General features: G+C 57.7%; 1 protein-coding gene and 1 long non-coding RNA gene across 4 annotated transcripts; one reads left to right on the forward strand and one right to left on the reverse strand.

Moving 5' to 3' along the window:
• Positions 1 to 16,594: 16,594 nt before the first annotated feature.
• On the forward strand, positions 16,595 to 19,155 carry LOC144382132 (uncharacterized). Its single transcript, XR_013448555.1, has 2 exons — positions 16,595 to 16,912; positions 16,999 to 19,155. It is a non-coding gene; the product is annotated as an uncharacterized LOC144382132 (long non-coding RNA).
• Positions 19,156 to 20,839: 1,684 nt separating this feature from the next.
• KRT80 (keratin 80) lies at positions 20,840 to 43,421 on the reverse strand. Of its 3 annotated transcripts, none has more exons than XM_036096392.2 (9): positions 42,998 to 43,421; positions 36,812 to 37,020; positions 32,423 to 32,483; positions 32,063 to 32,158; positions 24,954 to 25,118; positions 24,383 to 24,508; positions 23,547 to 23,767; positions 23,014 to 23,069; positions 20,840 to 22,879 (listed from the first exon to the last, which is right to left on the reverse strand). In XM_036096392.2, exons 1-9 carry the CDS (start codon positions 43,295 to 43,297, stop codon positions 22,755 to 22,757), a joined length of 1,359 nt encoding a protein of 452 aa, XP_035952285.2. In that variant the 5' UTR covers positions 43,298 to 43,421; the 3' UTR covers positions 20,840 to 22,754. The 3 variants fall into 3 exon arrangements, with proteins under 3 accessions (XP_035952285.2, XP_035952286.2, XP_077932119.1); XM_036096393.2 differs by having other exon boundaries at positions 20,840 to 22,914; XM_078075993.1 differs by having other exon boundaries at positions 20,840 to 22,932.
• Positions 43,422 to 60,948: the final 17,527 nt, after the last annotated feature.

The raw sequence follows: 60,948 nt of genomic DNA on the forward strand, positions 1-60,948 counted from the left end.
GTTCCTCTCCTGAATGCTTGTGCTCATGTGGTTCCCAGGCCGACTCTTTCCTTTCCTCTGCTCCTGGCTCGTCTCCTCTGATTTGGCCCTGGGTGCTCTAGAAGGTCAAGAAATGGTGGTTGGACAGGGGTCCTGGAGCACACAGGACTCCCCTTCTGGCCTGGGGCCTGGATTGGGTCCCAGTCTGCTGCGTGTCCCACACTGGTCAGCTGGGGGCGCTCCCGCCCCACGGAATCCCTGCATCCCAGCGTCAAGTGGGTGCGGGGAGCCTCTGGAGCCTCTCTCCGTCTGAGCTGGCCCAGCTGGTCTGGCAGGTCTGCCAGGAGTGGGGGCAGGGGTGAGGGGGTGTGGGACTGTGAGTGCTGGGTTTGTGCATACAGCTTGGAATGTGTGTGTGTGTGTGTGTGTGTGTTGGGGGAGCTCGGAACAGGGCATCAGTTGCCTTATGGGTTGTGGTGGAGGTGCCTTGGGGTCCTGGCTGTCCCAGGGGGCCTGGGGACCCCATAGTAGGGTTATAAGGACTTAGGCGAAAGTCTGGCCTTGACCTCTGCCACCCCTTCTGGCCCTTCCCCAGGGGACGCCACCTCCACATCCGTTTGGGGCAGGACCTCAGTTCTTTGGAGGGTGCGTTTTTAAATGTATTTTTTTTTAAAGATTTTATTTATTCATTTGAGACACAGAGATACAGAGAGAGAGAACATGAGCAGGGAGAGAGGCAGAGGGAGAGGGAGAAGCAGGCTCCCCGCTGAGCCAGGAGCCCGACGTGGGGCTCGATCCCAGGACCCTGTGATCATGACTTGAGCCGAAGGCAGACGTTTAACCGACTGAGCCACCCAGGTGCCCAATGGAGGGTGCGTTTTGAGGTCTAATTCCCACTCTGCCACGTGGTCAAGAACTTACCCTGTTGCGGCCTCAGTGTCCTTGGACGTGAACTGGGGACAATAACACAGATGTCATGAGACTGTCATGAGAACTGGCATTATGTACCTCGCCCACTGGGGAGGGGTAGGGGTGTCAGACAAGACCACCGTGAAATCACAGCCCCACCTCTTGCCTCGATGATGCACCAGGGAGCAAGAGTTGTGTCCAGACAGGAAGCTGGAGGTCAGGGGGCAGCAAAGAGCCACCACAAAGCTGCAGGACAGGGGACATGGAAATGCCATCAGAGGCAGAGCCCAGGGGTCTAGGCTTTGGAGAAGGGAGCTCCTCTTGGAGGTGGGGGCTGCAGCTGAGGTGGGCTCCAAGGACAGAGAGGGGGTCCTTCCTGTCTGGAAGTGGAGGGGTGGGCTCCAGGCTGGGCCCCTCTGGAGAGCCTCAGGGGCCCTGTGTGGCCGGGGGCAGGGGTGGCTGGAGAGCAGCGGGAGTCAGGTTGCTGGGGAGGGGGTTGGCATGTCGTGGGGGTCCTTGGCTGCTAGTGATGAGTCCTGCCTTGAATTCCATAGGTGGCAGGCCATGAGAAGTATTTGGGGTGGGGGGCCGTGGCACCCCGATAGCACTGAGCTTCGGGAAGACTCTGGGCAGCCTGGACCCCTGGGGCAGGGAGGGCTAAATTCCTCTGCTCAGCACGGAGGCTGGAGGGGAGGGGCAGGGCCAGAGCCAGGGACACCAGCTGGGGTGGGGGTGGGGGCAGAGGGGTCACCAGGCCAGAGGCGCCTGGATGGATGGAGAGGAGGAAAACTCCTTCTCCCCGAGGACTGCAAGGAATCAGGTTAGATGCCTGGAAGGACTTCCTGGCCCCCAGTCTGGGCCTGGCCCTGTGTTACCCTTCCCTGAGTCCTCAGCCTCTCCCCAGCTCCCAGATGCCCCATTTGCTTATCCAGGCTTCTGGGGTGGGCCCTGGACTGGCTGAGGCCGGAGGTGGGGCGAGGGAGTCTAGGCCCCAACTCTGCTGGGTGATATGGGATTGGTTGTGGCGTCTCTGGGTCACCCTTTCCCTTACACGGCGGTGCGGTCTTGGAGCTGCAGCTCCCGACTCTCCCACTCCACGGGCCGGGCTTTCCGGTGGGCAGGTGGCAGGCTAAGGGATGACCCCACTCGGATCATCCTGCTGCCATGGGTGCAGGGCTGAGGGAGTGAGAGGAGGCGGGCCTGATGAGTTTGGGGTGCTTGGGCCTGGCTGAGAGGGGTCATGGGGAGTCTCGTAGCAGCAAGTGGAGCACGAAGGCCTCAGGCCGGGGTGGAGGGAGAGGTCTCGGCTGGCTGGAGCGGCCACCGTGGAGGCTGGGAGGACAGGCGGAGGAGGCTGCTGAGCTCCCTTGTTTACCCTGAGTGGCGGGTGCTGGCTTGCTGGGAATGTAGCCTGGGCCTGGGGGGAGGGAGGGGTGCTGACACCAGCCAGCCCTGCTCCCCCTTCCCCAGACGGCACCGGGAGGGCCTCAAACGAAGGCTGCTGGGCCTCTAGACCAGGGGGGCTGGCAGAGCGCCTGCTGCTCGACCCTGGGGGGGGTGGTGTCCTGACTCCAGCCCCTGCCCTTCCACCTCAATTCCCCGTCTGGCCGGGGGGGATCTGAGCCCCTGCTCTCGCAGGCAGGCCTGATCTCGCAGAGGTCCCTGGTCGTCAGATGGGGGACAGGCAGCACGGACAGCTGGGGTAGAAGTGGGTCTGCGGGGGGCTTAGGGGAGGGTTAGGGGGAGGGCAGAAGCAGGTGTGGGGTGCTACTGGGATGTGGACTGGGGTTGGATGAGGGAGGGCCTGGGAAAGCAGGGTTTGGAGGAATGTTGTAGATTTAGGGCCCGGGCAGGGCTGATACCCAAAGTGGGCAGAAGTCTGGTCTGAAGGTGGGTGCGGGTCACGTCGGCGGTTTGGGATGGGGGAGGCTTTGGCCATAGGGAAGCACCCAGATTTGGATTTAGGGTAGAGTTGAGGTATGGTTCAGATCTGGGGGTAGGGTTTGGGGTAGTGAGACGTCAGGTCCAGAGATGGGTTCAGAGGTGAGGCGGGGCAGGCACAGGGTCACGTGAGGCACAATTTGGGGTTAGGGGTCGGCCTGCCATGTTGGGGTTAGGCATGGCTGGAACCTGTTGAGGGTCTTGCAGAGCTGGTTGTCTGCTCTGTGGTGTCCCTGACAGGACTGTCTTCTCCCTTCTCGGTGGGCCGCTCTCAGCCATGGCCTTGGTTGGAGACCAGGTCCTCTGGCCCCCTTGGGGGCAGGACCCTCTCTAGCCTCTGCCAGGCCAGGGCCTGAGGAAGCAGCATTCTGCAACTGAGCCCTGGACTCTCTAGAGCCTGGGTATCTGCTGACACAGGGGCCCCGTTTCACACTGAACCGGGCCTGGATTTGGGGTGACACCCTGCCAATGAATGCAGTCCCCCTGTCCTACTGGCTACCTGCCTTCCTGCCTCCTCTCTCACCCAGGTTGCTCGTCAGGGAACCTTGGCATCTTTGAGCCATGGCTGGCTGGGGTGCTTAATAGTCCTAGCTCCTGTCCTGACCACCCTCCCTTCCAGGTCCAGGCGGGGGACTGGGCCTGCTCCTCACTCGGCCTTAACCACAGTGGTGCCCGGAGTCTGGGCGGTCTCACCTTGTCATGATTCCCACACATTTCTGGGCCAGACTTGGGAGCCCAGGGTTAGGGCTGTGTCCACAGCATGCCCCCAACCCAGACTGACCAGGTCCCAGAGGCCTCTCCCCTCTCCTCCGTGACCTTCCCTGAGTCTAGCCAGCCTCGTGAGCCTCGGGCCTGTGGCTCCATGGGGGCTGTGCTCTGCCACCTGGACTGAGGGGGAGTCTGGGGGCCTAGTGGTGAGCTGGTGGTCCTGGTCTGGGCCACAGAGCTCTGGGCTTCCCTGGGCTCGGCTCCTGACTCAGCCAGCTGTACCCGGGGCGTGGCCCTGGTGGCCGTGTCAGGGGCTGCTTCTGCTCCACCACTGTGGGTCCCCTTGGGGCGGGTCTGGCTCGGGAGGCATGGGGGCACCTGGCTGGGTGTGTCTGCGTGTGACTCAGGCTGGATGTCGGGGACTTGAGCTGGTGGCTTTGTTCTCCCCCTCGCCGGCCGGGGGGTGCATACGGCAGCCGTGAGTCACCGGGGTGTGGCCCGGCCGGCTTGGCGGCTCCCCAGACACACACAGCCACACGCAGGGCCAGCACTGGGGCCTGTCCTCGGGGCCTTTCCCTCAGTGGCACTGCGGGCACTTCCCAAGGAGCTCCTTGGTGCCCAAGGGCCCTGTGCCCCTGGGGCTCCCTCCAGTTAGAGCCTTGGAGGTGCTGGAAGGGGATTTGGCCCCCACAGACACAGCCAGAGACCCTGAGGGGCCCCTCCCCGACCTGGCCTGGTCAAGAGCATCTGCAGGCCACTCTGTGCTGCTAAGCAAACCATCAACCCAGCGGACCCTTAAAACAACTCTGAGGGGAGGAAATGATTATTCCCACTACAGATGAAGGAACTGGGGCCGAGGGGGGGCTAAGGAGGCTAGTGAGTGGCCAGCCTGCCTTGAGCCTCCTTACAGGCTGTTCACCGTGGCCTGCCCTGTGCCAGGCGTGGGCGCATCTGTGATGGTGGCCTGGCCCCCCCTCAACACTACCTCTCCCTCAGCGTCAGGCAGGGGTCCCACAGGGTTGGGGCGAGCAAGTAGCCCCTGCCGGCCTCTGGGCCTGGGTCCTGGGCCCTTCCATACCTGTGAGCGTGGAGACAGACATGCCCCCACACTACCCCTGGACAGTGCCCATCTGCTTTCTCTGGGCAAGGGGCAGGAGGCCCTGGGGCCCCCGAGGGCCGGCTTCCTCCTTGCGGAGCCAGGCTTCCCTGTGGTTTCTACACGACCGCCGGCCCTTGCCCACAAGCATGTGTATGTCGGTGCGTGAATGGGAGGAGGCAGGAGAGCCAGAGTGGCTGTAAGTCAGGGGTGAGGGGGAAGCAGTGCAGGTTAAGGGACAGCCCCTTCCCACAGGGGCGAAGAAGGGAACCCACGGGTCCTGTCTCCAGGCCAGGCTTGGAGAGACCACCTGTAGGTGAGGGGACATTCTCCAACAGGGCCTGCTTTGGTGGCTGCAGCCTCCAGAAGGTTCCTCTGGTGAATAGGGTGCAGTTCTAAGAGCTGGCCACACCCCTCCCCCCCACAGCCCCACCCGGTTCTTTGTCAGGAGCTGTTTGAGGGAGAGGAGAAAGTACCTTATAAGGTAACAAAGGCCGTCTTCCAGGCAGAGAGAGACAGGTGCCTCCCTGCCTCCAGGCCTCCTTGCCCCACCCAGGCAGAAGGGCAGCTTAGGCTTGGGGAGGGTTCCCAGTTCTGGCCCGTCCCCCTGCCCCCACCCCCTTAGCTCATGGAGCCCCTGCTCCCAGCCCAGACTCTGGGGGGGCGAGAGGGGGGCACCTGGCATGGGGGAGGCCTGGGAGCCCTGGGAAGCAGAAGAGGCAGCCCTCTGAGAGGCTGCTGTGTGACTGCTCCTTTCTGAGCCTGTTTCCTCTTCTGTGCAATGAGGGGAGGGGGCGCCAGGGGCTGTGAATCAACTCGTGAGGATCCTAAGCCCTATGGAGCGTCCCTTCACTTATAGACACTCAGTAAGACTGGGCCACACCAGCCACTCTGGGCCACAGTCCCGGCCACCTTCCCCAAGCCAGGGAGCTTCCTTCCCTGCACTGTTTGGCTCCCTAGGCAAGGGCTGACCCTCACTGTTTCAAGGGAGCTGAGGCTCCAGGGCAGTTCTGGTCAGTTCTTCAGCTGGGTGGCCTCCCTCAGCTTGCCGACTTGCCAGCAATGGGACCCGGTGGAGACAGCCCGAGGACGCAGGCGCTCTCTCCATACACCTGTCTCCAGCTCTCCAGCCCCCCACGAGGGCCTCCGTCGAGAAGCTGACCTTCCCCCGAAGCCCCCACCCCACCCCCGGCCGTGCTGTCCCCAGCCCTTGGATGCACTGTGTTTTGTGTCGTCCTGTGATGGCCGTCCTGTGTGCGCCACATGCACCATCTTGGAATTTCACCCTGGAGATAAAAGCACTGACTCGAAATTTCTAAAACACGTTACAAGCGTGATTGGATTTGGCCCTCGCAACAGCCCTCTACCAGGACCCATGGCGCGGCGTTGACCAGGGAGGTTTAACAGCACGGCGGGGGCAGAGCTGGGCCTGGAGGCAGCCCGTGCTCTGGCCCTGCAGCCCGTGTGGGCACAGTGAAGGAAGGGAGCGTGTCTTCCTGTCGGTCCTAGAAATTTCGGAGCTGGGAGTATCCTTGGCTATTATCTAAGTCAACCTCTCACTGTGGGCCTTGGGCAACTGAGGCCCGGAGCCGGGACTAGAGCCCAGGGCTCCGGACCCCCAGTCTCGCCTGTTTCTGGGGGGGGGGGCAGGCTGTGTGCTCTTTCCCTGCTCCCTCCTTGTCTGGCTGGGCCTGGGCCTGAGGGGCACTGGGTTCTGCTTGGTGAGTGCACCCACGTGGCCCCGCTGGCAGAGGACAGGGTGGGGGCCAGGGACCAAGCCTGGCCTGAGGGAGGAGCCCTGCCCCTGGTCGCTCCCTCTCCTCCGTCTGTTCTGGTAGAGGAGCCTCCCAGCACAGTGATTGCTCTGAGGGTTTCCAGGGAGCTGACGAAGCAGCTTCTGTGTGAAGGAAAACCAGGCCAAACACTGAGAATGGCTGAGGTGTCCTCTCCCATTCCCAGCCTCCCCTGCGTGATGCAGCCCTTGGAGTCCTGCCCCCGGCTCCCAGCAACTGTGCAGAAAGGACCCCTCCTGAAGCCCCCAGGGTGACACCTGTTCTTGAAGGGAACCCCACAGTCTCTTGCCAGTTTGGGATTCAGAAGTTCTAGCAGGAAGTTCTGCCTGTTGTCTGGCTCTAGTCTCTCCGGCTGTGTGTTGAACCCCGTCTCTTCTTACCATTTCCACTGCAGGTGGCAGACTGCCCAGTGTTCAGGCCACAGTAGTTCGGAGGTCAGGATTGCAAGTACCCTCTTTCTCTCTTCCACCTGCAGGGTTAGGGGAAGCCTGAGGCGCCATTCTGAATTCCCATGGGGAATGCCCTTCTCCATGCCCCTTCTGCAGCCTGCTGGCCCTGTCCTGGCCTTTCATCCCTTGCACACACTCCCCTCTCCTGAAAGTGCTGCCTATGCCTTGGATTTTTTCTTGACTCTGCACTGAGCTGGTTTCCAGCATCTTCTCTGTGTCCCGAACTAGCCTGTGTTCCCAGTGCCTTGGGAAGTTCCTGATGCCGGTTGGTGCTCAATAAGTGTTTGTAACAGGCTTATGAAGGGCAGCTCTCCAAACACATGCTGAAAACCATGGTCAATGGACTCTCTCAGACTTTCCAAATGGGAAGTTCCAGGGTAGACCCTGTAGGTTCTGCCCACAGGGACCTTTGGTTCATAGTGCTCTAATGGGGGCATCTGAATACGAGTGAACTTGGGCTAGCTTTCCCTCCTGGCCTGGAGGCTGGTGCTAGGCCCCTTAGGGGGTTAGACGGAGGAGGAGACTGCCAGGCCTGCTCACAGATCATCACTCCCTCCCCGGCACTGACTTCTCTGGGCCTGGACCTGGATCTATCAGGAGGTTCTAGAAGCCAGGAAGGCCAGGGCATGGGCGGCAGAGGGTGCTGTTCCTCCCAGTTCCCGGGCTCAGATCGGGTTACAGGCTGCGAACAACTGTTAGTTCATGCATGCAGTGAGCATTTACTGTATACAAAGCACCATGACCCCGGGAGACAGAGCAGGTTGCGACGCCAACAAGCCCAGGGCCACCCTAAATCCCAGATGGGCAGCTCTGACAGGGCTGTAGAAATGGCCTCTTCCAACCGGCTCAGGAACCTGGGGCTTAGAGAGAGTCATGCGTGGCCCTGGGTCACACAGCCCCCACGGTAGCTGGGACGAGAGTCCCTGTTCCTTCCCCAGCGCCTGGTCCCACAGTGCTGCCTGAGTACTGGGCACAGTGGCGGGGAAGGGGGCGCTGGCTGAGGAAAGACAGGCGGTGCCCAGCGTTCTGAAGCACAGGGGCCCCTGGTGGGGGGCCCGGGACAGGAAATCCACGGAAGCCCACCCAGGAACGTGGACTTACTGACAGGCACGAGTAGCGTGTGTGTGTGTGTGTGTGTGTGTGTGAGAGAGAGAGAGAGAGAGAGAGAGAAAGGCAGGGGCCATGCAGGCTTGGTTCTTTTTTTTTTTTTTTTTTTTTTTAAAGATTTTATTTATTTATTTGAGAGAGAGAATGAGATAGAGACAGAGAGAGCATGAGAGGGGGGAGCATCAGAGGGAGAAGCAGACTTCCTGCTGAGCAGGGAGCCCGATGTGGGACTCGATCCCGGGACTCCAGGATCATGACCTGAGCTGAAGGCAGTCACTTAACCAACTGAGCCACCCAGGCGCCCCCAGGCTTGGTTCTGAGCAGACTTGCTAAATGCCTATTTGTAAAGCAGGAGGAACAGCGTTTGCTGTGCCAGCATTTTGCTGTGGGTGCGCTGAGGGGTCTTAGTGCGGCCCAGCCAGGACCGGTGGGCAAGCCCGGCTGGGTTGTGGGCAGGGGTTGCGGCGGGCAGGAGTACAGGCTGTCAAGGGCAGCATGACAGGTGGGCTTCGGAAGGTCTCTGAGCAGCTCAGAGTCCGGGAGAGAAGGAGGCTCCAGCTCTGCTCCCTTCAGAGACAAGGGGAGTCCAGAAATTGGAGGCCACTTCTGCCGCCTGGCTGTGTGCAGAGGGTGTGGTGAGTGTGGTCTTGGGGGGCTGGTTCGGAGCCTTGGCAAGTCAAAGACGGGAGAGGGCAAGACCTCTGCAAGGCTCTGGCTTTGTCCTTCTGTAGTACCCTCCGCCCCAGGCACGAGCAGGAAGTGTTTGATGACTGACTGGTGGGGGTGGTGGGACCAGGGAGGCGCCCCGGAGCCCGGCCGGCAGGGCTGGAGGCCCCCCTCGCCACCTGTTGGAGGCCACCGTCTCCGGGACCTGCAGTAGCCCGCGGCGGCCGGCAGGAGGCGGTGCCCGACAGGCTTTGGAAAGCTCCTCCTCTCCCCCCCCCCGCCCGCCCCCGGCCGGGCGCCCCGGAATGCGGCGGGGCTCAGATGTGGCGGCGCCGCCCGCGTCCCGTCCCGTCCGGTCCGGGCGGCCCTGAGCGGCCTCCCTGCCCGGGCACGCCGACCCGCGGTTGGGCGGACACCAGGTGTCGGCGCTGCGGGAACAGAGGCTTCCGAGCCCCGCCCCGGGACGTGGCGCCACACCCGGCCCAGCACCCTCCCCTCCCTCCCCTCCCCTCCCATCCCTCCCATCCCTCCCCTCCCCCGCGTCCGGGCGCCGTGCGGGTGGGCCCTGGCGCTGGCATGGCTGCCGGGGCCACGGGCCCCCAGTTACTGAGTTTCAGGGTCCGAGGGACCCTCCTCGGGCAGCGGCCCAACACACACACCTGCCCTGTTGGTGGGTGGCTCCTTTCAAGTGGCCTCCCACCTGTCCTGCTGAAGGCAGCCGGAGCTCTGTGGGAGTCCTGGCTCCGGGCCTCATTTTCCTTATCTGTTAAAAGAGGGCGATGACCCTATCTTGCAGGACTCTTGTGGACCCATAGATGTTCATGGACAGTGGTCCAGGACAGTAACAAAGGATGGTGGTCCCTACCCACTTCCCCCAACAGACTGGCAGCTTGACCAGGCAGCTCCCCAGAATAGGGCCTCATGGTCCCCCCCATCCTATCCCATAGCTGGCTGTGGCCCTCACGTTGGAATGGATGGTGGGGGTGGGGGACGCAGGGTAGCTGAAGACAGAAGTGCAAGCTTTGGTCTGTTCTGGTTATAGGCTGGGCCTAGTCTTTTCTGTCTGGTGTCTCTGAGTAGAGGCAGGGCACATGGAGCCCCAAGGGTGCTGGACAGTGGCTCAGCCCCTCAACTCCTGCTGACCCTGACCTTGGCCTGCAGGGCTAAGACAGAGGAGTGCGGGGGCTCATTCCTGGCTTGGAGGGAGGGCCTCAGACCGTGAGGGGGGCAGCCTCTGGCAGCATGGCATGGGGTGGGGGGCAGGGAGAGTACAGACCCCATTTCCATTTGACAGATAGGTATATGAAGACTCTTTTCTTATTTCCTCCCCTCCACGCTTTTTGGGGTTGTTTTAAAACTGCAAAGCCATAGTGGTGGAGAGGGCGTGGATCTCAGAATAAGTTCAGGGTCCTCCTTCCCAAACTCAGGTATGTCTGTGGTCACACCAGTGACTTGCTCATTCTGGCCATATTCCAGGCCCTGGACGTTCCAGAAGGGACCCTGTCTGGGCAGTGTTAACCCTGTCAGCTCTAAGGCTAGGCCCTGGGAAGAAGTCTCCTTGCAGTCTGCTTCTCCTCCCAACAGAATACCCACGGATTTTGGTGTGTGTGTCCCCTCTTTACCTTTCTACCCCACCAGCTGGACAGTCCCAGCACATAGAGTAAAGCTCAGAGAGATTTGCTGGAGCCCTGGCTGTCTCCAAAGAGGGGCTTGGGGAGGGGTGGTGGTCAGGAGGCCCAGCTCCTGGCCTAAAGCTCACCTCCACTGTGTGGTTCTAGCAAGGCCCCTCCTCTCTCCGGGCCTCAGTTTCTCCATCTGTAAAATGAGGCAGTAGGCTATATTTACGGTGCTGGGATATCACCCCTGGGATGCCTGTGCTACCCTCTACACCCCCACATCTGGGGTGCCCTGGAACTATTTTGGAAGGAGGGACCTGGAAGGGGAAGCGCCTAAGTGGGTCACACAGCCTATCTTTGGGCCAGTGTAGTTTCCAGAGGACAAAAGAAAGTGGCTCTCATTGTCTGCTAAACGAGGCAGCAGTTCCTGCTAGGTGCTCCCAGCCCACCTGGGGGTGATAATGGGCTGGGGCAAGTGTCCTAGATTAGTCCTTTGGGGCCTGATAGGTTGAGGGCTTGGTGACTAAATGGCATACTTTTAAGGGGTGGCCTGCCATGTGGCTGTTCTCTGCCAAGGAGCTCCTCTCCTTCTGGGCCCAGGAACTGGGGTGGCCATGGGGTGTGGGGTGACCTGGTCTGTTAGAGTTTTGTGAGGGGCCTTGGGTCCTAGGGAGAGGAGGTCTCGGGGATATTGACTGGCTTCCCTTTTTCAGGAGGTCACGGGGGCAGCATGTGTGTGGGGCAGGGCACCGTGGGCCTGTGGGCCTCCCACCTCTCACCTGCCCGAGGCGTGGTCTCAGCAGCCTCATGCTTGTGGAGCGATGGATTTGGGGAGGGGGCTGTCAGGCAGGCTGGAGAACCCCCAGGAGGACCCCCAGTTTTTCTAGTCTCAGGGAAGGTCCCCTGAAGCATCCCCAACTTGCAGTGGGCAGGGCAAAGCCCCTGGTGGCTTGGAGGGTGAGTGGGTCCCCGAGTCCTCCATTTTGTACCCGTGTCTGTGGCCAAGAGGAAGAGGGAAGGCAGCAGGAATGCAGGAATCCTGGCCAGGCCCTGTCCCAACAGGCTGGGGTGAGAAGGCTCTTCAGCCCGCCTCGTCCGTTGCTAAGCAGCCTGTGTAAACAGCAGAGACACACAGGCAGCCCCTGTGTGCGTGCGCATGTGTGTGCCCGTGCCCGGGGCCTCGGGGCTCAGGGGACCTGTCGCCTCAAACTTGCGGCTTTATAGTCGCAACCACACGCAGGCCCGAGGTGGGGGATCGGCCTGCCGACACTTGCCGGGCACTCACTGTGTACCGGTCTGCTCCATTCATTAGCTCCTTTAATCCTTACACCCCGACAGGCACCCCTCTTACCTGCTTTTATAGTCAGGGAAACGGAGGCTCTGGAAAGTCACACGCTCCCAAGGGCACAGAGCACCCGAGTGGTAAAGCCAAGCCAGGGGTCACACTGACGTCTGTCTGACGGCAGAGTGTAGTCTTACCCCTAGATGTGCGTGCCCAGGAGCATCCGTGGGGGATGTGCCTGGGGTGCGGGCTTTGACGGTGGACATGCACTGGTCTGCGCCTAAGGGTGCCTGCTTCGGGGTAGACACCCGCGCCCATACCTGGAGTGTGCGCACAGTGCCCCCGGAGGAGCACGTGACATGCATCAGGTGCGCGTGTGCGCTCGCGTGCACAAGCACACGTGTGTGCCGAGTGCACCTGCATCCCTGTGTGCACACTTGTGCACGTCTGCGCACGGCCCCGTCCCTGTGCCTGTGCCCACGTGGTCCTCTCGAAGGCTGCCCTCACTCGCCAGCTCACCCCCCCTCTGTCCCCTTCTTGGGCTCCTGCCTTGGCATAGGCATCAGCGCCCCAGTGGGATGTGACGGCCTTGTGGGTGGCATGGGGACTTCGGAGGATTTGAAGGAAGGGGATTTGGGGGAGATAGGATGGGTAGGGACGGGATTGAATAAGAGGAAGGTGCCTAGAATGAGAGGGATTAAGGCTGGGCTGATCTGGGCTGTCTGGCTTCCTCTGCCCACTTTTCTCAAGGCCCAACCCCCCTGCCTAGGGAAATGCTCCAGGAGACCGCAGGCCAGTCCCAGGGCCTAGGGGACTTGGCTATGTCCTGTCCCCCTATCTGTGTGCCAGGTAATCCCCCTCAACCTCCAAGGGAACGGAGAGGTGAGGGGGCCCAAGAAGGGACTCCCCTGTGGTTCTCGGGTGTGGGGGAGAAGGGCTGAAGCCAAATTCTAGCCCACTGCGCCCTCCTGCTCCTGCGGGCAGAGAGGCGCGGCGGGGCAGTGATCAGCAGGGGGCGCTCGGGGCCTGCGGATGGCGGGGAGCAGCGCTACAGGCCGGGCCAACGAGGCCGCAGGTGGGGTGGGGATAGGAGTGGGAGCAGGGACTTGGCACCACTTGGGGCAGACTCCCAGGGGGACAGATGTACATCCCCTGCCCAGAGGAACAGACTCAATCCTTCCACCGATAGATTCACTTAGACGGACAGGCACAGGGACAGTCTCCTCCCCCTCTGGAGCCTTCCCGGCAGGTGTTAGAAGGGGGGGGGGGAGCTAGGCGGCGGTGGGAGTGACCTGACAGGGGTGCTGGGCCTTTGTGACAATGTGACAGCTTTGAGACTGCAGGGGCCCTGGAGTCAGACAGGCCTGGGGCAGATACCAGCTCCGTCCCCAGTGACCTTAGGCAAGTCACTCAACCTCTCCTGAAATGGGTGCTAGACGACCTGGCCGTGGAGGTTATGACAAGTTGCCTGAGCAGGCTCTCACGGGGATGTCCTCACCTTCCTTCGACAAATATTTAATGGGCATCTGCTAAGTGCCAGGCCCTTTGTGAAGCGCTGGGGGTACAGTGATGAGCAAGTCACATATGCTGGCACCTGCCTCGAGCTAACATTCTGATGGCAGGGAGGTGTCCTAAGCTTGCTGAAATGAAAACTAGCCCCCCCACCCCGCCTCGGTGTTTTAAAATGGAAATTATGGATTAAAAGAAAGACTGGCAGAGATGGGCCTTTCTCTCTTTTATTTCTTGCCAATTGCAGGGCTGGGAGAGTTCCAGATCTTATTGTTCTGCTCCAGCCCTCCACCTCTTAGCACAGCGTCAGATCCAACCACTGGCCACTCCAGACCCTCTCCGCACCTAGTCCGAGCTGGAGCCCAACAGTGGCCCAGAGGGCCTGGCACAGTCTGGCCTCGCGTCTGGCCAGTCGTCCTCTCGCTCTCCCCTCTCCCTCCACTGCCCCCCTCCCCCCACACTGGCCTCCTTGCAGGTCCTCAAACACGCTAGGCGGTGTCCTGCCTCAGGGACTTTGCCCTTGCTGTTCCCTCTGCTGGAATGCTCTCCCCGGGCATCCACGTGGCTTGCTTCTTCACCTCCTCCTGGGTTTTGATGGAATGTCCTCTTCTTGGTGAGGCTTTCCCTGCCCTCCCGATTAAGCAACAACCCCCGCCCCCCGCACTCTCCATGCACCTGCCTCCTTTATGTTTCCCTGGAGAATTTATTATTGCCATCTGGCCAACTGTCTCTTTTACAATACATTTCTTTCTTATCTCTCTTCTCCTGTGAGAATATAAACTCCATGTGAGCAGGGTTTGGGCAGATTTGTTCCTGCTGTGTCTTCAGAGCCTAAAACATGGCTGGCACATTGTAGGCATCAGTAAATATTTGTCAGGTGAATGTCGAGTGTTGGCTCTGACGTGGCATGCATTCCTTGGTGATGGGAGCACATTCCTTGGTGATGGGAGCACGCATTCCTTGGAGGGAGGTGCCTGACTTCACAGCTGGTACAACCCTGGTAGGGGCTGGGGGACTGGGGGATGGGGAGAAGGCTGGAGTATTCTGGTTCTTTCTCGCTCTTTATGGGACAGAATTTGAGTGGCTATGGTAACTAACCTCCACCAAACTCACATGTCTTAGTTGGGATATAGTTGAGAGGCAGGTTTCTCCCTTTGAAAAAAATTAAAAATGTAAAAAATCTAGCAATCAAAGGGGGATGGTAGGTGATCCTTCCCCTTTTCCTCCCTCCCTCCCTCTCTCTCTCTCTTTCCCTCCCTCCCCCCTCTCTTTTTTCTTTCCTTCCTTCCTTCCTTCCTTCCGTCCTGCTTCTCTCTCTCTCTTTCTTGTGAACCCATTCCCTCCTCCCACCTCCCGTCTCTGACAATCACTGGTCTGTTCTCTGCTTCTATGAGTTTGTTTGTTTGGATTCCATATATAAGTGAGATCATGCAGTACTTGATTTCTGTCTGACATTTCACTTAGCATAATGCTCTCAAGGTCCATCCATGTTCACAAATGGCAGGATTTCCTTCTTTTTATGGCTGAATAGTATTCCATCGTATATGTACGGTATACCACAATTTCTTCATGCATCCATCCATAGATGGACACTTAGGTTATTTCCATATTTTGGCTATTGTGAACAATGCTTCAGTGAAAATGAGGGTCCAGAGATCTCTTTGAGGTACTAATTTTGTTTCCTTTGGATATATTCCCAGAAGTGGAATTGCCCTATCACATGGAAGTTCTATTCATTTTTTTTTTTAAGATTTTATTTATTTATTTATTTGACAGAGAGAGACACAGCGAGAGAGGGAACACAAGCAGGGGGAGTGGGAGAGGGAGAAGCAGGCTTCCTGTGGAACAGGGAGCCCGATGCGGGCTCGATCCCAGGATACTGGGATCATGATCCTGGGATCATGAGCTGAGCTGAAGGCAGACGCTTAACGACTGAGCCACCCAGACGCCCGGAAGCTCTATTCTTGATTTTTGGAGGAACCTCCATACTTTCCATAGTGGCTGCACCAGTTTATATCCCCACCAACAGTTCACGAGGATTCCCTTCCTTCTGTCCTTTTCTAATACTTATTTCCTGTAGTTTTGATACTAGCCATTCTGACAGGTGTGAGGTGGCATCTCAATGTGGTTTTGATTTGAATTTCCCTGATGATGAGTGATGTTGGGCACCTTTTCAGGTACCTGTTGACCACCTCTGCCCATTTAAAAAATTGGGTTGTTTGCTTTTTTTGTTATGGAGTTGTATGACTTCTTTATATCTTTTCGATTAGCTCCTTATCAGGTACATGCTTTGCAAATATTTTCTCCCATTCCGTGGGTTGCCTTTTCATTTTGTTGATGGTTTCCTGTGTTGTGCAGAAGCTTTTTAGTTTCATGTGGTCCCGCTTGTATATTTGGGGGGGGGGGATGTTTGTCATTTCTGAACAGAGGGGTTCCAGCAGGGGATTTGCAGGTGTTATACATTCTCCACCTGGGGCATATGTGTTGGCCGCTGCCTTCTGGAAGCCCAGGGGACCATTGCCATCTTGTCAGAACCATCACCCAGGCTTTAAGTCCCAACTGTTCCAGTAGAAGAAGAGCACTTACTCCGCCCAATCCCCCTGCCCCTGTGTCCTTGGGGCCCCCGCCTGAGCTCCTGGGTGTGGGTAAGCCCACCTGTCTCAGCCCTGGAGGTGGTACTGCCTCCTGTGTTTCCTCAGCACCCCCCCACCCCCTGCTACCGCGTTGTTCTTTAAGCTTCCTATACCCACACTATCAGCTACTTGCATGGAATCCCCTCTGCGTGAAATGACTGGATACCAACTGCTAGACCAGAGAAGGCAAACGCAAGCAAAGCTGATCGTGCCTAGTGCTATGAAGAACACAAGATGGGGTAATAGTAAAGCAAGAAATAAAAAGCAGTGTGGTCGTGGTAGGGGGCTATTTTTGGTGGGCGGGTCTCTCGGAGGAGGTGACATCTGAGCTGACACGTGAGAGGTCTGACACGTGAGGGAGTGACATTTCTGGGGGGCACGGGCTCTCTGGGGCTGGCGGGCTGTGGCGGCCCCCCTAGTGCAGGGTGCTGCCCCTGCCCCTGCCGGTTGGGCACAAAGATGGGCAGAGAGATGCCCGGGAGCCTCAGGGCGCTTAGGCCCGAGATTAGACCTAAGTGTGTGGGGATCTGAGTTCCCGGTTGAACGTTGGGAAGCGCAGCCCCGCCTCCCCTCTTCGCCGCCTGCTCGGGCTCGGGCTCCGGAGAAGTGCTGGTCTCGCCGCGGCCGGCGGAGGGCAGTGGTTGCCGCGGTGCGCGGCGGCCGGCAGGGCGCTGCCCTTTCCCCAATGGAATGTGGGCTGTCAGCTCCCGTAGGGAACCGGAGGGATGGGACCCGTCCCTCCCCTCTCTAATCCTCAGCTCTTCCCCTCCCCCCCCCCCCCAGAGCTCTGAGCCCTGGTCTCTCCTGGACGGGGGTGGGGGGGTGGGGGTGGGGGATGGGGGTGGTCGGGGCGGTGGTGCTAGTTGTAAGGTGCGGGTGAGGCTGGGCAGATGGTGTGGACCCTCACCTAACTGCTCCCCGCCACCACCTGGGCCAGGTAGGGGGCTGAGGCCAGCTCCCCTCGGGATGAGGGGGAAGAGTTTCATAATTAGCATGTTTGCTATTAGTGCTGTTTTTAAGCACATAGCATGTGCCAGGCACTGTGCTAAATTCTTGTATGGTGCATCATCTCTTGAAAGCAGCACAACAGACCTAGGAGGCAGGTGCTCCATCCCCAGAGTTGCCCAACACCACACAACTAGAAGCAGGGTTTGCTCTTCAGGCCATGTGTCAGTTACTCTGACTGCTGCCTCTGTAGGAGGGTGAGCTGCCCATGGAATCAAGGTGAGTAGGGAGGGGATGGGCAGGTGTCAAGGTGTGGACATCCGAGGGACCTGCAGGGTCACCCAGTGAACTCCTTTATTTTACAGATGGAGGAAAAATTCCAGAGAGGGGACAGTGACTTGCCGAAGGTCCTGCAGAGAGCATATGGCCAACCACAACAGAGGAGAGTTGGGCACAACAGGGGACCAGGACCCAGATCCTGGCCAGAAGCCAGAAGCCCCTTGAGGGCAAGGACTCCTTTTATACCCTTTATTCCCTCCTCCCTCCCTGCTGGACCTAGCGCAGGGTGCAGCACACAGTAGGTGCTCAAAAAGTCCTCCGTGGTGGGCGCATCTTTCATCCTGACATAACTGCAATCACCTGCCATTCACGCCTTCATTCCTTCATCCAGCATTTAGTAAGCACTGATTATGTGCTTGGCTCCCTGCTAGATACGGGGCATGGTTGAATGACACAGTTTACTGTTGGCTTATCCTCTAGGGGGGATTTTGGGAGTTACCCCACATTATGACCCATGCTTCCATAGTTTTCCTCACTGTCAATGTGGGCTTCCTCTGTTCGCGTCTGGTAACTTGTAGTTTGCTCTCTGCCCTGGCTGGAGGGAGCAAATCTGCTCCACTTCCCTTCCCCGGGCCATTTCCACTCCTTATTCCTTGCTTGCCATAACACCCCCTCCTTTCAAGCTGCTTCCTTCCCCTCCCCAAGCCCTCTTTGACTACCGTCCCCCCTGCCTGCTCTGTAGACCTCAGTGCGGAGGTCTTGAGCTCTGCCCAGGTATCTCTGGTTCTGTCTCTCTGTTTCTGTGTAGGTGTCCCCCCCAATCAACCTCTTGGGCTCCCCAAATATAGGGACCACCTCCCTTCTAGTTGTTTTTTCTCAGACCTAAATAGTCCAGGAGAAGGGGCAGGAAGGGGAGGTCGTGCAGTCCACCCCTAGCACCCAGGGCCTATCCTGGGCTCTGGCCCTAGGACCCCCTCAGAGGAAGGTTTCTCTGGAGCCCCCGCCCTTTGTGTCTGAGAATGGGGCCTTTGGCCTCCATTTCTTCAACTCTGGGGTTTGGTCATTTGTACCGCCCTATGGCAGGCAGTCTGCAGGTAACAAATAGTTCTATGGAACCCAAATCCTTCCTTTTACCTGCTGGGTGACCAAAGTTACAGTGATTGGCCTCTCTGGGCCTCAGCTAATGATACCTGTCCTGTCTGTCTCACAGGTAGTTAGGAGGACCAGAGATCAAGGAGAAGAAAGAGCCAAACCCAGGTAGGGGCTTAGTTTTGTTGTACTCAGAGCAGGGGTGGCGTCCTTGGCCAGGTGTTCACGAATCACTTTGGAGGGCAGGAGTGGGAAGCAGGAGGAAGGAGGAAGCTTGCACAAGGAGGGGAAGCCAACTCTGAGTCTCCCAGAGAACTGTTCAGGAACAGCTAGTGGGAAAGGGGCAGGAGAATTTCCTTGTTTGGGGAGGGAAATAATTTTCTTTCTTTCTTTTCCTTCTTTCCTTCCTTCCTTCCTTCCTTCCTTCCTTCCTTCCTTCCTTCCTTCCGTCCTTCCTTCCTCCCTTCCTCCCTTCCTCCCTTCCTTCCCGCACTAACTGTGCTCTTCCAGTGTGCCAGGCATTGCATTAGCCCTGGGGATACAAAGGGCAGGGAGATGTGCCCTCACTTGCATGGCTCATCTAAGCTAGGAGGCCTCAGTTGGGAAGGTACATCATTCATTCATTCTTTTATCAATTTCACATTTATTGAAAACCTACTATGTGCCAGGCCCTGGGCAAGGCCCTGGGAAGGTCATAAGATGCCATCCCTGCCCCCAAGGAGTTTAGAGTCTTCTGGAGATAAAAGGCTCAAGAGTAGGCAAGTGAAACATGGCTAAAGCAGAAGGTTAGGGATAAGTGTTGGATGAATCTAACGTCTCCCTAAGCATCCGTAGATCTAGGCACAGACTAAATATGTGCTCAATAAATGTTTGGAAATCAGTGACCCAGATGTGGGGAAATTTCTAGATAATTTATGAGTTAAAGATTTCAGTCATTCTAGTAGGTATGGGATAGTACCTAATTCTGGTTTTAATTTGCATATATCTGTTGTATCAATCTGATGATCGAATATCTTATGTGCTCATTGCTATTCTTTGAGCCTACTTAGTTTCATTTGTGTATATGTCTATCCTTATTGTATATCACATTGTATTGATCATTGTACTTGTAATACTCTTGTACTTATAATAAATCTTCAAGTTAAAAAAAACAACTTATGAGTTAAAGAATAAAATTGTTTTAACAAAATGCTAATAAAAATGCTACATATGACAACAATAGGAAGCAGTCAAAATGGTTCTTAAAAGGAAATTTATGGTCTTCTGAGAATCTTATATTGAAAAAGAAGAAAGATGGAAAATTAAAGCATTCAACTCAGGAAGTTGGAAAATGATAAAAATAATAAATTCAGGGGGCACCTGGGTGGCTCAGTTGGTTAAGTGCCTGCCTTTGGCTCAGCTCATGATCCCAGCATCCTGGGATCGAGTCCCGCATCGGGCTCCCTGCTCAGCGGGGAGTCTGCTTCTTCTCCCTCTGCCTCTCCCCACGCTCTTGCTCTCTCTCTCTCAAATAAATAAAATCTTAAAAAAAAAATAAATTCAAAGAAAGTGGAAGGAAGGAAATAACAAATATGTTATATATTTTTTGGCTATGAGATTCAGATTCAGATTCAGATTCAGATTAGTATTCAAGAAATTCATAAGTCAGAAATCCACAGAAAAAAATAAGTAGAGAGTCGGTCTCAGTTCTAGGCCTCTCCTGGAGGGGAATGTGGATTTTCCATAAGTTTCTCCTGAGTTTTGAGAGCAGGGTCCATTCCGCAGGGGCCTCAGAAGAATGGACAAACTCTGAGCAGAAGTCTCGGAACTTCCAGACCCAGGGCCTGGCTGTACTGTGTCCTGAGAGAGCCAGCCCGAGGCCCAACTTGCCTGTATTTGGTATACAAACTAGTGGGTTGTCTTTAATCCACAACATGTGCCTATCATAATGATAGATATATCACCAATAATCCTTTACACTTGTTACAGTTCAGAGTGCTGGAAATGGAAGGTGTGGTATTCCTGATAGGAATGAACACAGCTATCTCATCAGATCCTCAAACACCCTATCAGATAGGTAGGGAAGGTTTATGCTCCATTTGGCAGACGAATAAATTGAGACTCCGTTTGTTTGAGGTCTCAGTGAGTGGGTGAGTCAGGACACCAAAGCTTCGAAGTCCCTTCTTTGCTCCCAAGCTTCCTGTCATTGAGACACCTGCTCTTTCTTCAGTCTAGCTAGCTCCTTGGTGCTCACTTAAAGCCCACTTCCTCCAAGAGGCCTGTGCTGATTCTCTGGTTTCCAGAACAAGCCATTCTCTTCCCTGAACTTCTCCCTTGGTTAGGAAGTTTGGGGTGGCTATCTTAGGTAGATAGCTTATCTCTCAACTTGACTGTGAGCTTCTTGAGGCAGAGGGGTGGGGTACAGTTGTAAGCGTCTTAGTGCAGGGCTGGGTTTGAGAAGATCCTCAGTCGTTGTTTGTTGATCTAGAATTTGGTTTGGCAGGATTAGACCTGTACCCATCAGAATATATTCTGGGCTGTGCCAACCGCCACGGTTCAGCAAAAGTGTTGAGAAGGAACCTGCCACCAGTTGGGGAATCCCCCATGTCTGTGTTTGCTAAAGCGGCCACGTGGTGCCTGGACACGTCAGGGAGTGCTGGGAACATAGGTCCACACTGGGAAAATCTCCTTATAGGATGGTGGGGCAGGAGACCTTTTGTGTCCAAGTTGCATTGGTCTGAAGGTATAATTAAGTCCCTGGGCCCCTTCCCCCATAACTGGAGAATCCCCAAAGTTCTGTGGTCAACCTGTTTGACCAGTGACTGACCAATCCTGAGAGGAGAGACAAAAACACACAGCTTTATCCATGGACAAATCTCAGCACTTTATTCATCCCTTGGCAGGGAGAAGGGGGGCATTGCCCCAAGATAGTCAGCCAGCCAGGTGGAGTGGCTGGGATATGTGTTGTCTACCCAGAGAGTAAATACAGCACTGATTAGGCAGAAACAGGAAGGGAAGCAATAAGTTAAAAGCCACATAAGTTACGAAAAATAATACATATACTTTATATATCTTGTATCCCCACTGAGGATTTGCTCCCTTGGAAACCAATAAATAGGCAGAGAAAGAGCAGCAATCAGCGCCCTTTTTGGGACTTCCGGGATGAGTATACGTCCGAGTTCCCTCCGGCCTGAGCGTCATTAGCCCTTCAGTGCCCCCCACAGGCATGGAGGACCTTGCGGTCTTGTTGTGGCCAAGGCCTAGGGGGACGATGTCCCGGAAAGTGAGATAAAGGAAAGGAAGACTGGGGCTAGCGGAGGAGTGAGGCAAGGGACAGGGACGGAGCAGGGAGGGAAGGAGAGAGGGTGGGTGGTGGAGTGGGCGGCTGGAGCTGCCAGGATCCCCCTGCAAGCCTCAAAGGTGAGAGCCAAGACAAGGAAAGAGGAATGCTCCTCCCAGCACCATATCTTCTCTTTGGAGGCAGAATTCCTTTTTGGTTGTCAATGGGGTTCCCCAGCCCAACCGGAAGGGCTCAGAAACTCCCAGACCTGCCTGGACTGTGCCTTCTTCATGGCCCCTGCTCGGGAGGCAGGGAAGTGGGTGTGGTGGGGAGAGGGGGCAGAAGGGGAAGAAAAGAAGCAGCTCTAACCCCACAGGTGCGGGGTGTTCCTGGGCTCCTCAGTAAATGCAAGGAAGGATGGAGGGGAGGGCGGGGCTGTTTGGCCTGATGGAGAGAGCAGGGACCCAGAGAGGTGGGATTTATGGGAAGTGGTCCAGGGTTTGGTGCTGGGGGTGGGGCTGGGGTCTCCAGGGCCTGGTCTACCAAAGCCAGGTTTCAGGCTTGGGAAACACCTAGGCGTGGGGAGGGGGGTGTGGAGGGTGGGGGGCAGAGAGCTTGGATCCTGGGCAGGGTGGTGAACCCCAGGATGGCAGGGAGGAGAAGGGAGGGCCAAATTCCCCCGCCTGGTCTCAGGCTGTGATCTAGCCTCCCTCTCACAGGGGGTTTATCATGGCAAGAATAGCTTCTGGAGAAGGAGCCAGAGCTGGCTGCGCAGCCTGTACAATTCTGACTGGCCCTCTATGAGGGCCCCACAGGAGGACGGAAGCAGCACAGGCGTCTGGGCTGACCTCAGAGGTCCATGCTCAGGTCCCACACACCCGGGGAGCTTCCTCCCTTCACTCCCTAATACTGTCAGGTCTCTGGAGGTGCCCAGGTGGTGCGGGAAACCCAGGGGTGCTCAGCACTCAGTTTCCCCAGGAGCTCCAGATGGGGAGAGGGTGCCCAGGCAGTCCTCCTCAGCCCCTGATTCATGGCTGGCTGGGGCTGGGTGAGCGAGGGCACCAGCCTCGGTCCTGAGGCAGAGGCAAGGTAAGGCTTGGTAAGTGAGTTTAGGGCAAGGGTTGGGCGAAAAGGGTCAAAAAAGGTTCCTTGGTGGAAGCCCTCTGTTTGGGGAGGAGCCTCAGAAGAGAAAGGAGGTGGAGAGAAAAGTGACCCCCAGTTCCAGTTTACCCAGTCGGACCTCTGGCAAGAAGGTTAGAAGGGTAGGACTGAGATATTGAGATGGAGTGGCATGATTCTTAGTAGCTGGTGACAGCCCTGTACCACCCCCAGCCACCCACAGAAAAGCTGTCCCGGTTTTGAACCCTCCCCCTTTCAGTTCAGGATCAGGTTTGCCTCCCCGCCCAACCCAGAGGTCCCAAGCTGCTTGCGTGAGTCTAGCTGAAGTCCCTCCAGCTCCAGGGGGGCGACCTAGGCTCCTGGGCTCCAGCTGCATTACTCTGAGACCTCTGACTCCTGCGACAGGAACTTCTCAGACATTTCGGTGATTTTGATCACAGGGCCTTTTCTGTTCTTCTTTTTCCGGGAGGGGGCTCTTGAAAGGCTAGACTTGGAGGCAGCTACAGGGAACATAAGGGGTGGGGCAGGGAAGGGGCTGGAGGTTGGGGGACCACTTAAAATGATGCCTTTAGGGTCATGATTCCCCGCACCATGTCCCCTTCCCCGCCATGGGTTCCTAGGGAAGTAGACTCACCGGTTCTGGATGTGGACTTCACCACGCTGACCATGGTGGCTGAAGGCAAGTCCATTCTGGGGGAGGACGGAAATGGGGGCATTTGAAGGGGGCCTGTGGCTCAAGCCCCCGCTAGGCCTGGGGGCCCTGCGGAATGGCAGGTGGAGGGCAATTCTTGGTTGTTATTCCCAGCCCCAGGCTGCCCTGCTGTGTGACTTTGGCTAGCCAGGTTGTCCTCTCTGGGCCTCTGTTTCTTCTCCCCTGCACAAACGGCTAACATTTACGGAGCGCTCAATTGTGACAGATATTTGTGTGCAGAATAGTATCAGTCCTCCCCACCATAGTCTGTGTCATGATCAGCCCATTTTCCAGATAGGAAAACTGAGGAGTTAATGAATGGGCCAAGGTCCCAGTTTGTAAGTGGCTGAGGCCGGACACGATTCCAGGTCTTCCTGGCTCACAGTATCCTGCTGGAGGCGGAGGCTGGCTTTGTGTGGGGCTGGCCCTCTGGTCCTGCCTTCCTGCGGCCCCACCCCGCTGGCCCCAGCCCTCACCGGCTCTCCTCGCCCTCCACCAGCTTGCGGTAGGTGGCGATCTCGATGTCCAGGGCCAGCTTGGTGTTCATGAGCTCCTGGTACTCGCGCAGCTGCCGGGCCATGTCCTGCTTGGCCTGGTGCAGGGCGGCCTCCAGCTGGGCCAGCTTGGCTTTGGCGTCCTGGAAGGCCAGCTCCCCCTGCTCCTCTGCCGCCTTGATGTTCTCCTCCAGCTTCAGGCACTGCAGAGGGAAGGGGTTCATGAGCACTGGGGGGAAGGAGAGAGTGGGCCAGGAGCCGGCCTCTGCCCTCTGTGGGGGAGCGCAGGGCAGGGAGGGCTGAGCAACAGTGTTCTTGGGTGCGGCAGGGGGTCGCCTTGCAGCAGGAGGGAGTTCAGTTAGACCTTAGGAGACCCCTGCCAGAGGCCATGAAGGAGGGAAGATGCACAGCACCCAGAGGAGCCTGTCCCAGCTGTCCTGACAGGGCGGCGCCTCCTCTAAAGTGCTGGCTGGAAGCTGGGCTTAGGCTTCCAGCCCCTTCTTAGTACTGTTGGCCCGAGGCCTGGGAGGGAAGAGGTGGGCTCTGGGGGTTTGTGGTGGTGGGGCTCTGTATCGTTCCCACAGCCCTGGCCAGTTTACAGACCACCTTCACCTGCGACACTCACGCGGTCCTCACAGCCATCTTAGGAGGACAGGAGAGGAAACTGAGGCACAGAGCTGGTAAGTGACCTGCCCAGGGTCTTGCATGTACTCAGCGTGTGTGTGTGTGTGTGTGTGAGAGAGAGAGAGAGAGAGAGAAAGAGTGTGCCCTTGCACTCCTCCCTGCCTCACCCCCAAGTGGGTCCTCCAGATACTCACATGACTCTTGACGGAGAGGATCTGGGATCGAAGCTTCTGGATGCGCACGTTGAGGTCAGCGATCTCACTGCGGCTGCTCCGGAGGCTGTTCCCAAAGTCAGCTGAGCAGGCAGCCCGCTCCTCCAGCTGGAGGGCATGCAGGACGTGACAGTGAGGGGCAGTTCACTGGGTCCCTCCCAGCACCGTTGCCCCTCGCCCCTTGCTGCTCCTTTTTTCTCTCACCTCCCAGCCCCTCCTCTTCCTCTGCAGCCCTACACTCGCAGGCCAGCCTCGCCCTCCGACACCCACCACGCCCAGCTCTGGCTGGGCCCACCCCGGCCTGGTGTTACTTGGTGGTGGCACCGCTGTGAGCTCCTGGAGGGCGCAGACCCTGGCCTTTCCCCCACCGCATGGCCCCTCGGCCCCCGCAGTGCTGGGCTCTCACATTCTCCGTCGCCCCATGCTCCCCACTGCCCTCTCACAGACTCTCAGCGCTCAGAGCTGAAGGTGACTTCCGCCTTCCCTGGGGCGGCGCCTCCTGGGCTGGCGGCCTCCTGCCCCCTTGGTCAGCCCCGCTCCGTGAGCCCCGAACCTGTCTCCGGGAGTAGGCCTCGGCTTCCTCCAGGCTGCGAGCCGCGATGGCGTCATACTGGACCTTCACCTCCTCCACGATGCCGCTCAGGTCGATGTGGCAGCGGCTGTCCATGCCCACGGTCACCGACACGTCCTTCACTTGGGCTGCCAGGTCCTTCAGCTCCTGGCCAGGCACAGACGTGGGGGCTCAGGGCTGGTGGGTGGGGGGCACCAGACCCTCAGCCAGCCACGGTCCCTGCATCCCCGGGGGGAGTGGCCCTCTCTGTGTCCCAGAGAGATGACCCAATGATAAGGCCTCCCTGCCATGCGCCCTCAGCTCCGACTCCTGGGAAGCAGTTGGCCACTCCTGCTCATCCGCAGCTTGGCCTCCCTCTCTGGGTGGAGGGGACAGGGCAGCGAGAGACTCCTGCTTCCAGAGGCTCACTACAAGCCTATTGATTTCTCTTCAGTGTCCCCACCTCTCCCAGGGCGGGACACTTTCCTCCTGGCTGGTGTGGCAAAGGCCCAGGAGGTCTGGCCCCTCTGCTCCATTATGGCTCAGTGGTGTGCAGCTTGGCCTCGCCCTCTGGATGGGAGCTCCCTGAGGGCCTGGGGAGCCACGGCCTCTCTGGGTCCCCCGCATCTGGAAGCGAGCAGCTCAGTTTGCATATTGGAATGGGAGCCCATGAGTGATGAGGGGCAGGAGTGCGGCTGTACTCCCTGCTCCCCTGCCAGGGGCAGAGGCCAAGGTGAGTTCAGGGTCACCCTGGAGGCTCGTTGCCCCTCCCCATCTGGCTGACCAGCTCGCCTGCAACAACGCAATTTGGCCTCAATATTTTCATCTTCTCCCCATCCTTTAGGATCCCTCTTTCCTCCTCCTCTCTGTCCATCTCTCTGCTTAGAAAATGCCAGCCCGCATCCTCAGAGAGCCCTGGAAGTGGTAAACTTCTCATTTCCCCGGGGGACTCATTACAGGCCAGGCTCCGAGCTAAGTGCTTTCCCGCTATCCACTGTCCTCGCCAGGCCGGCATGACCTCTAGCCCCAGGTTACAGAGAGGAAAGATGCGGCGGCACGGAGGGGTTAGGGAGACAGCTGTGGGCGCAGAGCAGGCTCCCAGAGCCCTTGCTGCTCCCGTCAAGCTCCCCTAGAGGGGCAGAGACAGGAGCCGGAAACTGGGTCTGTCTTCCTAGCCCCAGCTTTTGGGCCTGAACGCTCAGGGGTGTGTAGAGAGGCAGGTGGGGACAAGGGTGTTCCTAAGGGGCTGCAGGTGTCACCTTTCAGGCCCTGGGCCGCTGCCCCTGGAGGCGCCGAACCACCCAGGCCTGGGCCGGGCTGGTGCGGGAAGGAGGAGCGAGGGGCTGTGGCCAGCATTGTACTGGCAGAGTGAGTCAGGTGGCAGGGAGGGGGCCAGGCACCCCGGGAGGCAGGGGTGGGGCTCACCTGGGGGAGGGAGGGTGTGGGGCACACAATTACTCCTACTGGTATTCACAGTTCACCCTGACCCTTACTTAAGTACTTCAGTCAGCAAGTTTTGGCCAGTGTTCCCATTTTTCTGATTGCTTCATATATGTGTGTGTATTTATATATACCATATATGTGTGTGTTCTTCTTCTGTTTGTTTGAATCAGGATCCAAAGCAGATCCCGATCTCGCAATCGGTCCATATGTCTCTAAGTCTCTCTTATCCTATAGCTGTGCCTCCACCTCTCTCTCTCTCTCTCTCTCTCCTTCTCTCTCTTCTTTGCTATTTTTCGTACTGAAAACACTGGGTTGCTCGTAGCAGCGCCCACAGGCTGGACCTTACTGGCTGCACCGTCTGCTGGTGTGGAACCCGCTCTTCTGCCCCGGGCATGTCCTGAGACCTGGCAGCTGGGGCTGAGGCCTGCTCACATCCACGTTCAGTTTTTGTCTCATGACCGCATTCTGACCTTGGGTGCTACCTTTGGGCCCCCTCCCGACCCTTGGTCCGGCTTTATGTGCAGAGTGGCTGCGGTTGGTTGAGCCTCTGGAGTCTGCAGCAGCGAGGCTGGTGCTCTGACCCACAGCTTGTGCCCTGCGGGGTGGCCTGGGTCAGCTAGAGCCCCAGGGGCGGCTGCAGAGGCCTGCTGAGGAAGGCCGCCCCTCCCCTGTCTGCGAGCTGCCTGACCCTGCCCACCCGCATCCCTGGTGACAAGGATCGGCTCCTGCAAAAGGAAGCCTGCTGGGGGCAACCTGTTTCCATCCCGGAGCTGACAGGACCCTGAGCCTAGTGGCCAACTGCCCCTTAAGGACTCCAGATGAAGGATTTTGGTTGATCTTCAAAAGAACTTAGCAAACATCTCTGGGCAAAAGCAGGGGAAGGCCTGGCCCCTTGGCAGAATAAGGTCGATGGTACCTACAGACTCATGTCCCACCTCTGCTGCCCGGGTCATGCTTACAGACTGGCATTTCCCACATGGAACCAAGATCCCAGGCAGGCCTTGGCTGTGGACAGTTTGAGGAATGCAGCTTTGAGGCTTCCTTGGTCAACATGTTATGGGGGGGGGGTCAGTGGGCATAGAGAGTTCCAGAGAAAGCCCTTTAGCCCAGGCCTGAGGTGGCATTTGTTATGGGCCAGGAAAAGGCCAGGGCATTGTCAGAATGCACTGGAGCAGGGCTTCTCCTAGCAGGGAGAAGGGATTGGCAAAACAGAGCTGATGGAGCAGCCTCGGATCCTTTCTGGAAGGAGGCAGGGTCAGCGTGAGCTTGGTAAACAGGAGTAGGAAACGGAGGGTTTAGAACATCCGTAGGCCTGTTCAGGCACGCCGGCCCCCGCTGGGCCGCAGAGGGTATAACAATGCCGGCTTGTGTTCAGCTACTACGGGACAGGCCCTCCAGGTTGGCAAGAATTGAGCCAAGGTGAAGTTTAAATCTTCTCTTCAGAGCCTGAGCCTGAGGAGACAGCCGCGGGTGGGACCACCCTCTTTGTGGTCTCTGGGTCAGGGGAGGCAGTGACCCTGAGGCGTAATTTAGAGCTGCTCGGTAAAATGTAGTGCTTAATGGCACCAGGAGCTGAATACTACCCCTTCTTAGTAGCTGTGTAACCCTGGCCAGGTTTTAAACCTCTCAGAGCCTCTGTTTTCTCATCTGTAAAATGAGTATGATTATCAAATTGAAACCAGCTAACATTTATTAATACTTACCATGTACCAGATACTGTTCTCACTGCTTTAGGATATATTAACAAAATAGATCCTCACGACAGGCCAGTGAGCTAGGCTCTATCATTTTCCCCATTTTACAGATGGGGAAACTGAGATATATATAGAGAGAAGAACGTGCTAGGGTTCACACAATGACTGAGCCAGGATCCACATCCAAGCTGCTCTAAAGTTGGTGCTCCCCTAATCAGGACCCCTACCTTTATAGGGTTGCCGTGAGGAGTAAATGAGATTACACCTGGAAAGCCGTTCATACAGCGCCTGGGGTAGAGTAGGTCCTCAGGAGATAGTAGCTAAGGACACTATTGTAACAGGTGACGAAGCTGGGGTGAAGGGTCCAGGGGCCGAGCAGCCTCCCTGGCAGTACGAAGGCGGGCGCCAAAGCATCTTAGACACACCAGGCTCGCTCTGCAGGGAAGGGCCTTCTGGGAGGTGCGCCCGGCTGCAGGGGGTTGTCGGGAGACCGCACAGCTAATCTCCCTGGAATGAGAGCTGATGGGTGGGGCAGGTGGCATTCTGGCTGGATGCAGCCAGGCCCCAAAAGCACCTGGGAGCTGGCGTGTACCTTGGAAGCTGAGGGGAAGTGTGAGCTCTTGGGTCCTCTCACCGGTTTGTGTCTCTGGAGGTGGGGGGCAGAGGGGTTACCCAGGAAGCTGCGGTGTATCCGTGAGGCCCTGAGCAGCCCATGGCCATTGGCTTCTGAGAATTTATCCTGGCCATGTGATGCGTGAGTGTGTGTGTGTGTGTGTGTGTGTGTGCAAGAGGAAAGGGCTGTTTTCTGAAATGCCAAGGTGGGCCTCCACAGCCGTGCTTTTCTGACCTGGTATCTGCTCCAGAGTCGAAACTAGAATGTCCAGCCCTCCTGGGGCTACTCACGTCCTGCCCTGTTTTTCCTTCACCTGAGGTAGCCATGGCTGCCACCTTCTTTTGCTGAGCCCTGCTTGGTCCCATGTGGTGGCCACGAACCGTATGAGGCTGTGGGCACTTGAAAGGTGGCAAGTCTGAATTGAGATGAGCTGTAGGTGTAAAATGCACACCGATTTTGAAGACTTGGCATGAGAAAAAGATTGTAAGACAGCCTATTAATTTTTTGTACTGGGCGCCTGGGTGGCTAAGTCGGTTAAGCATCTGCCTTCGGCTCAGGTCATGATCCCAGGGTCCTGGGATCGAGCCCCGCATCGGACTCCCTGCTCAGCAAGGAGTCTGCTTCTCCCTCTCCCCTCCGCTTGTCCTCTCTCTCAAATAAATAAATAAAATCTTAAAAATTTTTTTTTTTGGTATTGATTACCTGCTGACTAATCACATTTGGATATATTGGGCTGAGTAAATTGTATTATTAAAGTGAATTTTTTCTGTTTCTTTTTTTAAAATGTGGCAACTAGAAAAAACAATTACATGTGTGGCTCACTTTGTATTTCTCTTAGTGCCAGTGTAGAGACCCACTGGTGTGGGGACTCTTTTTAGCATAGGGTCAGGGCTGCCTTCTCAGCCTGCAGCGCTGCCTGAAGAGAGACGCAAACCTTATGACCCGACACCAACTTGGCACCTCGCTGCCCCCAGAGTAATCACCCCTGTGCCATGCACCGAACAACCCCACGTCCGCAGCGGTCCCGTTTCTCCGCAGCACTGCCATACCTTTACCCTGTCTGTACCACCCGCCCCCCCTAGTACCCCCAGGAGCCGCCCATCACACTTAGAATAAGATCCAAACCCCGACTCGGGGCCCAGGGCCTTCTGTGAGCTGACCCTGGCCAGAGCTCTTCCTTCCCCCCTTCGTCACCAGACTCACTCCTGCCCTTGATGCTTGCCCCTCCTTCTGCCCGAAGCCCTCTCAGCTCTCCACTGGGCTGGCCCTCCCCAGGCTGGGCCTTCCCTCTCTTGTACCTCCTCTGAGATGCCCCCTGACCTTGACTTCCCCTCCCCTCCAGCACTACCACATCATCGGGTTCTGCGCAGCCCGGCCCTTTTCACCCTCCCAAATGATCTTGCTGAGATGTTTGTTGACTTGCTTATTACCTGTCTCCCCTTTTAGCTCAGTGGCAGCCCCCGAGAACATGGACTTTGCCCATCACACTCACTGCTATATTGGTGCCAGGCACCCAGCAGGGGAGCGATAAACATTTGTTACCCGGATGAACGGATTTAGTCATCAGCAGAACCCAATGAGCCTGGTATTATGACTCTCCCCATTTTACAGATGAGGAGACTGAGGCAAAGAGAGGAGAAATAACTAGCCCAAAGTCGTAGAAACAGAAAAGAAGATAGAGCCAGGATTGGGGTCCAAGGGCTGCTAAATCCAGATGGAGCAGGGGCCACGAAGTTTTGTGGGGGTGACTCTGGCAATGCCCAGGCCTATGTCTGGCCATGCCTGGACTACCTCCAGTTAAGTCTCCACGCCGGCTGGGCCGCTATCCTGGCTGGGAGCCAGAGCCCAGTGTGGATTCTGAAACATTGGCCCTGCTGCTGTCTGCCTGGCTCCATAGGGAGTGTGGGCAGAGGAACTCCTAGCCCACTTCTCAGGCCGGTCAGTGGGCCGGGTGCCCTGCGCAGCCCCAGAGGGCTCGGCCGGGGGCGGGAAGCTTCTTAGGGCGGCGGAGGTCCTGGTCCGCCTGGAAAGGCTACCTTCCTGCTGCTCCCCAGGGTTGCGCTGTTCTCTCCGCCAGGCCACCTCCCATGGCCACAAACAGGTCTCAGGCCCCATGGAAGCCCCCGCCGGGGGCCGAGCCTACTGGAGAGCAGTGTGGCCCATATGCGGCTACGAGGCCCAATCTCCCTCTCCACAGGACGAGACCGCCAAGCTGTGGTCAGCAACCCCTAGGGCCACTTTAGCAGAACTCTTCATTTCATTTTTATTTTTTTTAAAGATTTATTTGAGAGAGAGAGAGAGAGAGAGAGAGCAGAGGGAGGGGCAGAGTAAGAAGGAGGGAGAGAATCTCAAGAGGCTCCCTGCTGAGCGCGGAGCGGAGAAGGGGCTCGATCCTACGACCTTGAGATCATGACCTGAGCCAAAACCAAGAGTCAGATGCTTAACCTTAACCGACCAAGCCACCCAGGTGCCCCCATTTTAGCAGAACTTTTTGATGGCAGTGATGACTTTGATCCCTGCTCTGATCTTGGCCACACGGCCATAGTTTGGCACCAGTAGTTTGCGGCACACAGACTGCCAAGTCCTGCTGTCCCCACAGTGGCTCGGCCTGCTTCTAGGTCACCTGCAGCATGGCCCCTCTAGCTCCTGACTCCCGAAACAGGGGATGTGGTGCCCGGGGGCAGAGTGGAGGGGAGGGGAGCGTCCGCAGTCAGCAGCAGGGCCCATCTGTGGACTGACCTGGCCGTGGGCTAGGCCTTGTGGGGTCATGGTCCCCCCAGGCTCAGGCAAGGACTTAGGGACACAATCAGAAAGGGATCCAGAGGCTCCTCTGCATTTACTGGGTCCTTTTTGTTCTGGCAGAAGCTAGCATTGTCTGGGAACTCAAGAATCTGACCACAGGTCTCCCCTGCCAAACAGGGGAGGGCCAAGGGCATGTCCATCCGAGCTAGGCCTGTGGGTGCCTGCCATTTAGGCTGCAGGTATGGGGAGAGATGAGTTCAATAAGAACAGCTGTTCAAGGCCCCCTGGTTCCCTGTCTCTCAGGCCACTTCCCAACCCTTGCCTGGATGCACCGGCCCCCGACATGCCCTCCGCACCCCAGCACACTCAAAGAAACAGGTCCTCCTTGAGCGCGAGGCCTCTTGGGAACTTGCCAGTGCTCCATGAATGGAGGGATGAGGGGACGTGTTGGGTTATTGACCGCAGCGTGAGAAGGGGTTGGGAGATTGTTATGTCTGTGTTATGTCTGTAATGACTGCCGAAGGTTCCACGCCTCACTGGACACCCTTCCCTCCCCTGCATCCCTTACCTGGGGACGAGTCAGCTCTTGGTTCTGTGGGACACTGGTCTCATTTTCTCACCTGCTCATAGATGTTTTTCATCAGCTCCACGAAGCTCTGCAAGCCTTTTAACTTGGTTTCCAGTTCGGTCCGACGAAGACACTCTGCATCCAGGTCCTGGGGGTGGGAGCAGTGGTGAGTGCCAGGGGAGGGGGCATCTCAGGGCGGGAGTGGGGTGCTCATCTTCCTGAGGGAGATGGGGGTGACTCCCAAGGGAGCCCTGGCTCAGTGCCTGGGAGAAGCAGCAGGGTGAGGACAGGTACCCATGTCTGTCTGTGGTCCCGGGACTCAAGCCTCTGAGGGCTTTGCTTGGGGAGCCTGAGGGAACGAGGGCAGAGGGTCCATGAGGACGGAGCCCCTGGGGCAGGCTGGGCAGGCTACCTTCTTCAGCTGGACGAAGGTGAACTCCATGTCTGTGCGCTTGGAGATCTCCTCCTCATACCTGGGAGAGGGGGAGGGAGCGAGGCAGCGGCAGAGAGAGAAAGAGAGAGGAGAGGCTGCTCAGCTGCAGGTGGCAGGAGCTTGGGGTATGATTAACCCTCTGGAGTGGGGCTCAGGGCCTCTGCTGTCCCATTTGGTGCCTTATGCCAATTAGAAAAAAAGTGGCCTTTGCCTCGGGTGGATGCAGCCCCTCATCTATGACACATCCCTTCTAAGCCCATGACACCATTCTCTCACTCCTGGATGATCAGCCAGTTCTCTCCCAGGGCTCATCTGTCTCCTTCCTGGCTCTTCCTCATATCCACTTCCTCCTGGAAGCCTCTCCTGATTGCGCAGCCCTGTCTCCCTAACTTTGTTCTCTCATCTTTTCCTTATCTCCTCCCCCAAGAATCTCCATTTCCTACAAGCTGTGCCTTTGGTCGAGTCTGCTCCGAGCTGTCTGCTCACGGCCCATCCTCTCCCACCTCCCTGCCTCCCCTCTGCATTGCTAGCTGGTAGGACACCATTCCATCATGTTCCCTCCCAAGGCGAGAGTGTGGACCTTGCAGTCAGATAGACCTACAGTGTGTTCTTGGGCAGGTAACTGCACCCCTCTTTCCTCGGCTCGCCCGTCTGTTAGGGGTGTGTGTGTGCACGTGCGGGGGTCGGACCAAGCCCACCCCTGGTACAGTGACAGAGGTGCATAGTGGATACTCCACAAAGGTGGGTTCCCTCTCTTAGCTTTGCCTCCTCCTTTCTCTACTCCACCTTGTGTTTGGAACAAGGACACTGTTGGATGAGAGACGGCATCTCTGGGTCTCTGACCTTCACCCCTTGCTCTAATCAAACCTCTGTGTTGGCCCTCCCCGGGGTGGGTGTCTACCAGCGCAGACTTCTTGCCCTCAGCCCTGCCTGCCTCCGTGGATGTGGGGATTCTGTGGCTTCCAGGGAATGCCTGAATCACTGGCGGCTCTAATTACAGTCGCCTGCCCACCCCACTCCCTGACCTCATGGCAGGGGCAGCGTCACCCTTCGCCCACGTCAGCTGGCTGGGCCTGCCACCACTCAGGCCTTGCTTTCCACCAGGCTTTACCTGAGAAGCTGAGGGGAGCAGGCCCCAGCTAAGAGCCTGCCGGGCACTGGGTCTCTGAGACTCAGTGTGCTTAGCGCACGGACTCCCGGCTGCTGCTTTGGCTTCCCAGAGTCTGCAAGGGGCTCTCAGGATGTGGGTCATGGGTGTGGTGTGGAGGGTGGGCCAGGGGGACTGGTCTGCAGTCTGGGGCCTACCAGAGCCAAAAATATGCCCAGGAAGCTTTTCTTGCTCCCTTTTCTGTGCAAGTAGGCTCCAGAGCCCCACTACTTGGGTTTAGGTCCTGGCTCCTTGCTAACTAGCTGTGGGACCTTGGCTAAGCTGCTTGTGCGTGCCTCAGTCATGACAATAGTGATGTCACAAGGGTTATATAAGTTAATACACGGAGTGTTTACAACAGTGCATGGCACCTGCTAAAGCTATTATTATTACCTGAGCTCTGCTCTATCTAACATCAGGCTCTGGCCCTCATTCCCTCTGCCTTGGCCTCTAGCCTTTCTGGAGACAAACCATGGGAAGCCTCATGGCAGAGAGAGCGGATGGTTCTCTGCACTTCCATCCCAGACTTCCCACTGGGAATTTGGTGGCCTCTGAGGACTTCCCTGCCCTGGGGGTGGGGGTCTAGAGAGCCCCAAGCTGAGAAGCCCCTCATTGGCTGGCCCTCCCTGTGTAAGCCCAGTGGTCAAGGCTCTCCCCTTCTCCCCTCCCATCTGGATAGCAGAGTTCTGCCTGCTTGGGGGCAGGACCTTGGAGAGAGCTGTCCGGTGGGGGTTCTCTGAGGTGTCAAACCTCCTCCTTACCCCTCACTGTCCTTCCAATCCTTTTGTATAGCCTTCCCTCCTCCCATTTCACCAATTCCACTGGATTTCAGCCCTAGTTCACCCCCTCAACCAGAAGCTCTTGTGCAGTGAACCTCCTGCACAACAGTATATGGCACCCCCTAGTCACTTGCTACGTGGCCTTGGGCAAATGATTTCCCCTTGTGGGGCCTCTGCTTCATTCTTAATAAATACAAGGGTTAGCTAGCTGATCCTTGGGGTCCTGGCTACATCAAAGCTTTTGGAAGTCTCTGTCATTATAGAGACTTAGGTAAATGCTATCTCCCCCACTCCACTCCCAATCCCCTGCCAGTCTGCCAGCCACCAGTTCCCAAACCCATTCTCAGCCCTTTTCAGCTTGTCACACCCACCCCGCCCGCCCCCCCCCCCCACTTGTTTATTTCTAGGAGTGAAGCTGATCTCATCGGCCTTGTACAGGCAGGGCACACCCCTCCCTGTCAGGGCTTGGCCTGGCGTCTCCCGGCTCCTGGGGCCCCCCCGGCTCTACACAGCCAGGCTGCAGCTTCCCTGGCTGTGGCCTGTGGATCTAGAAGCCCTCCAACCTCACCTCCCCCAAGCCTGGTGGGTTTCCTACCCAGAGAGGGGAAGAGAGGCTCTGAGCCAAAACAGCAAGCTCAGGCACAGATGGAAACCAGGCAACAGGCCAACGGAGGAGGCTGAAGCAGATTAAAACAACAAGTAGTGTTTGTACAGAACTTCCAGTTACAAAGTGCTTCCATGGATGTGATCTGGCTGGGCTCATAGGAGCAGCCTCCTCCCGCGGCTGGCTGGGGTTACGGATGGGCTTAGCGCACATGGCTGTGTGACTGAGGACAACTCCCTGCCCTCTCTGGGCCTGTGTTTCCTTCCCCATGAAAGGATGATCCCAGGCCCCCATCCAGCCATTCTCTGGTTTTTTGAGAGCCAAAGAGCTGCCAGACATCAGTGAAACAACTCTTGGATTCTGGTGTGCCAACACGATTCCCCTCATCATGGTCAGATGTTGAAGCTAGGCAGCTCGGAACGGGCAGTGAGGTTCCCCATGGGTTTCTGTTAGGAACTGGTAAGGCGGGCTGGGGGAGAGGGCCCCTCGGCCATGGAGGGGCCCAGCCATGAGGAGGAGCCCAGGCAAGGGCTGCAGATCATGCTTGTTGGCCAGAAAGTTCCAGATAGATCCACAGATGAGGATATTGAAGCCCCCAGAGTGGGGACAACTTGCCACGTGACCATCTCTGACTATGGCCTGAGCAGGGGAGGTCATAAGGAGAGGTGGTGGGCAAGCTGAGCCACAGCGCAGAACTGGACTCCTGACAGGCTGCCCCAGTCCCTTGGCTGCTCCCAAGACTGCAGGCCTCACCTTGGGTTGGCAGAGCTTGGGGCTGGGCCAAGCGCTGGAGGAAGGGAGGGGAGGGGTTCAGGTACATCCCACCCTCCCTCACCCAGGCCGAGGGCCTCCTCAAAAGGACACCAGACCAGAGGAAGGAGTGCAGGGACACAGCCTCTCTGCTCTGTCTCAGCTTCCATGTCCTTGAAGCCCTTCCTGCTGTCTGGTCAGAGATGTCACCTGTCCTCTGAGGGACCCAAGCACCTGGTCTGCCTCTCCTCACTGCCCAGTTCAGTTCAGCAAGCCTGTGTTAGCAAGCTAACAGGGACTACTGTTAGCCTTCTACGGGGTAGAAGAGTTGCCGTTTATGGTGGCCGGGTGCCATGCTGAGCTCCCCACTTCCTCCTCACGGCAGCCTCAGGATGGCTCAGCACCATCACTCCCACTCTGCACAGGGGGATACTGAGGTTTGGATGTTGAGCCGCTTGCCCGAGGTCACAGAGCTAGTGAGGAGTGGAGGCCAGGAGTGAACCCCTTCCAGTCTATGGGCACCTCACAGGCTGGGGCTGTGGTTTTTCATCTCTCTAGATCCCAAGGCGACCACTGAGGTCAGGCATGCATTACCTACAGGGGATTGCTTCTTTATTCCAACAGACCCCCCGCCCCCCGTTCTGCCCCCTGCCTTCCCTTTCCAGCCCACTCGAGATCAAATTTCCAAACATCTGTTGTTCTAGCTGGTGACAATCTCCCATTGCCAGTGGGATGTGTGGGCGGGAGCAAGTGTGTTTATGGGCACGGGAGGAGGGGACAGGGCACAGGGACTGCAATGGTGCCCAGGGCCGGCAAGCACAGGGCTTAGCTGTCCGTCAACCTGAGACTGACTTGATTGCCAGGGGCAGTATTTGGGAGGGTTGCTGTGGGTTCACGGTCATCTCCTCCCCATATTTAGAATACTGGCTGGCACATAGTAGGTCCCCAGTAAGCACGTCTGTAGTCAAGAGATGTTCTTTAAGGATGTCTTCTCGCTTTCTGGCTTGGGTGCCTGGGGCCTTGCATCCGGGTGCAGGTTGGTTCCCACCCTCGGCCCCTGCCCACAGCCCCAGTGGGGCGCACCCTACCTGATTCGGAACTCCTCGACCTTCTGGAGCACCTGCAGCAGGTTGGCCTCCAGCCGTCCCCGCTCCTGGCTCACTTTGAGCAGCTCCTCCTGCAGCCGGCCCTGGTACTGCTCATAGAGGTGCCCGAGGTCGAAGGTGCCGGAGTCCTGGCCTTGCAGGAAGCGCCAGCGGGTCTCCAGCAGCTGGTTGCGCTGCTCCAGGGCCTGCACCTGGGAGAGCAGGGGAGCGGCGGTGAGAGGGCCTGGCGCGGACAGGTCGGGCGCGGAGGCCCCCGGACAGCCAGCGGGCCCGCATGGGGGCCTCCCCGGGCAGTGGCGGCTCATCTGTTCTGCGCTCACCCCCCGGGGCCTCACTGGGCGCAGCCGGATCACATCTCCAATTGCGGATGGTTCACACAGAAGATGGCAAGATAAGGAGGGAATCAGAAAGGGGTGGAGCCAATTAGCCAAGGTTTCTTCGGGGAGGAGCGGGGCCGAGAGAGGAGGGAAGGGGCTGAGTGGGCCCATGAGGTGACAGGCCCTCCATGCCCGCCTGGGGCTTGGGTGGGAGATCCCAGGAAACACAGGGTGTCAGAGGCCTGTCTGCCGTCCCCCCCCACCCCCCCAACCTGACAAGCCTAGTCTCATCTTGCCGTGGAAGCTCAGCAGTGCAGGGCCTGGCGAGGACTTCATTGTTAATGCTCCAGACAACCCTGGACTTGTAGCCTCTCCAGGCCTCAGTTTCCCCAGCTAGAAGTCGGGGCTGACACGGCCTGCCCTGGCCGCCTCTCAGGGCTGTCTGGGAGAGGAAGCTGGGGCCGTGCTCCGGAACAGTAATACTAGCAAGTGTTTATGTGTTCCCTGCTGTGAGCCAGGCCTCGTTCTAGATGCTGGACATCTTCGCCTCATTAGTCCCCACGTCCTGATGGGCTAGGTGTAGTCGTCCGCCGCACTTTACAGAGAGGCCAAATAACTGGCCCAAGGTCACAAAATTAGCAAGTGGCAGAGCCAGGTGTGGAATCCAAGGCAGTGGGGGTTTAGACTCTTTTAACCCCCACAACATGGGGCTCCTGTCTGTGGCTGGAGTCACCGCGGCCCTGGGACCCACCTGCCCTTCCTGGACTGACGTCCGCCTCTAGTTGGGGCCGGCTGGCGTTGCCTTGAGGGTGACAACGGGGAGGGCTCTGGGCACAGCTGCTTCTCTCAAACTGCCTCCTTCCCTCTGCCCCGCTCACACTGCTGCAGGGCCTCCCACGGCTCCCGGCCCAACCACTGCACGCTGTCAGGATCCCTCTTGAATCCTCTCCTGCCCTCCACCCAGTCCAGCCCAGGGCAGCCTGGGGGGCCCCCTGCCTCTGCCCAGGCTGCCTGTTCTCTCCAGGCTCCAGCCTTCCTCTGACTGTCCTTTCTACCATCCCCGTCCCTCCCCGTTTGCGCTCCCAGCTCCCCTCCTGCAGGAAGCCTCCAAGAATCAGAGCTCAAGGGCACCCTGCTGGCTCATTGGGGGAGGGTGGGGGGGAAACATGTGACTCTTGACCTTGGGATTGTGGGTGGGTTTGAGCCCTACATTGAGCGTAGGTAGAGATTACTGAAATAAATAAACTTAAAAAAAAAAAAAGAAAAGTAAAAGAAAAAGGATCGCAGCTCAGAAGAAGGCCCCTCCTCCCTTCCTTCTGAGGTCCTCAGTTTATCTGCTCCTCACTTGTCCGGACCTCCCACCCTCCCCGTCAGATGGGGAGCCACCTGCTATCTTCTTGGGATCCCTACCACTTGGTGCCCACGTCAGGGGCAGCTGCGAGAGACGGCTGGGGCCTGGCTCCTGGGCAGGCTGTGGTCACGAGGGTGCTGTGACAACCAGCCCCGGGGGGTTCCCCAGGCTGCTGGCTGCCCCCTGCCCGCTGATGGCTCTAGCTCCCGCGATCACGGCTGAAAGAGCCAGAATCATAAGCAGGAGCCTTTCGGGTCACTGGTTTGTACTCTTCATCTACAGAGGGTGAGGTGAGGGCCCATGGCGGTCAAGGGACTTGGTGGCCAAGCTTCTCAGGCAGGCCCACCTGATGGCCGCTGTCCACTCTGGACCTTCATGGACTCCCCATTTCTTTTGAATTTGGGGGCCAGGTGGGCCCTCCTCTTTCCTCCTGTCCTGCCCACATTCTTGGGTTTTCCCGTGACACCCTCCCATCCTTGAGAAGTCCCCTTTGACGTTCTCAGTAGACAACGCCACGAGGAACCCTGGGCCATGGCCTTGTGGGTTTGTCATCGCCCTGCTTAGCTCCCATTTGTGCTGGGACGTTCAGCTCACAGCCACCCTAAGCCTACAGTCTGCTGTTGTCACAGCCAAACAGGTTCCGTAGGGATGGCAGTCAAGAGGGTTTCTGTCCTACCGGCGTGTGTGAGAGGGATGTCTGGTGGGGAGGATCCTTGCTCACTCCACCTTCTTTCCGATTTGACAAGCCAGGGCCCTGTGTTTACATTGAGGGTGAGGTGAGAGGGGAGATGTGAGGCTCCCTCCTCCACCCATAAGCAACAAAACACCCTTTACGCCAGGAAGTCCTTCTCTTAGTCTCACCTCAGTTTCCTATGCTTCAGTACCAGCCGCTGGGGGATGGTGTGCGTTTGGCCGGCCAGTCCAGCCAGAGAGCACTTTTGGTTGTGAGACATGGGGCAGCCCTTTCCCTGCTGCCGTGTGTGTGTGTGTGTGTGTGTGGGGGGGGGGGGGTAGTTTCTTGTTGTCTCAGTGGGTGGGGATGGAAAGTCACCCCCATCCAGGACCTTCCCAGCACAAGGCTCCTCCCTCTCTGGAACAAAGGCCCGGGGAGGGCTGGGGAAGCAGTTCATCGCTCTAACCTATCAAGGCTGCTGATCACTCACCTCTTAGTGCCCTTCCTCCCCGTTCTGACTGACCCCCTGCCCTGAGATCATAGGCAGCACTCTAGGAGGGGCCTCAGAGAGCAAACCCCTGGTCTACCTGCCTCCCGTTTTACAGGGGAGGAAACTGAAGCCCACAAACACAGAACTCACTGTGACCCAGCCCCACCACCCAGCTGAAAAGCAGGCCCAGCCCGGGGTGGGGAGAGATGTGCTTTCTGTATTGGGAACCGAGCAGCCCCAGGCGGCTGGAGCTCCTGGCTGGGGGCTCCCCGGGGAGGGAGGCCTCAGACGCCGGCAGTGACCCCAGGGGCATGGGGGGTGGTTGTCGGTTATCAGACCCTCCCGCCAGCAGGTGCCCGCTGCGTGGTGGTTCCGGTGACTTCCAGAGGCCGCACAGGCCCACGGGAAGACATTGTGCCCATCCCTCTGTCCCCGGGCCTTTCACCGCCCCTCTTAGGTCCCCTTTCCACAGCCTCCTCAGGTGGGCTGCTGGCGGTCCTTTCTCTTGTCCCATCTCCATCCCGTCTGCGGTCTGCACGTGCCTCTGTGGGATGGCACCGCAGCCTTCTCCCGGCCTGCCTCAACCTCCCCTCCTACTGCTGCTACTCTCTCCCCCTCCTCTCAGGGCTGTGCCCCTACCCGCCCTGCCTCTGGCATGAGCTCAGGGCTGTTTACAGAGCAGGAGCAGAGCAGGGAGGCGGAATCTGAAGCTCAGAGAGGGTAAGTGGCTTGCTCAAGGAAACACAGCCTGCAGAGGGAAGACCCAACATGGCTCCAGGGACCCTCGGCTGACTCCTGGGGATCAACACCCCCATCCTCCTCTTCCTCCTTCACTTCCTCCTTCTCCTCCTCAGTGCGCTCTGATTTCTCTTGGTGCCTCAGAGGGCCCAGAGGGGACGAGGAGTTGAAGGGCCCCTGTCTGTTTCTTCCCTTTGCCTAGAGCCCCCCAGGCCTGCGCTGGTTATGACTTCTTGCCCCTGGGCCCATACAGTTCTTTCCGGCCCTGGCCCCGTGTACCACTGCTACCCACGAAGCTCTCCCACCCTCTTCTCAGGCTCTTCTCAGGCTCCTGCCTGCAAGGGGCCACCTAGGTTCAAGAGCTCCCTGGGCTGGGCCCATTTATGATATTTTTTATTTAACAAACAGAACCCATCTGGCACATGGTAAGTGCTTTTTAAATGCTTTTCAAAAATTATCCCATTTGATCCTGACCAGCCCATTACACGGATGCATACTGAGAAGCAGAGAGGTCAAATAATTTGCCTGAGATTAAACAGCTGGTCAGAGGTAGAACCCAGATTCAATTCCAGGAATGGGGTTTTTCCCTTGGGCCCTTGAGGCCTTTACAAGGAGACGGGGAGGACATAAGTTAACAGACTGAGCTAACGACCTTCTCTGTAGGGTTGGTGGATCAGCTGGGGCTTTTTGGCCCCAGCGATCAGGGTCCCCAAGAGGCAGGCTCCCATGGCTCCAGCGTTCTACCCTGAAGAGCATCTGTCTCAAGGCCAAGGCTCTAGGGTTGGGAGGCTCCAGTTCTGCTAAAGACCTCAGAGGGTGTCGCCCTGGCCCCCGGGCACCGGACCCCAGCCCCTTGGGCCCCCTCCCTGTGCCTACATATCTTTCCTGTCCCCAAGGCCAAGGCACAGGGTGATATCAGCCCTGGCGTTCAGAGAGAAAAGCCGCCCATCCGAGCCAAATTACATAGCTCACGAAGCATTCCTTTTAAGGGATTAAAGCGGTTTCGAGAGGAGGTGGCTCTGCAGGGACCTGCCTCCCAGGGCAGCAGGCTGTTTTCCTAGGGCACACAGCCCAGCAGTGCAGGGCTCTGCACGGCCGGCCAGGCCCGGGGCTGGGGGAGGGAACGCGCCACCTCAGTGGATGGTTGTCCTTCTCCAGCTGTCATTTCCCCTCCTCAAGCCCCGACCCTGGTCACACCCCGGGTGCGGGTGCAGGAACGCTGGTCTGGGCACATGAGTTGGGGGGAGGGGAAAACAAACCCACAGACCTGAGTTCAAGTCCAGACTGTATGCCTGGTGGTAGTGTGACCTTGGGCAAGGCACTTAACCTCTGGGATGCTGTCTCCTCATCTCTACAGTAGGGGAAATAGCCACTGGGGAGTGTGGCCGTGTAAGCCAATGACACTCATTTGTGAAGTTCCCGCAGAGAGCTGGGCACAAGCAGATGCTCCATACGTGTTACCTTCTTCCCTCTGCCCCTCTCTATGGATGCCCGCCTTACGGGGGACCCTAGCAACATGCAGGGGAACACCAAGGCAGGGGGACAAGTGCAGACAAGGACCAGGGTGAGGGCAGAAGGATGGGGCTCTGGTGTACTGAGTAGGAGGGAGAAGTTGAGTTTTCCTCATCTGTTAAATGGGCATAAAAGGACTTCTTTCATAAGGTTGTTGAGGGAAACTGAGGTAAATATGTAGAGCATCCAGTACGGTGCCTGGCATGTAGTTAGCAATTAATGCAGCTGTTACTATTATGATCCTTGTTTCTGGGCAGGGCAGGGGGGCAGAGCTGGGAGGGCCGATCTGGAGAGGTCTCTTGGAGGAGGTGAATGAGGAGTGGGCTCGGGAGGTGGGCAGGACTTTCTCAGAGCTCTTGAAGCCAATGCCCTGGGGTGGAGGTGGACAGGAGTGCCTCGCACCAGCATGCCGGCCACGGCAGTGGGGTCTAGGAAGTCTGGGTGCTGGGGACTCACTCCCTCTCTCATGTGGGTGCCGGGGAGGCCTGGCTGCCTGTCTGCTTCTGACTCGCAACACCGATTCTCTACATTCCTATCTCCTGACATGCTACTGCGGCATCCCTAATCCAAAGCCTCCTTCTGGAGGCTCCAGGTGCCCCTTTGGCCCTGCTGGCACTTCTGACCTCCGGAAGCTGAGCAGGGCCAAGGCCTGGAAAGGAGGGCGGACCCTTGGGAGCTCATCTCCTCTGTCCGCCTGCCTTGGAGTCGGACGGCAAACCATGTCTCCATCAGCCATTCCTACGAGGGGGTATCCTCCTGGCCACACTTGGAGCTCCTCCCTAGTGTCCGCCTAGGGGGACAGTGACCCCAAGCCACGAAGCACATTATTACCCAGACATCCCTCAGAGCCATCCCGGGGCCTCTTTCTCCCCCAGTGCCAGGATGGCTCAGAGACTTCTCTCACCAGCTCTCTGTTCAGAGCTAGCCTGCCGGCTCCTCATTGGCTGGGGTCAGGGGTGTGGCATGATGCTCCAGAAATACAGAGCTCAGCCGCCTGCGCAGGTCTGAAGGTCCTTAGTTTTCAGTTATCAAACCCTTCTGCCAGCAGGCGTCCTACTTCAGGCGCCACCCCCCTACTTCAGCTCACCTTGCCAATCAGGGAGGCAAATTTATCATTGAGGACTTTCATCTCCTCCTTCTCCTGGTTCTTCTGCTGCTGGATGGCTGGGTCCACTTTGAGGTCCAGGGGCACCAGCAGGCTGGGGTTCACGGTTACCTTGGGGATGGTACCAGGTGCCTCGCAGCCTGTGAAGCTGCGGGAGCTGAAGCCCGGCCCGGGGGTCCCGCAGCTGCCCCATCCCAAGGTCCCAGGCCGGGGGCCGCCCGCAGGGGTCACCTCACAGCTGCTAAGGCTGCTGAAGCCAACGACGCAGGAGCGGCAGGCCATCGCGGCCCCCGGGCCCGGGACGCGGGAGGGCACGGGGGTGTGAGTGAGCCTTTGCGGGGTGGCAGACAGCTGGCTCTGGTCGCAGGCAGGGCAGGCTGGGGACTGAGGAGCAAACACCTGTCCTACAGTGCTCATTAGCTCCAGGAGGGCGGGACGCCTCCCAGCCCGACCAACCTGTTAGATGATGCGATGCTCCTGCCCCTCCCCCGGCACCACGCACACATCTCCTCCCTGGGGCCTGAGACTTGCCTGCTTGAGGGGGCTGTTCACAGGCCCCCCTATCGAGCTGGGTCTGGCTCCAGGGAGGGGGGCGGCGAGGCTGGGCTGGCTAGCGGGCTGGGTGGGGGTGCGGTGGTGGCAGAGCAAGGGCAGACCCCAGGAGGAAGGAGAGAGAGGCGTGCAGAGAGCACCTCTCTCTGCAGACCTCACTGCATACCTGAAGGCTGACGTATCTGGGCTCACATACTTCTGGAAAAGATGAGGCAAGCGCAGGCCATGCGCTCCCAGAGTGCAGGGCAGCCGTCCTGGGCGGCGTGCCATCTGGCACTAGGAAACAACACCTTTTTATTTATCTTCTAGCTGCTTAAGAGTCTCCCTGGCTTATCTTCTCTTCCTGTCTCCCCCCCCTTCCTTCCTTTGACCTCGGGTTTATTGAGCACCTACTAGCACATCCCACTGTCTCAGAGGCTGGAGAGGAAATAGATGGCCAAGACCAAGAGCCCTTGGCTTTGGACAGGTGAGACTCGGGCTCCAGACTCAGCCTGGCTGCTCGCTGCTGGGGTGACCTCAGGCAGGTTAGCTGACTTCCATGTCAGGGATGGAAAGGCGCCCCTCAACCCCCGCCATGGGAGGCAGTGTACGCACAGAACTTAGTGGAGGGCGGGACACGAAGCCCTCGGTGAATGGTGGCTCAGACCCGGGGCCTGCCTGTGGGGGGATGGCGGGGCTTGCATGCAGCTCTTCCTCAAGGGCTATGGGAAAGGGTCCCTGACCCCCATCCACCCCCTTCCCTCCTTTCCTCTGTCCTCCCTTCTCTTTCCCCTGTTTCATCTTAAGAATGAAGGATCTATAGAAAAGATGCCACGTGGTTCCCACAGAGCTTCAGGTGGGGCGGCAGAAGGTTCAGTGAGCCCACAGTGTCCCCTCCATCCCACCTTCCCTCGGTTCCGGAGGCCCCTCTCTCTCACTTCCGTGGTCACTCGCTCTCTGGGGCCTGCTCTTCCTTCCTCCCTGGCCTGATGTCCCTGGATACTCTTGCCCTGGCCAGCTGGCCCTGTGTGCCCTCCCTGGGCCTGGCATGCCACTCTGGGGTGGTGGGGCCACAGCAGGGAGAGACTCAGGTGGTCAGGGGTGGAAGAGCTCTCGGCCCCTCTGGGACTGGAGGAAGAGACAGGCTGGAGATGGGGAGCCACTGCCCCAATCACGTGGCCCAGTCCAGGCCTCCCGCCTCCCAGGCCAGCCCTCTTTCCCACAGAGTGGGTACTTCTGGCTCCCCAGGGCACAGCAAGCTGTCCCAAGACCGTGACTCTATCCTGAGCCTGAGTCCCCGGCATCAGGTACTTCTGAGTGACCGGGTCACTGTGATGGTGTCTGTGTCCCCCACTTCTGACACATGCTGCCCCATTCTCCACTCAGCACCCATTGCCTGGCCCACCGCAGCCTCCCTGACCTGGTATCTGGATGGCATGTGGTTCACCTCAGTGGCCTACCCTCCCCCACCCCGGCCGCCCATGCGTGCTCGGTGGGGACAGGGGAGGCAGGCAATGGCTGACATGTCAGGTATGTCCCCGGTGCTTTATCTGGATTAGTTCCCTTAGTCCTTATGACACTCGAGGTGGACAAGTTAGTTCTCATCAGCCTCAATTTACAGAGGAGGAAACTGAGGCTCAGAGGGGGTTAAGTGCCTGTCTAAGGTCATATCGTTTATCAGGGATAGATTCGAACGCAGACCATTGGAGTTATGAGCCCTCCCTCTTATCTTAGCCTCTAAGCCTGGAGACCCCGGAAAGGGCAGTGGGGACACAAGAGGAACTGTCTTCTCGCTGTCCGGGCCTTGGCTGGACCTCCTCATTTTCTTTGAGCTGATGCCTCAGTTCTCAAAAGCGCCTCTGCATCACTGAAGTCTGCCGTTTCTTGCTGACTTGTGCTGACGTCTGTCAGCCTCTGAGTTGTAACAAGTCACAGTTAATGGCCGAGCTTCACGGCCGGCATGCCAGGGCCGTCTCTGGGGCCCCCGAGCACTGCATGGCCTTCCTTGGGGTGGCCGGGCCTCTTGGAGGCATGGAGGGGGTGGGACATGGGTCCTGCTGTCTTCTCTCTGGCCCCGCAGTCTCTCTTGGGTGCAGTCCTGGAGGTGTCTTTGGCTGTCACAGCTCTGGCTGCCGAACAGGAAGGGCAGCGAGAAAGCTCTGAACACAACTCCTGGAAGCAGCCAGCCCCTCCGCCTCCCCCCGCTTCTGCCCCTTCCCTCTCCGAGCTCCACCCACACCAGCCTCTAGCCCCACACTGACATCCTTGGGCGGGGGGACAACTGTACAGGCCCCTGCCTCTCCAGCCTCACTGGGGACCCGATGTGACCCTCACCTGGCCTTGGTTAGGAGCCGAACCACCTAGGGTTTCAAGCCTCCCAGGGATCAGGAAGCCTGGCAGGGGAGGGGTTGGGAGAGGGAACATGGAAGGTGGGTGGAATTTTCAGTCTCTGTGGGGATGTTCAGGTGCCTGGACAGTCTCCACACCCCTCCTAGATGTACTCACAAACAAACCTACTTTGGGTTTCAGGTGAGACAGCATCTGGATGTCCCAGGCCCCTCTGGGATTCTGGAGGCCTGCCCCGGTTGGTCCTTACATGGTCCAGGGACAGAAATCTCAGTCCCCCTCCCTCTGCCTTGAGCCTCCCTCCTTTGCCCCCGGTCTCCTGGAACTGGTGACAGATGTAATTCTGCTCCTCCAGGAGGCAAGGGCTGGCTGAAGGTAGGGCATGGGGTTGGCTCGGGCTGGGCTGTCCCGCAGGCCCCTGAAATGGGTCCTCAAAGAAGAAAAGGGGGGTTTTCTCATTTTCTCTGCTTCTTCCTTTCTTCCATCTCTCCATGGCACTCCCTCCCAACCTCGGGTCTGTCTCCCTCTTTGTCATCCGCCTCTTCTCTCTTGCTTCCCTGCCCACGCATTGCGCTCAGAGTGTCCTGCCCACTCAGAGTCCAGGTGCAGGGCTCCTTCACCTCCTCTCAGCCCTGGGGAGGAGAGGTGTCTGAGTTGGTCCACACAGGCTGGCTAGGTGGCCTTATGGGGATGGCATCGTGTGTCACAGTTTCAGTTTCTGCTCTATGCTCTGCTCCCCGTTTGGCCCGAGGCCTGGCCCTTGGAGCCAACAAGCTTGGAATAACTCAGAATAGCAATGCATAGTTGCTGGATGAATGTTCCAGTGAACACATCTTAGCCCAGCTGGGGCTCTGGGGCGGGATGTGGCTCTTGGGGAGACAGGCAGGGACTTTCTGTGCAGGGAAGAATCTTCGTTTCACTCCGTGGCCTGGTGGGAAGGCGAGGTCACTCCTCCAGGAAGACTTCCCAGATGAGCCTGCTCAGGTTCCTGTTGGTGTCTCTTCCTCTCTCCCAAAGGCACATCCACATCTTTGTGCACTGAGTCAGGGCCCTCTTGCCCGATGAGGCTAGAAACTCCGACCTCCTTTCTCTGGACTGTCCCTTTGAGCGGGCCTGTCCCGAGGCTGCAGGAGGGAGGCCCTGCCCCGTGGCAGGTCTCGGGAATGGGATGACCTAGGCTCTGCGCAAAGGATTTCTGAGGGCTCCAGAGCTGGGGGTTGGGGAGCTGCGAGTAGATTTGGGAGGGGCAAGGGCCAAGAAAGGGGACCTAACAGCAAGGATGGAGAAATTAAAACAATGCCTGTTTACGCCTCCTTCACACCCCAGGCAGGCTACGGAGACCTGGGAGAGACCCTGACCCGTGTGAGGGTGTCTGGGATCCCTTCCCAGAGGGGGCAGGGAGCAAAGACTTGAAGGGAGGGGAAGAGCTGTCCAGGAGGGGAGGGAAGGCTGTTTCAGGCTGAGACAGCAGCAAGAGCTGTGGCGTAAGGGATGGCGTCGGGGACGGTGGCAACGACAACAGCCACTATTACTGGAGTTCCAGAGGTGCCACGGAGCTCAGAGGAGCAAGTGACCACCTTGGGGGCCCAGGGAGGCTGCATTCCGGGCATTTCATTACTTTGCATGAAGTCTTTCAGTGGCTCCCTGTGGATGATGGGATAAAGTCTAGAAGATTCCTTGGGACATCAAACAAGATCCTTTGCTCCTACTGCCCTTCTTCTTTGTGTCTCATCTCCTTCCTACCCTCCTTCTCCCCACAGCCCCTGCCAAGTTCCACCCCCACCACACTGGCCCCATTTCCCCAGAACCTGCTGAGTGATGCCATGAGTCCGTGTTGCAGAGCACAGGTGTGGAACATTTCCATCCTCGAGTATGATTCTACTGGATGGTGCTGCCCTGCCAGTAGGCATCTGAATGGGCCAGGAGGCTGCAGATTCCTTCAGGCTGGGAAGGGGTTCAGGAGACGCTAGCAGGGCCGCACGGTGGTGGCGGAGCCCTGAACTTGGGCACGGGAGACCTGGTTTCTGGTCTGGGTTCCGTCACTCGCCAGCTGTGCGGTTTGGGGCCACATGTTTGGCCTCTCTGGGCCTCAGTGGCTCTCAAATTTGGTTGTATAAGCTACGTGGACGATTGCTGTTTTTTTAATTAAAAGTTTTTTTTCCCCTCCCATTTTGTTCAACAAATGTTCCTCAAACTGTTGTCAACTCCCTCGCTCTGCTGGGTGAAGCGAGGTTCTCAGTCAGCAGTGTGCTGGAGAGATCAGGCAGAGTTGTGGGTATTCTATAATGAGGGCAGGCCTCGGGGGCCAGGGAGAGGTGAGCATAGGCTAATTACACTTTCCTGTCTTTATAGCACTTAACCCAATTTGTAATTATTTGTTGTTGGTTGTTTATTTGTCCCTGCTTCCCCTGCCAAGCTCTGTGAGCACAGGAAGTATGTGGTGGTTTTGTCCCCTCGGTGTCCCAGTGCCTGGCAAATAGTGGGGGCTCAATGACCGTTTCTGGAAGCTGGTTCCGGAGCCCCTGTCCTCCAGGACCTGGCTGCCTCCTTGCCAGGCTGAGCTGGGCTGACTGGGATGGGCGCATGGGTTCATGGGTTCACGTTGGGTTCTCTGCCTGGGGTGTCCCACATCCACCATGGGTTGACTCCCAGACGCCTGGCTTCCTGTCCTTTCGGTTCCCACTCAGCATTGGGTAGAAACTCTGATGCCCTCCTGCCAGGCCGAATGCCTTAGGTGGGCGAGAAGATCGATGGCCCTCCCTGCAAAAGAAAGAGGCAGAAAGAAGCCTGCTTAAGCTGGCAGAAGCTCCATTAGGCCTCGGGTTTGGTCAGACATGCATTGGGGAAGAGCAGGGATGAAGCCATAAACTCCCCAGTCCTGCCCTCGCTGTAGGGTCTGAGGGTGGGATGCATGGCCCTAGGTTCCCCTGGTCCCGAGGGAGGGGAGGCCTGGCCTGCCTGGGGAACCCCAGCCCGTGTCTGGCTGTGTGGGTGCTGGGTTCATGCTAGTGGCATTTCGGCATGGTTGCCGGGCCTGCTTCTGGGTGGAGAGGAGCAGGAAGAAGAATTGCACAAAGGGAAGCTGGTGGGAGGGCCCTGCTTCTTCCGTGGCTTACCGCCTCCCAGGGAGGGCCAAGGGGCCCCTTGGTTCCCTGGGAAGAACCCTGCCCTGTCACCTGCCGCCTGCTGCCCCCAGCAACAGGGGTCTTGGTGGCCTCCCCTCACTCCTCTGCCACCCACTGTGTCTGGCCCTTCCACCCCTGAGGACAGTTTCTTCCAACAGCCCTCTGTCTGCTCGGAGCCTCACCCCGCCACCCAGGCAGCTCCCTCCCCACAGGAAGTCTTCCCCAATAGCCCCCTCACTTGTCCTCTGAGCCGGAGACCTCTCAAAAGCAGCCTTCTGGATGGCGGGACTTTGTCCACTGCACTATCATCAGTGGCGCATAGTAGATGTGCAAGAAATAGCTGTTGAACGAATGCCCAGCGTGCCTTCTCTTATTTAGCACTTGTTTCTCTGGCTCACTCGGGCAAAGGTTTCTTCCCTCTCCCACTAGACAAGCTCTGGAGCCCTATTTCCTCTCCTTCGAGTCCCCCCACCCCCCTAGCCCAATCCTGGTCACCGGAAGAAAGCCCCCCACCCTGTCTGCCCCTGCCTGTCTGTGCCTTCACTCAGGAACTGCGTCCCGCATCTCTCCTGCGTGCCTTGCCCGTCGCCTGTCGCTGTGCTGAGCCGTGGGCCCAATACAAAGACAAAGGAGGCAGGGTGGTGACTTGGCTGTTCTCCCCCCACTCTGGGGCCCCCGCTGCCTCCCCGGGGCCAGTGCCTTGTGAACTCTGGAATCTTCCTGTTTAGCCCCTGCCTCCAGGCCTGCTGCCCGGCTGGTTCCAGCCTCCTCAGCCTGCCCTTCCTGGCACCACACACAGCTATTTAGGAGGTGTCCCCCTCCCTGGGGCTGCTTTTAGAGAGGAACAAAGAGGGACTGGAAGGCTGGGGTGGCTGGCAAAGGCAGGATGGGGGAGTGGTAGGGCATCTGGAGATGCTCCTTTGTAAGCCCAGGCTGCTCCCCGAGCTTCAGTGGCTCCCTTTATATGCTCTGATAATAGACCAAAACCATATTCTGCTCTCTGTCGAGCGATCGGTGCCCGGCCTCTGGGAGCCTGCCAGGACGGCAGCAGCCCGCCGTGGCGCTGGGCACTGAACCAGCTGCCGGAGGCCTGCCAGCCCTGGGCAGCTGCGGCCGGACGGCTAGCCACCCGCCTGCACGCCACCCCGCAGCAGGGATGCCCCCCCATCCAGGGGTCCTCAGAGCCGTGGGGCTCTCAGAGAACGGAAGCTTGAGCTCTGATGGTTCTGGTTCATCCATTTGTGTCTCCCCCGCGCTGAGCACGGTGCCTGGCATCCAGTGGGAGCTTAGTGGTTGCACTTGACGCACTCAGCACCTATTTATCGGGACCTACCATGTGCCCGCCGCTGGGTCCTCCCCCTCCCCATTCTTCTGTGTCCTTCTCTAGCACCTGTTGGGGATCTTCTGAGGCAGGTAGATGTGGGGAGTCTCTAAAGCAACGGTCCGTGAAAAGCTGACCTGAGGCCAGCCCGGGCTGCTGTGTCTCAGGGAGCAAAGGAGGGCGAAGTCCTTCCAGATGCCCCCATAACTCCAATTGTACTCGGGCTTACAGAAAGCACTCACACAGGTGACCCGATTTTGTCTCTCTGATGCTACTCAGTGGGCCGGCCATCCCTGCGCTGCCTGCTTGCAGGGATGTGGGATTTGCACTCAGATCTTCTGCCTCCAAACGCGCAGCCCCCAGCCCAGGCTTCCTCCTGCCGATGGGAGTCTCTGGGTTAAACCCTGAGGTTGTGGCGGGAGCTGGGAGGAGCATGGGGGGGCGGGGGGTGCTGCTGGGAGGCTGGGAGAAGAGCTGGGGTAGCATGGCTAGAGAGGGGAAGGGAGGGTGGGTAGAGGAGCAGAGGGAGCAGGGTGTAGGGCTGAGCCAGTAAGGTGCCGGTGGGGTCGGGGGTGGGGGGGCGGTGGAGGTGGGGGAATTCTAGACACAGCCCCCAGCCTGGGCCACTGGTTGGAGCAGGGCGGCCAGTGGGAATCCGATGACCTCAGCTCCTCTCTGAGATGCCACTGCTGCCTCCCTCCCAAGCGGGCAAACAGCACTGGGCAAATTTGGGGACTAATGAGTGTTTTCCAGCGGGCGATTCCTCTATGTGGGGTTTATCTTCCTGGGTCATCGTTCTGCCGTCTGCACTTAACAGGGTAATAGCAGCCTGGGTTGGGGCTCCTGCCCATCCGCTGGCCCCAGGGGCCCTGCAAACAGATGGCAGCAGATGAGGGACAGGAAGGCAGGAACAAGCAGGTGCAGCAGGCCCAGCCCCACCCTGCTTCCTTAGCTCAGGTCCCAGCTGGTGCGTGTGCCCCCAGCCTCATGGGGTGGCTCCCCTCATGGTCTTCCCTCCCATTTGGCCTCCCAGATCCGGGGACCCTCATAGACACCCGCAGCTCCTCCCAGTCCTTGCTCCAAATGTCAGCCCCTGCCCAAGCCCACAAAGACCCCCTCACTAGCCTCTGTGGCCCTTCAGCCACCTTTCTCCTGCAGCATGCTGAGTCCTTTGTCCTCAGGAAGCCCAAAAGGGAGAAGGTAGTGTTGTTGACCTGGCCCTCTCCGTCCCTACCTCCCCCAGTGAGGCACAGTCCTTCCTGGTCATGTGGCCTTCTAAATCCCCATGACCACCCATGTGGTAGGAGTGATTTCCAGATCATGGTTGAAGATGCTGGGGCTCTGGGAGGTGAAATGACTTGTCCAAGATCTCCCAGTGTGGTAGACAGCATAGTGCACGCCCCCAAAGGTCGTTGTCCTAATCCTCAAGCCTGTCAGGACTTTGCTGATGTGATGAAGTTAAGGATCTTGAGGTGGGGAGATTATCCGGAATTATCCAGGTGGGCCCCGGGTCCTCACAAGGGTCCTTTAAATGTGAAGAGGGCGGCAGAAGGGCGACGCTATGGGACAGCCTCATCTGGCCACTGCTTTCGTGATGGAGGGCCACATGATGGAGGGCTTTCGTGATGGAGGCTGGGAAAAATGAGGGAATGACTCTTTGTTTAATACCTTCCAAAGGGGTGCAACTCTACTGGCACCTTGATTTTCAGCCCATTGAGACCCGTTTTGGAATTCTGACCTTCAAACTGTAAGATAATGAAATTCTGTTGGTTGGAACCATTAAGTTCATGGCCATGCCATTAGTTACAGCAGTGACAGGAAACCAACATGCCCAAATAGGGGCAGAGCTAAGATCTGAACCCAGGACTCAGCCTCCACTCGGCTCCCTTCCACCATCCACGTCTGATGAGTAAGCTCTGCCCACCATTCGAGGCTGCCTCTCTGCCCTCCCATCCCTGCCCTCAGGTTCGGAGCTGGAAGCTGGGCCCACGGCTTGCACACGGGAAACTATTGAGGAGGAGGGTGGCAGGGGAGTCGAAACTGGGACAAAGATCTCCTCCGGAGGTTCCCCTATAGGAGCTCTCCTCCTCCTTGGATCCCAGCCTCCCCTTCCTGCGTCTCCCCTACCGTGGGGCTCAGGAGTTCTTGGAAACATGCCCAAGGTAGCCCCTTTCCTGGAGGGTTCAAGTAAGGCAGGGCATTGCTAGCCATTAGGGCTGGGGTGTGGGGGCCTACAGTGTTAAAACAACCCTGGCCCCTCCCTTAGGGCACACATAGCCTGTCTGCCTCTGCGCTTTGCCTGGTTTCTCCATCCTGGGTGTTGGTCCTTTGAAGCGGGGGGTGGGGGGGATGGGAGGGGATGTCTGAGAGTCTCTCCTGGGGCCCCTGATGGCCTGTGTGTCCCTCTCAAGGCAGTGGGGAGATATCTGTGTATTTGGGTACCTGGTTGTAGGAGGATCTAGGGCCCTGCCCCTCTGGCATGTGTGTGTGGGGGCATCTCAGATCCTGTGGGCCCCCCTGGGCAGTGTGTCTCTTCGCCTGTGTGTGTGTGTGTGTGTGTGTGAGAACATGTGACTGTGCAAGTGTGTGAATGTGTGTCCACACACACCCCTGTATGAATGTGTGAGTGTGTGAGTATGCCTCCCCATGCCCCTAGGGGTGTGCGTGTCTCCTCACACCTTGTGTGTATGAATGATTGTGCGGCTGTGTGAGTGTGAGAACATGTGTCTCTTGTGCCCCCGTGAGAGTGTATGGATGTGTGAGTGTATCACCTCTATGTGAGTGTGTGAACATGTGCCTACTCACACCTCTGTGTGAGCATGTGCGTGTGCGAGTGTGTCCACTCATGTTCCCGTACGTGAGTGTGAACACATGAGAGTGTGTGTCTGTTTGCACGCCCACATAAACGAGTGAGCAGGGAAGTGTGCAGTCGCACCCAGGTGTCTCCGTGTGAGCACGCAGGTGTGGCAGCATGTGTCTATTCACATCCCTTGTAAACGTGCCAGTTGCAATCACGCCAGTTTGCCTACCTAGGCCCCTCTGGGAGTGTGTGAACGTTTAAGTGTGTAACTACGCAGGTGTGCGGATGTGTGTCTGCTCACCCCCACGTGACTGCGTGAGTGTATCTCCTTCCTCATTGTCTGTGGGTGTGAGCATGTGCGTGTGCAAGCGTGTGCCCCTCCAGCCCGGCTCCCTGCACGCCGCCAACATTGCCCCAGCCCCGTGACACAGCCACTAATGACTGTTTGTCACTGTCTGTGCGGCGGTGGCATCACCCGTACTAATGACAGTCTCCGCTGTCTAATGACCTGGCTTCTGCCCCATCATTTAGGAGCCACGGGAGCACTCAGCCTGTGGCCAGAGAGATGTTGACGAGCTCAACACATTTCCCACTGGGTGTCAGAGGGGGCGGGGAGGAGCACAGCCCCCCCTCCCCCGCAGCCCTCGGGGTGCCCAGTGTGGGCTGGGAATCCCGGCCGCTGGCGGATGGCATTCCTGGGCGGGCAGCTCCAGCTCTGCGCCCTGCCCTCCGTCTCCGGCAGGGCTGGGTGGCGCCTGCTGCCCCTCCCCGCAAGGTGCCCTGGAGCCCCAGCAGCCCGGCTGCATCAGCTCCCATAGACCAGAGCTGGCTTCTCCCCCTTCAGACCCCCAGCCCCTCCTCGCTTCTGTAAAGGCAGGTGGCCGCTGAGCGGGCCCCGCTGTGCCCAAGAGGCTCTGCTCTGGGGCCTCCCCTGGACGATGAGGGCGTCTGGATGGCCCAGGAGTTCACAGGGTCCAGGGCAAACCACCCCGTGTGGCGTCCCAGCGCCGAAGCCTCGTTTGCTGACCCCACTGATCCGTCTCTTAGGATTGAAATGAAACTCAATAGCCTTTGGGACTGGATAGGGGAGCTGGGGAGGGGCTGCTGGTGGCTTTCTGTGAGCCCACAGCCTGTTCCTTCATGCTCTCTGTGAGCTTCGAGCCTGCTCCATCCTCCATGGTTCCTACCAGCTCTGTCTCCTCCCGCTGTAAGTTTATCTAGATAAGCAGATGAGCTTAGTACTCTGCCGGGCTCAGTGGGGATTCGCTGAAGGTTTTCCGGGTTAATGCATGCACCCCCTCACCTGGCTATGTGACCTTGAGGTGACTTGCACCGTGGTCCTCTGCAAAATGGGGGTGCAACAGTGCCTGCTTCAGGCGGCTTTACGAATATCAACTCCGGTCTTTACTAACCTTTTCGAGTGTTCTTATTATTGTGCCCATTAAATAGATGGGGGAACTAAGGTCCAGAGCACGTAAATAATGCCTGGCTCCAGAAGGCAGGAAGAGGGAACTCTGAAGGCTTTGCAGTGCTCCAGAGGGAGAAGCTTCCCTTGAGGAAAAGCTGACCTCCGCCAGGTACTCCCCAGAGATTCCTGCCCTGATACCACCTTGTCTGGGGTCTCTCTGGCAACCAAGGCAAGAACTCGGACGTGGGGAGAAGCTGCTTATTTTTGAGAATTTCGTTGGTGAGATTGCTTGATTATCAAGAGGAAAAAAATGTAGGAAGAGAGATGTGACTTAGATTCCAGAGTCTTCTTGGCACTTTTAAGGGTAGGGACTAATATCCCAGCAAAATGGGCTTAATTAACAGAGAGAAGGATTCACACTAGTGATGACCGTGGAATATGAAGCTTTATGAGAACATTTGCAAAGCAGCACATAAACCAAGGGCAACTGAATACAGGGAAAACTCTGGATCTAAGTGGCAAGGGGACGCGGAATAAGCGGTGGTAAGAGCTGGGTGGGGTTGGCTGCAGAAAGCTTCCCAGAGAAGGGTGGGGGTGTGTGTGGACCAGGCTGGGGAGGGACAAGGCTTTCCTTGGGGTGCGGGTAGGCAGGGGGAGCAGCACGCACCTCATACCCCAGCAGCAGCTGCAGCATTCCGGAACCAGCCAGTTCCTAGGAGCCGTGCCCCAGAGCCTTGGCTCGTGACCTGCTCCCCTGGGAATCTGCCCTGACTCCTGGGTGAGGATCGTCTGGCCACATGCCTGCCCGGCCCACTTGGTGCCACTTGGAAATGACATGGGAAGACAGGGTGGCCTCGAGCCAGGTCCTCTCTCCAGGAGTTTGGCCCAGTTTGGCCTGTAGTCCATCCAGATATCTTCTCTTGGGATATCTGGGGAGAGAGATGCGGGAGGAGTGTGGAGCCTCTGGGGAGGCTGACAGGGATTCTGAGAAGTGCCGCGGCTGCTAATCAGGCCTGCTGCCTCTTTCTCAAGGGGTCAGGGGGCTAATGGGAAGACAGCAGACCCACAGTCAGCCTGTCTCCATGCTCGGCTGCTTCCGGGCTGAGCCTGGGCCTGGGGCAGTGGAGAGAAACCCCAGGTTCACGGAGCTCCTGAGCGGGAGGGGCCTCAGTTTACCCCCTTCCTTTACAGAGAGGGACTTGGAGGGCAGGAGTGGGGAGGGGAGGACGGACTGTGTGTGGGGGTGGGGGATAAGGACAGAGCCAGGGTTTGAGGAAGAGCACCGCTGTGGTTTTCGGGCCTTCCCTAGGGTTGGATAGGAGCTCCCTGGTGGGGAAAGGGAGGATTTGTAGGGAGCCTGGCTGAAAGTGAGGTGGGGAGCGGAAAGAGCACCTCGAGGGACAGAGCTCTGGGTCCAGGCTGAGGGCTTCACCTTTGAATGGAGAGGCAGATGGAGCCCCGGAGGGTCCAGGCCCCTGATGACTCTTCACCCATGGGAGCAGGAGGGCCGAGGCTGAGCTCAGCACCAGGTTTCCCCATGCTACATTCTGCAAGCTGCAGCCTATCCAACCAGGGCTGGGTGGAGGCATCTCTTGACGCCAGCCGTGGATTTTGTGGATCTCGTGGTGGGTGGAGGGGAGCTCTGGGGAGGTGCATTCGGGGTGGGCCGGGAAAGGAGTGGCTGAGGATCAAGACACGGGAGAACGTGGGGACTGAGGTTGACTCTTGCTCTGTGCTCACCTCCAGGGATGCCCTGAGACTGGGACAGACGCATCTATTTGGGGCTGCAAGGTCACTTTATAAACTGGCATTTAGATGCGTGCCTGCAGCAGCCTCAGGAATGACAGGATTTGGCCATCTGTCTCCCACCCAACAAACTCCGAGCTTTAAAACAGTGGCATCCTGCCCGAGGCCAACAGTTTGGAGCAGAGAGGAGCTGAATGAGATGCCAAAGGAGAGACTGACCCTTGGGGAAGAAGAGGGAGCCTCTCCTCCCCTTATCCATTGTCCCTGGGGATTGGGCAGCGGGTGGGCCCCTGGGAGGAGGAGCCCGGAGGGTCACTGGCTAAAGGCGGCACACGGAGGCCAGAGGGACCTTGCATCTGAGCCCTTTGGAGACAGCTCTGTTGTCCCTCGCAGACTTCCCGCCTTCTTGTCCTTGGGCTCTGTGCCCAGGCCCTGCCATCAGCACCTGCTCCCTGAGCCAGGCCCTGGCAAGCACAGCCATGAGATCATGGGGTGGGGTAAGTTGTCAGGTTTCTCATCTTCACTGGAGCCGTGGCAGGTGCATGGCGGAGCCCTGGGCCCGGCGCCTCTGTAATCTCCCTCCTGGCCCCATCCCCTTCCAGGGAGGTGGCTTCTCTAAGCAACCAGCCTCGTCTGGTCCGCCTCAGTCCACAGATTCTAACACAAGTGGAACACTGGCTTGTGCCATGTCATGAAGGCTTGAGATTAGACTTCAAGAAGGACTTTCCATTCAAGAGATGGGCAAGTGGGACAAAGGAAGGAAGAGTTCCATTTAAGGATACATGTCAATAATAAGGGTAACGCTCTTCATCGAAGGCTTATTCTGTGCTTACTTGGGGCTCTGTGCTAAGCACTCTGCAGACAGTTACATAGTCTTCACTATGACGTTGTAGAACATGGAAACTCAGACTAAGGTTTCACAGCCGGTACATGGGGGAGCTGGTACTTGCACCTGAGTCTCCAGCTTTTTGATCCATCATGAGGATCCAGTGAGTTGGGCTCCCAAGTGCTCACTCATTCCTTCACTGAGCGTTCAGTGGTGAATAAGACAGCGTTCTTGAGGGCGAGAGTTGGAGGTCAAACAGGCAGGAAAGATAAGAGGTGAGTTCACATTCCAGACAGTGGGAGTCAGCCACGCAGAGGCGGGTGGGCCTGTTTCTGTTTGGCACTTCTTGAGTCAGAAAGGAAGCATCACATCAGAACTGCGGCAAGAGGGAGCAAGGCGGGGCGGCAAGACCTTCTGACTTCAGGGCCATGTCACTGGCACATGACGGGCATGTCCTCTGGAGGGCGAGAGAGGTTTGACGGGCTCAGTTTGGAGGGGGGGAGATGGGTGACCTGATCTGGGGGTCTTAGTGCAGATGTGTGTGTGTGTGTGTGTGTGCACGTGTCCACAGTCTCTAGTGAAGCCCTTTCTGGCCCGGCTGGCTTTGAGCCCCCCAGCGGCACCCTGTGTTGTGTCGCAGACACCAAGGGAGGGTGGTTTGGAATGTAGTCTCTATTTGGGAGCAGTGCTGTCTTAATTGGGGACCATTTTTTGTTCCCCAAACGTCCTCCAACTTGGCAGACCACTTATTCTAGTCCTGACACCCCCACCCTTACTCCCAGAAAGTTTTCTCTGCCCCTTCTCCAAGGACGCCCACTTCCTTCCCTTTCCCTGGGGCGAGGCTTGTAGCTACTGGTGGGCATAGCCCATTCTTTCCCCACGAGCCCACAATTCCACCTTGACTCATTCACCACTGTTTCAGAACTGGACCCACTGTGGTGAGCCCAAACATACTTCTAGCATGGATGCGTGGAAAAGAGGGAACCCTGGACCCTTCCTGGTGTGTATGGGGCCAACCCTCAGCTGTGTCCCGTCAGGTGCCATGTTGCGCCTGCCTGCTCTTGGAACCCAAGTCTGTGCCCCACATCAGTGAGTCTGGGGTTAAACCTTGGGTTTTGAGTTCCAGTAGCAACATACACAGTCAAAATCCTAGGATGTCGGGGCCTGGTGGGACTCCAGAGACCACCAGGTCTCCTCGGTCTTTCATTTACAGAGAGGGCATCCACCAGAGAGGGAAAGGCCTCTTCCAACATCACATAGTAATCCTCGGGACACATTAAGTCTCCTGGCCCCCATGCCACAGCACCTTCCCCATGTCACACTGCCTCCCTATTTTTTTTTTTAAGATTTTATTTATTTGTCAGAGAAAGAGAGAGAGAGAGAACACAAGCAGGGGGAGCGGCAGGCAGAAGGAGAAGCAGCCTCCACACTGAGCAGGGAGCCAGACTCAGGACTCAATTCCAGGACCCTGGGGTCATGACCTGAACTGAGGGCAGACGCTTAACTGACTGAGCCACCCAGGCGACTGCCTCCCTAATTTTGACACACCTTCCACTCCCTCTCTTTTTTCTCGTCTCTGTATTTTTCTTACACTTTTCTCTCCCAAGTTAGCCCATCCGAATCCTGCCATTCCTCAAAGTTTAGCCAGGTGCCCTGCGCTCTGGAATTTGCCCTCTGCTCTGGAATTCACCGAATCTCTCTCCTCTACTTTCTTTGGCAACATGAGCAGCACATCCTGCTACTTCCCATTCCCTAATTGTCTGTGACACAAATTAATGCTTTATTACTTGATGCTCTAATGACCTGGGTTTTAACCAACTGTGTGACCTTGGGCTAGGTACTTCAAATTCTTAATCCTCTGTTTTCTCATCTGTAAGATGGGACAGGCATTTGAGCCTGAGTGAACAGCAGAAGCAAGCTCAGAGGGCCCGACTTGGAGAACGTCAAGAGTGAAATCTGAGGTGTGGTGGGTGTGGGCGGGGGTGAAGGTGGGAAGGCAAACAGGGGCCGGGTTGTGGGGCACCTCAGCTGGGACACATTCTGCTATTGGCAGTGAGGAGTCCTTGAGGCTTTTAGGGAAACCCCCCACCTCGGGTTTGGGGTGGCCATGAAATGGGGTCAGAAGGGCACCTAGGCTTTGGAGTTGGCAGATCTGGATTTGAATTTCGGTTCTCCCACTCTGTGATGCCTCACAGATTCCTAGCTCTCTCTGAGCTTCCTTTTCCAGTCTACAAAAATAAGGATTATGCCTACACCATAGACTTGTGGGAAGGATTAAGTGCGAAAACATCTATAAATTGCTTAGCTTGGAGTCTTGTACTTAGTAAGTGCTTAATGAGGAGTAGCCATTAGAACTGTGGGCTGTCATCATCCAAATGCCATGTCCGCCTGCATCTTGGCCTGGTGTTGTCCCTGGTTCTGTCTGGGCCCAGGGTGACAGCCTCATTCCTCACTTTGGAAGCTTCCCAAGGGCAGGACCCACACGCCTCATCTCCCCGCTCCAGCAGGAAGTGAAGGAAGGCAGAGCTCTTGAGAAGAAGGTGATGTTACCCTTTCGGGCCCCTAGGGGGCTCTGCAGAGGCCCAGAGACCTGCAGCCAGGTGGTGGGAGGGGAGTCTCAGGCCCCCTTGGCCACCCATTGTAGTGTCCCAGGGGATTAAGGTACGAAGGGAGCTTGGTGTTGACAAGGTGTGCCCCCAACTTTCTTGCTGGGCTGTTGAGTCAGCTCTCCCGGGTATAGGGCTCGGGGCCTCAGGCACTGGTGGTGGGCCTGCACCACTTGTGAAGCCCGTGAGGAGGGGCGGGCTCGGTGCCCAGAGAGGGAGCATGGGGTGGGGGGCTGAAGGGAGACTGGTTGCCAGCTACCCTACCCGCCGAGCATCTTCTTGGTCTGCACTGGCGGAGAGGGGAGCCAGACACACCATCACTGGAATAGAGTCTAACCATTATTAGACAATATTTATAAAACACCTACTAGGTGCTGAGCGGTGTGCCAGGTGCTGAGGATAGTCACTGGGCAAAGATTGAGGAGTTCCACCTGCCTAGAGGGGGATTCAGACAGACATTCGGAGGGCTGCCCTTGAACCGCCCAGGATGGTGGTGAAGAGTCAGGTGTAGCCGAGCTCTGCAGACTGAGCCAGGGGCCTGAGAGCAGTTGTGTGGCTGGAGGGCATTGGGGGTGTTGGGCGGGAGTGGGTGCAGGTAAGGCCAGAAAATTACGCGGGCTATTACGTAAAATACACACACTGAGGAGTGTGCACTATGTCTCAAGGGGAGGTGGGAGCCATTGAAGGCTTTTTAGGTAGGGCAGAGATGTGGTCAGACACAAGGGCTGCCGTGCTCTGGGACTGGGGAAGGATGGGGTGGTCATGGAGGAGGGAGTGATGAGGGGGGTGGGGTGCTCTGGGGGAGGGGGAGGGGGTGGGATGATTGTGGAGTGGGTATGAATCTGGAACGGGGAGCTGAGGTGGGCCTGCCCAGGTGGGAGACATGGGTGGAGTAGGACTCCCCTGGAAGGGGGTTTGGAGCCCAGGTAGGTGTGTGGGTGGGATGGGGCAGGGGCTGAGTCAGGCTCTGATGGAGGGGAGGGCTGAGGCAGGGGGCAGAAGAGGAGGAAGAGTAAGCCAGTGTCCTGACCGTGGCCTTGCCTACACCACCTCTTCGCTGTAGGCCTCAAAGGCTGGTCTGCTCCACAGGGCCTTAGATCAGACATGCTGCTTCTCAGAACCTCAGTGTTCTCATCTGAGAGATGGAGAGTGCAACCCCTTTCTCCCTGCCACCTGGAGTATCCAATTAAAAACACTGTTTCTCTACCTGGGCCTGGTTCCAGG

This window comes from Halichoerus grypus, chromosome 6 (assembly GCF_964656455.1).
Source record: "Halichoerus grypus chromosome 6, mHalGry1.hap1.1, whole genome shotgun sequence".
Classification (NCBI taxonomy): domain Eukaryota; kingdom Metazoa; phylum Chordata; class Mammalia; order Carnivora; family Phocidae; genus Halichoerus; species Halichoerus grypus.

What these genes read in the sequence shown, in the direction of transcription:
- KRT80 (XM_036096392.2), bottom strand. Translation starts at nt 43,297, where the DNA reads ATGGCCTGCCGCTCCTGCGTCGTTGGCTTCAGCAGCCTTAGCAGCTGT. An exon ending in AGGCCTACTCCCGGAGACAG is followed by an intron (nt 24,509 to 24,953) that starts GTTCGGGGCTCA and finishes CATGCCCTCCAG; the next exon opens with CTGGAGGAGCGGGCTGCCTG. An exon ending in GAAGTCCACATCCAGAACCG is followed by an intron (nt 22,880 to 23,013) that starts GTGAGTCTACTT and finishes TGTTCCCTGTAG; the next exon opens with CTGCCTCCAAGTCTAGCCTT.